This window comes from Lineus longissimus, chromosome 11 (genome assembly GCF_910592395.1).
Source record: "Lineus longissimus chromosome 11, tnLinLong1.2, whole genome shotgun sequence".
NCBI lineage: Eukaryota > Metazoa > Nemertea > Pilidiophora > Heteronemertea > Lineidae > Lineus > Lineus longissimus.
Genome location: NC_088318.1, coordinates 4,695,431 through 4,757,392, shown reverse-complemented (window position 1 = coordinate 4,757,392; position 61,962 = coordinate 4,695,431). Strand labels below are relative to the sequence as shown.

Genomic DNA, 61,962 nt, shown 5'->3' with positions numbered 1-61,962 from the left:
CGTCGATCACTTGCCTATTTTACTGGAACAACTACGATATTGTCTGATGTGTCTTTCGCTCCTCGGTCCCCGCGCTCCGGGCGACTTCCCCCAGCTGACATTCCTAAAAGCCTGACGAAACCGCCCGTGTGATTCGGTAAGCGGCCGCAGACGCCGCAAATAAAACACTTATTGATTGCAAGAGAAAACATCTCATAATCTGAATAAACAGAGAAATAGTCATCGAGGACAGTTTCGATGGACCATATCAGCTGTTGTGACAGTGTCCTCACGGTTGGTTGTGCAGGGGAGTCGCCGCGGGGTCATTGGAGCCGAGTGATGATGATTCCGCAGGCGGGGCCGAAGTGATGTTTACTTCAACGCGAGTAACCCATCGTCTAAGCAATGTCATATTTACTTGTATATTTCGTTTCCTGATATTCAGATTTGCTTTCAAATCAAGAAGTTCGAGTGCGACTTATCTAACATTTAGTGGGGAGTAGTTTTCGGCGAGTCCCCGAAACGTCTACGCACACGCCCAACCGCCATCCCATTTTCGGCAACCTGATCACGATGCCGAGTTTAAACGGAAGGCATTCGCCCTGGCGTTTCGTGGGCTTGGCGAAAACTCCTATTTTCTAACCTCCACTGTTGTCAATGCCAATTCAATGCTTGTCGCTTACTATCGACACGCGTTTTTTTAACATCGGGTTCTACCTCAACAGTTCGTGTATGTCTTGTTATCTCTGTCAGATAAGCAAGTTGGGCAGAAATGTTAGTCAAATGTAATTTTGGAAAAACCGACACAGTCATCAACTGCGACCGGCTTGCCGAGAAGATGCTTTATAGAAAACGCAACTACTGTATAACATTTTCAAAAAGATTCACCATTCTAGACCTGACATAGCAGTGGCCGTTTCAAGAGGGCGCTACTTTCCCCGTCGTCTCACGTGTTTTCATGTAGATTTTGACAAAAAGTGGTGTTCTGCATAACTTTGGTGCGAAAAAAGGCTCATAAAAGTTGCTGAATTGGTTGCTACCGCGCTGCTTTGCCGCAGTTGGAAGAAACATGGTCTCCGAATTGAAGTTTCTCCCGCAATTGGTAGGCGGCACTAGTGTTTCTTGCTCCAACTGATAGAGAACTATCATAAACAAAGATAGCATTCGAGTCCAACTTAATCAAGTGTCGGCGTTAAACTATACTTGGCCAATAAATTATTTCTGAAGAGCGTAATTTGTAATTTGTCTTTAGAGGCGCGAGCGCGGTGGGGCTGACATCAGGCCAGACAAAATTCAGTTTTTGATTCAGGGATGTTTTTGACGCTAAATGATTTCAGGCGGGTATGGGTTCGATCTGAGAGTAACACAGGCATCAAATCGTTAGGAATTTATGGCACACGGCTTCTCATAGCGAGATTCAGTGTTTTTCACTCATATACGTCGAAATATCGAGAGCGGAGAGTATTGTGAAAACCATTCGTAGGGGATGAAGCCTTGGCACTACCCTCTCATTTCTAGAACGCCAAGTAAAGGTAGAAATGACAGTGAGCGCAAAATTACTTCTGTCTGGCGTAAAATTAACAGAATCGACGGATCCAATTTGAGTTTACACAGGAATGACCTGAGCATAAACACTGACTGGAAGTTAGTAGACCAGGCCAAGTAAACTGTTGACATAAAACAACGCAACAGTTTATTTAAACAATAATGCCAATTTTGAGATGGAGTTATTAATGGAAGGAAGATATCAACATTTCGGAGCGTGTTATTGATAGGCCAGACCACCCTGATGTGGTGATACGAGACGCCTTTATTTTGGCTGCGGCCATTGGGTTTATTTTATTTGCAGAATCGTTCCTCTCACTTGAAGGGCTGTTTAGTTTTGAGCGTTTCGCAAATTATAATAAGCCTTCCTTTTCATGGCATGAGTTTTCCCCGACTCTCGCGGCGCGCGGGAGGGGGGGGGGGGGGGGCTGCAGTGCCCCATGCGTGCGTGTCTGCAAAAAAAAGTCTAATTTAAAATTGTTGCGGGAACGAAGTAGACCTTTGCATCTTGACTATCGGGTCTGAATAGAACAAAATTAAAAAAGAAAGTGATCAGAAAGTCGGGTAAATGTGGTTTTGCTCCCCGGGGATTTGTTCATGGCGACTCCATCTACAGTTCCATAATGTAAAGGTGGTGATCGCAATCAGGGTCCCGCTGTAAAAACAAGTTTTGTCGAAACGCTTGCGTTCTTAACTGAAGGAGCTAACGCCAAGCCAGTGTGGTGACAAAATTCATTTTGAACATAGTGTCAGGTGGCAACACGTTCCAATTTGTCTTTACTGATGTGTTCGCTATAGTATTAAAGGGACAAAGAGGAAGCAGCTAGGCAGGCAAGATGAAGTGACACGAAGTCGTCAATAGGGGTCTCTCACATCTCACAGTATGTCGAAATGATTCACGCTTGTGCGAAGAATACATTTAGTGCTGAATCTGACATGACCCGGGGCCCTTGCTGTGTATATTAGTCACCTGAAGATGGCCAAATTAGCCCCTCTGCTCCTGCCTAGAGTTCCCCTTGAAGAGGGCTGGATTATTCTCCAAAAGCCTTTCTGAGTAGTTTGACTGGACCACCCCGACGAGGAGAAGGCAACACCCGGCAGAGTCTGCCCGGCATGTTATCAGATGCCTCGCGGTTTGTTGTACGAAGCGCTAAAGTATACAAGAAGAGAATGCGCAACAAAATATAACGCCATTACTTGTAGCTAGAGCTTTAGTGTTTTCAATGCTAATATCAAACCCCTTCCTCCGCTTCCGATTCTTTAGTTGATCGCCAGGATTTGTTGTAGGCAAAATGAAAATTGACAGTAGAGGGACTGACGCGTGCGGTACACGTACAGACCAACTGCATACATGTACATACTACATGTACATACTAAATGTACATACGAAATGTACATACTACATGCACATACTAAATGTACATGCACATGTACGAATATCAAAATACGGAAAAGTACGGAAAGTTCGAGTTCTCCCCTGTGCGCGTTATTGTTCTGATCCAGCAGTCGGTTTTGGCGATACAGTACATATAATGATAATTCGACACATTTGGATATTTTTCAGATTAAATTATGTAGGCTTAGATAAATGTAAATGTAGCTCACAAGTAGACACGGAAAGAAGGGAAGGGAAAAGTTGAAACTCAACCAGAAAACCCCTGAAAATATTGACAAAGAGAAAAGGTTTTCTCTGCGGTTTTGGATGGATGTGTTTTTTAAAAAACCTGACATTCCAAATCAAATATTTCTTCCTTTCCAGTTTATTCATCATAAGTAAGCAAAGCTTTCCTCTGGTGTCAGGTGTAAAAGAACTGATTGAAGGTTTAACGAGGTTGTTTGTAAACATTTTGATGCGACTAGAGAAATTTACCGGCGTCGTTTAGGTGGGTGTTGATAGACGTTTAGAGTGAGATACTAAGTACACGGTAGGAGTGATTGACCAGATGCGAGAGAGAATATGCCTGTTGGCACCACAAGCGTAAACCAATAAGAAATAACATTCAACAACTAAGTGCTGGGGAATAAACACGGCGTATAAAGAAGCCGTTGCAGGAATGTTGGGGAAATGGTCATGTCACGTATTGCAGGGGTTTTAAATAACTTGGCAAAAAACTGTACAATGAAAAGCCTGAGCCACAACTAAGTTGCTTTGTGTATTCCTAATGAACAGATAATCTTCCAACTTTGCCAACAAGTTGAATTTTTGACACAAAATCGTCACCTTGACGTTTCAAACGACAGAAATACAAAACTGCTATGCGAGATGTAGCGGCCAAACTTTGATCCCTCACGTGATTCAAACGGTTGCCCCCCTCGTCATAATTTACGAATCCAAATCGCCTGACAGTTTTCTGATGAAAGTTGGCAAACTAGACTTCCAAGGTGAAGATATTTCATTGTCGTGTCGAAGACTTTGATACTAATTAATAATCAGATGAAGGTCAGGGAAGAACGTTGTCAGTTTGATTTGCTTAAAGTCAGAAGTCAAAGAGATATATTTGGCACGTTTTCATAGGGAACCTAAAAACATCCAATCGCGCACAGGTGATTTTGAAATCCTACAGAGGAGCGAACACCAGGTGGCGATGAGGCAAAGAACAACAAACTGCCGGAAGCTGTCAACTTCCGGTGCGGCCATTGCTGCAAACGATATCACGATGACAATGGTAAACAAACATTGCCTTGACTTTCAAGAAGGAAGAATTGCATTAATTATCGACGTTGAATGGAAGTGGGAGTATAATTATGATGATGTGACAAACAAAAAGGTAATTTGCTCACAACGGTGGCAAAATATGGTTGGATCCCACGGCAAAAAAGAAAACAAATAGACAGAGAATGAATGGAGGATAATAAGCCAATTTGTGCCTTAGAACAGAAGCAAAACTAACATTTGTACACAGAATAGGATTGATACTATATAAGAGCCAATTTAAGGAAACAATAGTTAAATGCCTTTGTGACAAATATATTGTGACCTTTTTGTTGACAATACACTTCAGATTGGTCCTTTATGTAAACCTGATGCAACTTTGATGGAACTGAAGATGCCAGCGCTCCTTTACTCGTTACAACAACAGCTCTACATTAAAAATTAACCAAGTCAAAGCATTTCAAGAACCACTCGAGTTGGCGATTTTTCTAAGTGCTTTCTTCTTTGTCCTGTTGCACCATCGTTACGTGGTTTATTTGTCAATCGGGGTCACAACTTTCTTGTTTTTAGGAGGTTGGGCTTGTCCCCGGAATTCTGGTTGTGACTTTGTCTTCTTAAGACAAGAAAAAGGAGGAGATTGTTATGAAAAAAGCACCACAGAATGTCCGTGCGACTTTATAGCAACGATAATAATAAGCAAGAGAAAAATAACGTTATCAGACGCGCCTTTGTAAGATAATAGTACATGTATAATGAGATTTAACGCAGTGGTTGGAGCGCATTATTAAGCAGGACGTATATTGTAATGGAAAGTGTAGACCAGTATCAGATACCGGTAATCACAGAGTTTCTCAACCTCAAATGGTCAATGCATTGATGACACCAAGGCGACAAAAAGCAGATGGTTTCTGATCTCATTGCAAATCATCCGCCATCAAAAACTTCACCGAATCAAAATAGACAGCTAATATAAAAGCAGATGACGCGTGCGTTTTCGTTTCATCGAGTCCACCATTTACAAACAACCCCAGGCCGCACCGGAAACCTCGTCCACGCAATCCTCCTCACACGTAGTAACAGCGCACTATAATCTATTGCGAAACCTCCCTGCAGCCGAGGAGAGAAATCTGAACGCTAAAGTCCAGCTGCTTTTGTCCACTTTTGTCTTCTATCCAATTTCACCATTTGTTGGCTAAATAAGCAATTTACTTAGCAAATAAGCTGGGCAAATAATGGCCGAGTGATGGACAGTAAACACTTACAAAGGTCTTCTCGGGCCCGAGGCCTAAACCGAATTATTAATTATAAATAGCGCGCTCATTGTCCAGCAACTTTAGCGTAACCAGAAGAAATTCCCTCACGCCGCCATCTTTTTTTGTGGAGGGAGTTCTCACTAATTGATTCCCGCTGATTTCCCATTCTTGTTGTTGATCATCTATTCATTACTTGTTTGTTTTGGTCTATTGTTTGATTGATTGAATCAATTATTCTTACACCTAATTAAGTATTATTTGTTTTACGGGTGATAGTCTGTACAAATGCACATTCGTTGAAAATCAGTGTAATGAAAATTAGCGAGAACATTTCTTTCTTCTTTTGTGAACATGTGAATCTTGATAGCAAATTTAAATTGGATGATGACCTTACATGTACTTCTTTATAAATCTCCGGTCTGATTATTGATAACGAAGTGATTAGACTTCGCTTCGGACATGAAATATCCAAAAGGCGAATACAAAATCATTTCGAACTTACTTGTCAAGTAAGTCAATTCATTCAATGTTCAAACCGTCTTCGTATCCAGGGTACAATGTATTTTTTCCATAGCACAAAAATGGTTTGCTGTTTAATACTGAAATTCGCCTGACTTTCGCAAATATACGTTCACTGCCGAAAATTGGTCGTGAATTTTGACTCAAAACGTTATTTTGAAATTTACCGGGAACGTGGATTGTAAGTTTGTTCACGGACACTTCAAACTATACTGTGTCCAAAGAGGCATTACATTTTTCCTCAAAAACAATTATTGGGAGTTGACATGGTAACGCACGTGTTCCTGGCAGGTGGGATGCCCAGAGCACGCGCTTCACGGCCCTGTCACAAACGTTGATTCGTTGATCTTTCTTTACAAGTTATCATAATTAACAACTTGGCGCAGTCAATGGCCAAGATAAGTGGTGTAATATCACAGATTTTCTGCGCTTTTCATTAGGGGTAATTGACTGAGTTTTCGAGATATTACGCGATATAAAAAGCGGGGAGCGGCAGATGAAAACGCGCGCACAAAATGACGGAGCGTGTGTCGGATAGGGAAAAACACGCGTAACGCTTTCTCAAATATTGACATTTGGCCAGATATCAGAGAGATTAACACTTAAAAACCGGAGGTGTAATAATGATACGAGTTATAAAGTCAACGAGACTGGAAATTATAAATACAAACACCTTCTTGAGTGAATAAAGGACTTTATTATATTACACACCGGAACGTTTTTCAATGACAATATATATGATGGTATTGAAAAAAATGAAACTGTTTTAATCACTCTTGAGTGTGCACACCAAATCGATTATTTGTATAAGAAACAGGATTGCGTTGTATAGTACGGGACATAAAAATCTGCCTGGAAGATTCTCAAGAACTTATTGTCACACCCAACTTGCATAAACGGGGCGCGCGGGGGTGGGGGTGGGGGGGGGGGGGTGTGATATGAGAGGGTATCAAGTGATCCTGCAGCGGTAGTAAAAATAATCAGGCCCAACGCATGGACGCCATACATGCTGTAAAAAACACAAACAGAGACATTTGCAAGAGGGTGTTTCGATATTTTTGGGCCAGTCATATGACAAGCTTTTTGTTTGATGTAAACGTCAAGTTTTTATTCCACAGAAGCGGCTGTTTTCCTATAGTTTCTCTTTCACAAAAATGATGTCAGAGAATCAGCACCAACAAAAATAAATAAACATGTAAATGAATATGTAAATGAACATGTAAATGAACATGTAAATGAACATGTAAATGAACATGTAAATGAACATGTAAATGAACATGTAATTGAACATGTAAATGAACATGTAAATGAACATGTAAATGAACATGCTCTCTCAACTTCCTATAATCACGCCAGTAATTACGCCTATAATTACGCCAGTAATGTTTGTCATGATACATGTACCTAACGATACACACTAGGCCTATGATTCACCAGACACCTAATATCTGAACATATTTTTTTCTCAATATCAAAAGGTAATTGCAGGATGATTATAATATTATATGATTGACAAATTTTCGATTTTAACTTTATTAAATGCAGGTCGTGTGCAAGTTTGGTCAAGGTAACCTCGACCCTATCCATACATTTTCAGTGCATACAGTTAATGCACGGTTATACCGAGCGCTCTGGTATTGCAGATTATTCACTTGGATCGAGGTTACCGATCCTACAGAAAAACACGTGACCGGACAGCGGAAGATTACGCCCCCAAATCGAGTTCATGACGAGTGCATTACCGTCAAGTGCCAGTCTCTGAAATGAGTGAATGGAGGAGACTGGTTAAATAGTCTAGTGCAGTTGTAAGCAACTCATGTAGACTTAAACTTTTAAATTTCGGTCAAGATCGCGTCTCAAGATTTGTTTTGGGAGGTAAAAGATGGTTTATTTTCAACAGTTTCTATGGTGAGTATATGAAATCTAAGCCAGTGACGTGGCGGCAATGTTTATAAGTGCTTTAAATACCCTAATCGAGTTAAAAGTTAAAGTCGTTGAATTTTGATGAAATGTTTTTTCAAGATGCTTCTAATATTTTTTAATATCGTAAGCCTAGACATGTACGTCCAACCGTTGAGAGCACTACATGTATATGTGCACTGTAGATGGTACGCACATGAATGCCGTACTTTGAGATAATAGGGACCCCTATCGGTGAATTTTCGGCTTAGAATCTGACCATTCTGTCTCAAACATATAAGTCCCTTTAACCATCGGGTTCTAAAAAACAAATATTGTTTTTGATACCGGTTAGCGTGTGTTTGCCGTCGTTTTAATGGACAGTCTGATCCAAAGTATTCAATAAATTCAAAAAATGTTAAGCTATGGTTTATTTTTGCCAGTATGGATATTATTTTACTTGTTTGTCCATGTTTTAATGTCAATTTTCAAAAAATAAGTCAAGCTGTTGAAATAAGCAAGACAACGTGTGTCCAGCCTGTTAAGTTAATTGTACGGATAATGGACGGCGCCTAACAGAAAGTCGAGTGTTTTGATTTTTACACCAGAAGGTAAAATAACCAACACCTTCAAGTCGTGAAAATATTTTATTAAGATTTCATTATTTTTCCAAGTTAAATACTTGATACTTAATAGTTTGTTTACGAGCCGACGCGGCATTTCAAATCGGTTAACTTGCATTAGCCCCGCGTGCGTTGCTAGCCATTCGGGTTCCTGTTTCAATATTTCCATAAAAGAAAAGAAAAGGTCATTCAGACAACCCAAATCGGTATACAAATTACTCTAATACTATATATGTTTGTTATCATCACAAAAAAATGCATAATACGAATTTGTTTCTATAATTATTTCAATTTCACTTTGAGAAAGCTTGGTGTACGATTACAATACACTACACAATGTACATGTAGAGTGCACTGTGTTCCAAAAATACCGAATAACAAAAAAATTGCGGCACAGCACGACTTTTACCCAATGGACATTATGCCTGCGGTACATGTACGATATGCATTGCCCTGCTCCAACTAATATTCTCCCCTAGTCGGTCAAAAGAGAGTGCAACTGAACAGCCGTCCGTCTTTTTCCTCAAAACAGATGCCCCTCAGTAGCTCATTTGCATAAACGTATACTCGTGTTTTGAGAATTTTACGCGAAGTCAAGCGAGGCCAACAATGGGGAGGTGGACTGAAGTGGGTATCCGATGGATAAACGAAATGTCCGAATAGAAACTCTCTCCTTGTTGAGAGGTATTGTGCATTTTCGAGGGCTCTAGAAACTTTATTATTATTTGCAAAATATTTGATACGGATTTCTTTGGTCAATATTGCGGACTCCGTTGCAATGTGACTTTATTTCAGCCAATCTGCGGTACCATGCATGCGCCCCATAATAAATAACACGAACAGATGCTATCGTAAAGGCCAACTAAAGCGCCGCGATTTAAATCGCAGCTATGGATATCTTCGATTATTATGTGCGACAATGATCTCTCATCTGCGGGTGAAACCGATAACCGCTGATGGGCCGCTTGATTGGCACGCAGATCTCCGCGGCCTGCGGTGACCACCGCAAACGAGCGATTATAGCGTCGCATGCGATTTAAATCGCAGGGAGCAGCGATTAGTAAGTCAAATGACATGTTTGTCAATGTTTTATGTTAGGAGCGACATAAACCTACTTCTATACATATGTAATATAGGAATGTGATGTCTTGGGACGATGCATCATAGGAGGCGGGTCCGGTCCGTGTCGATTTGATTGCCAAAGGTTGTGCCGGCGCAAATACCGTTACAATCAGGGAAGTCTCCTCCCCTATTTGACGTTGTAAACGACACCGTCTCACTGATTTCTTGATTAAATATTACATGGAGGTGGACAGCTCCGAAGTTGTGGTGTTGTTAGATTCCTGGGCCCGGTTGCTCAAAACAAGTTTTGTGACTAACGCTGGCGTTATTTAACTTGGCGTTAAGTCTAACTGAAGGAGATAACGCCAAGCTAAGATAACGCCAGCGTTAGCGACAAAACTTGTCTTGAACAACCGGCTCTGTACAGAGAATGTTATCGCTTTCCAACATTTGCCATGAATTATGGCACAAAGTGACTAAATCTATTAATGGTCTCATTGTTATTGTTTATATTCATTTCATTGTCAGAGAAATGACATTGATATTCATTTTGAAGAGGGTATTATTGGGAACGTCTGTCAAGGGCACGGAGGCCACACTCTGACAGTCTGCTCATGATGGCTTTTCGCAAACACGTAGGGGGCTAAATGGCCACCTTTCTACAAAAACATTGTCATAGCAACACGAACAAAACAAAGGGCTACAGGCCGTGTCCACTTTTATTTAAAGACGTTCCCATATGGACAAATAAATTCTGGTAAGTGAAGGTTGCGGTTATCCAAACGATTCTCGATTGTCCGTTTTACCGGGTCCATCTGCATTTCATAAATACCACCACTGGCAGCATCCCGTGTAAATATTGGGGCGATAAAATTGGATGAAAGATTTAGATTTTGGTCCTGGCGGAACAATTCGTTTATCTTTGGCGAGTTTAATCCAATCAAACTTCGGTCGCTGCTTTGTTTGTGACAAACACGTTTTGGGAATCTGCGTTGACAGCCAGGGGGCGTCGTCTGCGAAAGGTTCAGTTGCAGACGACATCACCATCCGCTGGCAGTGCTAAACCTATAACACCTTTCTTTCCTTCCAAATGGAATATTTCATTGTCACTCTAAAATAAATATGTTTGCAAAATAATTTTATCAAATTTTATCACGGCCAGAAATTTCTTTGAAAAATTATCATAAACGTTGTTTTCTTAATTTTGACACATATGGAAAGAATTTTGCCGCGCCGCGAGGCAATTCGCGTGTTTTACCCTCGCCCGCCATTGTCACGAGTTTATGTCGGATGTTTTCTTCTTGTTGACACAATCAACGACTGGCTCCAAATAATTTGTAACAAAATGTGTCTTCCTCTTAAAACATGTAATGATGTTTGCGATAATAGTCACACTCTGCGTGTAAGAAATGTTTTCAAAATGTTTTGAGAGTGGGTGCGGCGAAGGAATGACTCTCCTCCGACTGAGCATTCCAAAAGCGTGTTGAGTCACACGCGCGAATAAGAAATATTTAAGTTTTTAGATGGGAAGATCGAGGAACAAAGCTATCTGCCGGTATATTTCTGTGACTCTGTATTCACATTTTTTTGGTAAGTAAAAGCATAGTCCTGCCGAATGAAAACGGAATAGCCTTCGCTCACCCCGGAAGAGAGTTGAAAAACACTAAATTAGAAACAATTCTTTAGAAGATTCACAAGTTCTCTTTCTTATTCGGCCATCTTGACAGTTTCGCGGCCATCTTCTTTTCTCCGAAAACTAAAATGAATATATTCTCTCAGCTTCTCTTATCCACTTGAGAGAAGCATCATTTTTCTTCGGGCAAAATTTCTTTTAACATTTCTGCATAATCCGTTGAAGTCTCTAAACAACCACAGATCTATTTGAAGATCCCTCTTGTTTTCTTTATCAATTCGGAGAGGATTTTTCGAAATATTTAGCGATGCGGTGAAAACCAGAATCCTAGCTCCTAAGGGGGTATGAGGATGAATTTGTAGCTTATGTCAATCTTATCAGGCCGGTGGAGGGATCAGTGAAAAGGGGCAAGGGGTCAGAGGCTATATCTAGGTTACTCTAAAGGTGATACCGCGGATTTGAGCTTTGCGGCATGTCGTGGACCAGACGTTTAATGGATTAGGTCATTTAGGTGAGATTTCTAGGGTTTCGTTACAAATGTGGGTCTGTAATCCTTGAGTAAAACCTATTAACCTGACTGGATTTAGGACGGTGCATTTTGGTATATTTTTGTCCTGTAATGTTCCCACGAACCCATGCTCCAAAGAGGAACCACGCCCGCGACGACAAACAACAACTTGGTTTGCTTTCAATGATTTCGCTCTTCACCTCTTTCCTCATGCGGTTTTTTCGGGACTTCCGGTCGCCTTTTGGCCAAGCTCGCTCTTCTCTTCTCAATCATGGCTTGAGTCAGCCTATAAACATGATCGATCTGGATGTCAGGTTTTCTGATTCAGGCCTCAAATTGGCTAATATAATATTGATTGAAAGATCCAACTTACTCGGCTGCCTTTAGAAGAAAAACATGAAAGAGGCAAATATGGAGGCCGGGGTGACGCGATTTTACCAATTTTCGTATAAAGCGTTATTGCCGATTACACCAGAAGGCGGCGCACAAAAAAATGCCTTTCAAAAGTAAATGTAATACCAACTACATGTACATGTAGCTGCTCCATGGTCGCGCCATATGCCTACGTTCGCTTTTTCTGGACTATAGTTGTCATGACAGGATGGCGTGATCACTGAAGTAAAAACAACTTGTATGCAGGAACAGCCATGTACATTTCCTTGTACAACAATGTTAGGTGATCGCAGCGCCCTCGTCGTCTGCGCTGATTACAATGTACATGTATACATTCATGCACTTTGCGCGTGTTTGTGATTTCTGGGGGAAGACAGACGTTCACCTTTTGCAGACCAAAGGCTTCACTTTGATTGATACCTGCACAGCCGATTGCTGGCTAACTGGATCTAACTATACACTCAGTTTTGTGCGCTGAGCTCGTTCTCAAAAACAAATACGATCTCTTCCATCCGTTCAGCTTTTCGTGGACGTTTAGCGGCCCTGTGTGTAGTCTCTACGATATCGAGAAATCACAACAAGTAAACTATTTTATTTAGATAAACTGCCAACGCGCCGTTCTTCAAAGTGATCAGAAAGAATAATAAAGCCATTACATTATTGAAAGACATCCTAAAGACTTGACTGCCAGATTCAACGGCCTCTTGTCACCAGCATAACACAAATAATTTACCATCAAAACACTATTGTATTTTCACACCTTCAAGTCGTGCCGACGTTTGATTTTATGAACAGTTTCACGGCTATAAAAAGGCGGGCCACATACCCTCTAAAATTCTAAGACAAACAACATTCTTTCAAACACGGAAATCTTGCCAGTGCAAGAAAGTCGCGAGTTATAAATTCTTCTTGGATTAAATCAATGTTTCCTCGTGTTTATTGATTCTTATGTTTGGTTGATATACCACGTAAGAGGGCATAGCTTTTCAATCTCCATTGTTGAAGAAGGCATAGTTTTCCTGCTCTCCTTTGTTGAAGATCACTCTGCTTTTCTCCTTCATTATTGAAGAACTCCTTCACACTGTGTATCCCATCTTCTCGATCGCATTTTGGAACAAAGGTGGGGCTTCAGACATCGTTTGTCGGCAGAGTTTCGGTGTTCACCCTTCTATTTACGATTCGCCAATATTATTATTTCGTCCACTTAAAATATAAAGACGAACACTCTTAACACCCCAGGCAAAACGTTGAGAATTTTGCCATATTTTCTTTCCGGTTTAGCCGCATCTAAACACAGTTGACAACTCTTCCAAACTAAAATCAATTAGGTTTATTTATATTTTCTTATGGTTTCATTTATCGGCGGATTGATACAAGTTTTCAAACGATTCTATCCAAACGGGAAACATATGCGTGTGTAATCAGGCTTGGCGGAAGAAGCCTAAAGTACAAAGTGACTACTCGAAAGGAAAATTACAATCATTACAACAGTTCATTATCGTGATGATATAGTGGACAGAAGAAAGGCCGTGCGCACGCAGCATTCTTTTTCACTGCACGCCTGTTGCCTGTCCCTGATCATTGTGGGCCCGTGTGTTGTTGAAGATTATACATGTACATACACATTGACATTGATTCTGAAACTGTACAATCTTTGAATTGATGCTTATCACCGAAGTTAGGCTAGGTTATTGGTGGCCTCACCAAACATCACCAGGATGGAGCCAAATTAATGAAAAACCTTTCACGAAACGCTTATAAAAATGGGGAATTTTTAACGGCCAAGTCTAAACCAAAGGCGGGAATAAGCTTCCATTAGTAACTCTTAGCAGTTTCGAGTTCCTCTCAGGTAGTTGATTATGTGAGCTTGGCATCCTGGATAATATTGCATAACGTTGCATAACATTACTGACTTACTTACTGACAAGGAACTGCATAAGATGTAGTCACCAGTCAGTTTAAATGTGATGTTTACTGCTCCTATAAATGCATATTAAGAACCAAGCAAAAAACCCACAAGCAAGGATGTTCGGTTATGTCCTTTTATGAGAGCTAATTTCAAATCTTGTGCCCGAAACTAACGATCAGCAAAAGTGGTAACATCTTTTTGGACACATCATATTATGTATAACATGGAAATCAAAAGACGGATTTCACGATCTTCTTAATAATATGCAAATTTTATGCTAGTCTTAATTGCTTTATTGACGCAAATCACGGCGGATCAGCAAAGTCCCCTTAAAGAGGTTGAATAGCGCCTCCAGAAGCAAGCAACAGCGCCACCCGTAGCAGAAATAAGCACTGCTTAGTGACGTCATGGTTTCCATATACGGCATCTCATTTGCCTATTTTTACAACCTTATTTACTACGAGTTATAAATATGCCAGTAGCACGTGTATCATGCCGGGCGGCGCTGTCAGGTGTTTCCACTATGGGTTACATAATCGGCTACAAAGAGGCCAGTGTTCTAGTAAATGAAGTTAGCAATGATAGCGAAAGAATGTTAGTGTATGTTACGCAGTCAATAGCGATAGTAGTGAGTTGGAGAGAGGAGAAAATGGAAAATGGAGAGAATAGTAGTATGGATTTCGAGTCGCCGGTGGATTCTGGGCCGGTGGAGAGCTAGGCCCCTGATCCGAACAGTACAGAAGAAATGGAGCAGCATATTATCCAAGACTTGTTTGACAACCATGACGACTCAAGATATTTGCCAGAATTGCCGGCAATGAACATAAATAAAGAGGAGATGGGGACATTCCAGCCAAGTGACCTAGCTGTCACTGCTCATGGCGAATGTCGGAGCCTCTAGAGACGCTGGTCTCGTCAGTACGCCAACGGCATTGAGGTGTTCCCCAAGGGTGGTGCAGACGCCAAGACGTGAGACTAACAACGGCGCGGTGACAGCTGTAGCAGATGGAGCCACGCCACTAACATTTTTCAAGCATCCGAATGGTACCTTACAGATCCGCAAGGGGCGCGTTACCGAAAATGTTGCAAAAATCAATAACGTGATCGTAAATATTGTCATATTTTTCAAGATGAGAGTATGTAAATGATACGCAAACGGTAAACCAATGAAAGGCCAGTATCTATTGAACCTTACAAGTAATTTGGGGGCCTTGAAACTCCTTATATTTATCAATGAAACCTTATTCCCGCCTAAGGTTTTGACCGGGCCGTCCAAAACTCCCCATTTTTTGGCGGGCCCTTTCCTTTAAAATTCGCTGTGTAAACTTATCAACAAACATCCCATTAGATGGTTAAATAAATTAGAAAACTTTTCATTCACTGAATACCTCGCCCAGAGCGTTTGTAGACAGGGTACCTCAGCCATATTTTTCCATAAAACATTGCTTGTTTTTGCGCGCACAATTGGTAAACGTCTGCGGTGTTGTTCTTAGGCCGTGGCGTTTATTTTACCAATTCGCCAAGGAGTGTGTTTTAGGGGTCTTTGGGCAAACATGCTACTTCTGTTCAACTTCATAAAAACTTTCCAGTTTGGACGAGAAATGTTTGTAGGATCAGGCAAAGTTTCCAGTTGAATAAAACCCGCCAGAGATAATATTTTCATTTATTTTCAAATTGTCGATATGTATGCGTGATGTAAACAGATACGAATAATAGTCCTAATAAAGTTAAGTGAAAGTCCATTAAAGGAAAACGCGTTATGATAAATAACAGGGACTTTTAGGGATAGTTGAGCGCGTTAAGTAGTTAAGAAAGGAGGGGTTATGGCGAATTATGTTAGGAGAAATAACTCTTCAGTGGTGTCAATATTTGGTGGATCAACGATCAAGTTTAGGCAGCGCTCATGATTATCAATGCTTGATTTGTTATATTATCATTCTAGAGTTAGGGAAACGCAACTTGAAATTTTATTGGCATCAAATCTTAGCGCTACGACACGCACATGTATATCGAATCCGTCTGAACGTATACATTAGGATGGCGGAAGACTGTACCGAGGAATGACATATACATGTACGTACTTTCGGCGGGTCAAACTATTGAGATTTCAACAAACGGTTGAGTTGGCTATTTCTTCACCGGAAGTGATCCTGACGGCCTATGTTTTGAACAAGTCCAAGCGCATTCCATGTTTAACAGAAAAGGAAAATGTAGGCATGGTTTAGACAAGAAAATGAAAACAGCTCAGGGGGTTTGATAGGGAAAAGATCATCGGTGTTGTGTTACAATCAATCAGCTCATGTGAGATGTTTCTATAGGTATTAATAAGATAAACCTGCCGGGTAAACCACGACAATGCCTCGTGCAAATAAAATACAACTTGCAGCTCTTAAAATATGAGTATATAAATACGATTATGGTGAAATATGAGACGATTTTGTTATAAGGCTTAAGGCGAAATGGCCATTTTATGCAGGGTGTCCGAAAGAGAAAACGTATGAGAGAAGACACTCTCCATGACGAGACAAGACCACCATTGATTTTTAAGCCTTTTAGCAGTTAAATTATCAATGTTTGACCGCGTCGCATCAAATACTGCGTGGGGTTGTGAATCTGAAATTTTAATATGATATTCCGAACAGTCCGTCGGGCAAGTAAATGGTGAAAAGTAAACTGATCGTTGACCAGGGACATTTTTTGATAATCGACAAATTGGACAGACGGTGATATTTCCACTCTTTTCAGCCAACTGACAGAAAAATCTCAAAACACGCCTCCTATTGCCAAATTAGCAAAACTCAAAATAAATTTTTTTCATCAAATAATTTCTTTATATCTCTAGACTTGCCACACCAAATATCTTTTCAATACCTTTTCAAATATGCACTTGACAGTTAAAAACATACTCGCGTCTAATTGATAGGTCGAACTTATGAATATTCAATGGTGGTCTTGTCTCTGACAGACTATTAGGTCTGTTGAATGCTGCCATAGAATGGCGTCCGGATACAGAGTTCATATTGACTCAAAATACCCAATTCCGGACAAGAACCCTGCGGGTTCCTTATAGAAAGGCTGTCTTGCAAACATAGGTGTCCGCAGAGGAAGGTTCAAAATGTATTTTATAGAGCTAGAACTAAAGAACATGTTTCTATTTCCACGAACATTGAACTGTAGACTATTGATGAACTGTGTCAGTGGTGATACATGTACATTGTAGATGAAATGATATGATTTCTGTTTTTTTCTTCTACATGTATACTGTGTGAAACTCAGTTAATTGTTCCTTAACAGTGGTGATACATCAATGTAGATGAAATGAGACATGATTTCAGTTGTTTTCTATTTGGTGAACCTCAGTTATTCGAGATGAAACGTCAGGAACAATCTGCTATTGGTCAAAAAAGGTATTTCCTGTCTTTCGGTGTCGAATTTGGAAATGATGTCCGCTGGATCAGCTCTTTGGCGGCATTTTGTCCCATCATTGTCATCCCACCTGTGCAAGTTCAGCTTTCCAAATCTTGTGACGTCACTGTACATTATACATTGCGATTGCGTAGTGTAATCAAACTAAATGGCCGCGACCACAGATTGGTGAATAAAATAGTACAACATTACATGTCGTTTTAAATAAAATGATGTCAACTACAAAATGTATAATGCGCCATTTTTACCATGTCATAAACTTTCAGGTGACCGGAAGGCCTAAAATTTGGATCAAAATGAAATGGCCTAGTGATCCATTCGGACCCAATGCCGGCCAATTCAAGCAGGGACGGAAGCACCTTGTCAAATAGACTTCCGCTCCTGCGCAACGGGTGAGGAGGCTGGCCTTTACTCTAGAGTTTCGTAACCATATACAATATGTATATTGTAGGCGTTGGTCTGCAATAATTAAAAGTCACCCAGACTGACAAGGAAAGCTTTGAAAAGTAAACTCTGGCGGGAATTCAACAACGTAAATTAATATCTAATAAATGGTTGTGATCTGGGCGAATAAAGATTGAGATCGTGTAAATATTTTACCCATGACCAAACAAAGAAAGATTTGTGTCAATTGGTGAGGTTCAAGTGGTAGGAATCCGGTCCATGCAGCGCTTTTCAGACGCACTGACAGTTAACTGGGCCAAATTAGCCAACTCGACGAACTGGAGGTTGCCCAAATTGTCTTCAACGTCCTCCTCGGGGACGCCCCAAGCTGCGACCAGGTGACGCAAGAATGAGCGAGGACCCCAGGGTGCACAGTAGGCCTACCGCTTTTCGCTCGCGGTACGTGATGATTTCACCTTCTAAATCGAACTCCCACCAGGTCATTGATCATAAACCCCGAAAAAGTATCCAGCACTTTTCAATTGATATCTGAGGAATTTTTTAGTCGTGTCAATTGGCGAGCCTGGTTTGTCAAATTATGTTCAGAAATTGATCAGCCTGAATATATCGCAGCGGAGTTTAGCTTGAAAACTTTGCACGACGTTAATGTCAGCGAGGTCAGGTGGCAAAGGTCTCTGAAGTCCTCGATTTTAGAAAACCACTGCGTCGTGGATGACTTGGAAACTATGGACGTCCACAACAAAAAGGATTCGTTTTACATTTCATATTTAGGCATTTTAAAGACATTCACGACGTGATCTCGCAGACTCCGTGTGCCCCCTAGGCTTAATACTCCCGTCATTCGAATAATACTCTGTACTCTGTGTATGATGGAGGTCAGGTTTCGCTAATGAAAAACGACCACGTCTCATCAGATGACGTACAATGTATCTGTGCCGTAGCACTTGGAGCGTATGCTAATTGCAATTTTGATGATTAAATAAAAACATCATTTAGCTTACATGTAAACCAAACTCAGATTAAAATATAAATAACATTACTGAAAATTTACGGGTTTTCCCTTCCCTTTATCGTGCAAAACGAAAACTTAGAAATATTCCTAATGGGTAAGACAAACCAGTAATTCCATTACAGGGCTGGCCCATAAAAATGACCAATGACCCTTGCCAAACTGTCCGAACTCGTGCTCGGCTCATGGCTAAACCTGGACGCAGGGCACAATGGTTACACACGTGCAAAACGAAAACTTAGAAATATTCCTATAAGGGTAAGACAAACCAGTAATTTCATCACAGGGCTGGCCCATAAAAATGACCAATGACTCTTGCCAAACTGTCCGAACTCGTGCTCGGCTCATAGCTCAACCTGGACGCAGGGAACAATGGTTACACTATACTGTTTGATCATAGTGTTGACCCCGGGTTCGAATACGATTCCTATCGCCGTCAAATCAACCATGATATTCGAGAGCGCAGGAATTTATATATTTACTCCAAACAATTTTAGGCAATTCTTAAATATATACATTTGTGAATTATGGCCGCCCAAAGGGGACATCTAAAACCAGGAATCCAGATATTGTCAATAAAAAATATATTGAATTATAACTTGATCTTTATGCCATTACAAATACTCTGGGTAGCGTCAGCTCAATGTAGATGGCAGTTATTGGATTTGAAGAAAGGAAATTAGCTGCTGAAACAAAATTCTTGTATCGTTGTGTGCAAATGTAGAATATGTTAAAATGATTGATTTTTGAATTTTGTATTCTTGTAACTTAACATTTACTTCTATTACGAATCCTCTATGCACTAGGGAGTTTTCGCAAATCCCTCTAAACGCGAACGCGAACGCCTATCCCATTTTTCGAGCTCCTGAGCACGATGTCGAACATTGGGACAGGCGTTCGAGTGGGCGTTTCGGGGGATTTGCGAAAACTCCTTATTCTCTAACTAGTGTTACAACTTGTAACGTCACATTGAAAAACTAGCATTTGAATGCCGCCGCTGCTGCTTTCAACAAACGTCTGGTCACCTGGAATTTTGAACAGCCTATACATGTAGTTTTATCAGGAATTAATAAAGTCTATGAACTCGTTCAGTAGAGATTATTAGGCGAATGAAGAAACGTTATTTTGACGATGTTCTTAAACCTCTCTGCCCTGCACGGGTATCTCCTTCATCTTTAGGAGTTTAGAGCTAGATAAGGTATCATTTTATTCGCCTTGTTGATATCTCTACAATGAATTGATAAAAAACAGTATCTGAGTTCAGGAAAATTTTGTCAGCCCATGAGTTTTTAAAAAAATCTCTGAAGGAGTTCCACATTCATATCTTTTATAAAATCTTTGTTATATTCATTCAAAATTTTTTTTTTTTTCTCTACATGCACTTTGGTAAAACTTAATCTATGAACCTGACAATCAATAATTTAAAGTTTATCCCTCGTTGACATAGATTTAACAAACATGTACTTGCAAAATCGGTCACAAAAGCCACAGAACTTAAACTCAACATTATTCGCCAACCTTTCCGCGTCCATCAAAAACACTTCAAAGAAGAAAAAAGGCTTAACTTCTAAATACATGAGAACCTGGCTTAATTCATAATTTCGACATTCTGCTCACGACGTGCAAAACTGGAGTCGTTCTGAAGTGGTACAGGGCAGCTGCTATGGGAATTATGATTGTCACAAATGCCGTATCAGAAAACGCCAATTTAAAGTGTTTTAGTTGAAAAACGTGTTTGTTGTCAACAAAGGGCCGTTTTTGAGAGGGAATCATGCGATGATGTTTATATGCTTCCCTTGCCTGACCCATTATTTGGAAAATTTTGAGTGGTGCGACACCTTCTCGACTTGTGAGATGAGGGTGTATAAAATTTGGCTTTGATACAATAGATACGACACTTATGTTAAACACTTGACGTACCCGCTTTTTTCTCCCAGTGAAACATCATGATGTGCACTGCTTTATGTAGTAAAAGGAGAGGTCGATTTGATATAAACATTTTTAAAAGTGCGTTTTTAGAGACGTTGATTATGCGTTTTTTCACGCAACTGTAGGCTTTATTAAAATGACAGGATGTTTCAGAAAAAAAATACGGTTGCCATATGGATTTTAACCCACCGCAAATGACGCCATTGATGTGCACATCGCTATGGGCTAAATAACTGAAAAACTGAATTTTGCCCAAAAATAAGACCTGCGATGTTACAATTATAGTCTTCGTATCTCGTGACCATGTTCATGTACTGAATAAAAATGACTTTTAGAATTGGAGGGAATCATTGAAAATCAGATCTGTGAAGGAATATTACTTACTCGCCTTCAAAAATTGGGCCAGATATTTCGAAGCGCAGGTCTGATTCATTTGGCAGATCTAGTCTAATCAACAGTTTTTTTGATAGATCGGCCAGTCAACCACTGTTCAGTTTCGTCCAATCAGAGTAGACCAGACTTCCCTCGACCAATCCGCGCTCCTCCTCAGTGCTTCGTCCAGGATTCAGATAATGACATCACCGGTGGGCCATCTCGTGAAGAAACAGCCACCGATTGTACATTCGCCTGGTCAGTGGAGACCATCGTGAACTCATCCAGTCATACAGATATTCGAAGTCAACTCCAGTGCAAAACTCCTTTGAGGACTTTCAATCAGCGCCACGAACGGCAGAAAATGAAACGAAAGGGCCAGATTTTTGCATCCGGTTACGCAAGCGCATGGACAAGATCTCAAACTCATTCATACGCATGCGTAACATGATATAAAATCTTGAAATTTTGTTCCATTTTCTGCTAATAGTGGAGCTGATTCAGTTAGGGCATTTGAAGTACAGTACGGTTCACTGCATTCGCAGGTGGCGGAAGACGTACGTAGGTGCACGTGACTGCATCGTGTTCACAGGCGATGATGATCTGTTGGCGTCAATAATCATTTTCATGTGAATTACCAATTGCCTCATACCGTCTGCGAAAATGATGCAGGGGTTTTGTGCAACGAATACGCGAGGTGTGTCACCAATAAACTGAACAAAACATAAGATTTAGAAAAGCTAACACATTTTAATAACCAGTTTTTACACTGGAACAATAAATAACTCGACAATATCTCCATCTAATTTATGCCGAAGCAGAGCGTAAACATTCAGACTAAATAACACGAAATTGGTACAGTTGGTTGACGAAGACCTGAATAAGAAACCTAGTATTTTCTACTTCAAAACGTCCTTACAGCCACGTAGGCTCTACAACATCTTCACCCAATGCAATATAATTGTGATCAATATTGTAAAATGCCCAGCGAAAACATCTTGACCCACAAAGGGTTAACACTCGAATTTATGTACTCATCTGGTAAATGCGCAAATCAGAATTGCGTAAATTTAACCATTGAAGCCTCAACAACGGTCTACCAGTTTATTCTTATGCGTACGTACACGTACTCTTTCCATAACATTTACCCGTACACTCAACTTTCACTTCTATAAGGTCAGTTTATTCTTAGGAATAAACACTCCCAGCATGCAGTGCATTGGAAACATCCGCTGTATCACCATCTGTTAATTGTCATCAACACGAGGCCTGTTGATAATGGTAGCCGCTAAATTTTCGCGTGCGTCATGTTTTTGCAAATTTCGCGAATAATCTAAATTCGCCAAAAAACAAAAAATCGCGAAATTTTCAAGAAAATGACTTTCAAAAGTTTAGAAAATTTCCTAATCCCAGCCAAAGTCAAATCATGAAAATTTTCTTTTCTCAGAAAATATAGCAAATCGCAAATATAAGGAAGCAAGATAATTTGGCGGTTCACAGTAGCCTACTCGGCTCAATCTATCTTTAAATAAAAACATTGATGGGTAGAAATACACCTTTGCGATAGATCTTATATCAGTGAATACTGAGTGTCAGATATTGCATATGGTACCACCCAGAGCTTCGTTGCCAGAATCTACATCTGTTTTAGATTAACCCGGGGCCACGGGTAGCGCTAGATTAGGACTTTCTCACGTTCGCAGTTTGCTTTGATGTCTGTAATATGCCACATTTGTGGGAAAATAAAGATATGATGATTCAGTTGTTAGTATGAAACCATCGTGTTTAGTTCGCCATCAGATCTGCGATCGCTGCAACTCCCATTTAGTAAATGTGTAGGAATCATCTTGCCATTTATGACATGGTGCCGTGACCAGGATTACACGCAACGACTACAACACAACGCAACGAGTACAACACAACGCAACGAGTAACCACGATGTCCAAAAAGCAAGCTAAGGACTTTAAAAAAGGCGTTCTCGCCTTACAACAAAAAAGGGATGTCCGGCTCAGAACCTTAGACACGGAATTCGGGACTGCAACGGCAGTTCTCGAAAACGCAGATATCAGCGAAGATGATATTGCCGAAGTGGAGGGACATCTCGAGGAGATGAACGATCTGTACCAGACGATACTTGAAATGAACGAACAAATTGAGAAGCAACTAACCGACCTGAAAGATAGTGACGCCATCGACAAGGAAATTACCGACAGCAGCGCAATTCGCAGTCAAAGTAGAATAAAACTGCTGAAGGTCAAGAATTCGTTAGCTCGACAAACAAAACGGAATACGACTTCGAGCCCAGATGTCACAACCGAAAGAAGGAAGAATAAGACCGCCCAGTTGCCGAAGCTAAAATTACCGATATTCGACGGTAAATTCACGGCGTGGACAGCATTCTGGGACGCCATCGAGGCTGACGTCATCAAAGGAGACTACGCGGACATTACAAAATTCAATTACATAATAGGACAACTCACAGGGAACGCCAAGGATGCTATCACCGGACTACACCCGTCCGGAGAAAATCTACCAGCTCTCATCCAACTATTGAAAGACAGATTCGGTCAACCAAGGAAAATAACGAGAGCTCACGTCTACAACCTCCTTGATATAACTCCGCCAGGGGGTCACTACGCCAGCCTCCGGGAATTTCACAACAAGATTCTTGGTGACATACGGTCACTTGAAAATATGGATGTATCAATAGAACAATGTGCAACCTTTATAGTTCCTGTCATTGAAAGAAAATTACCAAAATTTCTGCGCGAGAAAATCGGTACCGCCGGTCAAGGAGACCGTTTCCAGGTTAAAAAATTCATGGATCGATTCACTGAGGAATTAGAGAATATAAGCGAAAGAATGGATACACCAACGACAGCAACGCAGCAGAGGAATAATTCTCACGCAGGAAATAACAGGATCTCCGTGGAATCGTTCGTGAGTGTGCCGAATACTACTTATACTAAACCACCGCCGCAAAACTACAACCGACCAAAAGTGTGCCCTTTCTGTGCAGGACCGCATAACCCTTTCGAGTGCAAACTACCAGCGCATGAAAAGTTCATTGCCGTGCGTCAACATAAACTTTGCTCCAACTGCCTCGGACCGCATTTCTACCGGGAATGTCAAAATCAAAAAAGATGCCGCACATGCGACCGGTTTCATCACACCAGTCTGCATGATTATTTCGCCAATTCATCCAGAATAAACCCGCCTCGAAATAATTCTCAACAACACGCAACTAGTGGCTGTGCCATTGCGCCACAAAGTCATTGTACCGTTACCGTTAGAAAGGAACAACCGCCAATCGCAAACCCACTGGATACCGAAAATACACATGCCATCCCAAGTGAGACTCAAAACCAGGAAAAGTCTAAACCCAAAGAACAGGAAATGGATATCATCCTACTCGAAACCGGGAAAGTCAAACTCCTAAATGACGACAAAGAAACCATCGCCGGTGTCCTCATCGATAGAGGAAGTATGGTAACTTACATCAGCAAGGAAGCCGCTACAAGGTTAGGATTGAAACCCCACCGTAAAAGACCGCTAAATGTGAATGGATTCGCCGGACACGTCACCAAACGCATCTATGACGCAGCCTACGTCAACGTTAAAACAAATGACGGAATTCAAACCATCGAGGCCCTCATATCAAACGATGAAATCGTGAAACCCATCACTCAGATAGGCTGGGACGCCTGCCAGGAGTATAATTATATTGCTGGGCTTGATTTAGCCAATGATTTCTCAGATAGGGCCCTGACTATCGATTTAATGTTAGGAGTTGATTTCGCATTCGAATTCCTCGAAAACCGCATGGTAAAAGGAGACGGGCCGACTGTCCAGTTCAGTAATATAGGATGCTTCGTCTCTGGACCGCTGAGGCCAAAAATGACACCCACCATTATCACCACTGCTTCAAGTGAAGCTACACCTCATAAGGTAGCGATCCAGGATAACGAACTTGCCTTTTTAGAATCATACCTACAAGCCAATGCCTTGCATACCAGTGACGTCACCGACACGGAATACGACCAAAAGTTCAAAGACGAATACCTGAGCAAAATACAATACAAGGATAGCCGATATTACGTGCCCCTGCCATGGAGGACAGACCATCCTGAGCTGCCCAACAATCTGGAAACCTGCAAATCGAGAATAAAACAAGTCATGGGAAGATTGCGTAAGTTAGATTTAATTGATGCCTACGTCAATGTCATGCGTGAAAACATAGAGAAAGACTTTGTGTCTGAAATCTCCCATGAGTCTACAGCTGACACCGAAGGTTACTACGTCCCTCACTTCCCAGTCCTACGAGACAGTGAGACCACACCCGTCAGGATCGTGTTTGATGCAAGCAGCGGATCTCCATCTCTGAACGACTGCCTGTACGAAGGACCAAACATGCTGCAGGATTTGAATGAATTGCTGATGCGCTTTCGTGTTGCCAAAATAGGACTCACCGCCGACATCGCCCGCGCATTTCTATCCGTACGACTGATGGAATGCGACCGAAAGTACGTGAAATTTCTTTGGTATAAGGATAATGACGTCACAAAGGAAATTGTACCATACGCCTGTAACACGATAATATTCGGCAATGTATCAAGCCCCTTTGCCCTTGCCATTACGCTACAAAAGCATCTCGCCGCCCATGCTGATTCTCCTGTGGCTAAAGATATGCAAAATAAACTGTATGTGGACAATCTCTTAACTGGAGTGGACACTGATGAAGAAGGATTAGCATACTATCATGAATCACGTGGATTGTTAAATGCCGCCGCCATGCATCTCCGTCAATGGGGCTCAAACTCAGAAAAGCTTACCAACCAGATTCAAGCAGACGGATTACAAACTAAGTCAAATGACGTCGGAGTCCTCGGTCTCAAATGGGCCACCAAATCGGATAAACTGTTCATTGCAAAAAAGGAGTTACCATTGCCACAGGCACTTACAAAGCGGATCGCAACTTCACTAACCGCTTCCGTTTTCGACCCACTGGGGTTAATAGCACCAATGACTGTTCCCGCCAAAGCATTTGTAAATAAACTCTGGAAGCAAAATAGCAATTGGGATGAAAACTTGTCATCACAGGACCAAGAACAATGGATCAAGATAGCCGAAAACCTCAGACAGGTGAATGATGTGAAACTACCACGTTGGCTAGGTGCCAACACCAAAAAACCACTTGAAATCATTATATTCTGTGACGCATGTCCAACCACCGCACTTGGATGCGTCGCCTACGCTAAACAGGATACCACTATCGCGCTGTTAGGATCCAAAAACAAAGTCATATCCAGCAAAAACGCACACCAAACAGTACCAAAACTTGAACTGATGGCCATGGTGATGGGAGTTGAATTCGGCGACACCCTGCGTAAAATCTACGCAAAGGACTACCCAGCGATTGAAATTACCTACACCACAGACTCTGAAATCGCCCTCTACTGGTTGAAGTCAGGAAAGAAACTCAAACCCTTCGTACAGAATCGTGTAAACATCATCCGGGAGAAATCCAACCCCAACTCATGGTATCACGTGGCAACAGATGAAAATTCCGCCGATATCCTGTCCCGAGGTGCTACACATGAAGAATTACAGAGATCGTCATGGATCACAGGACCTAAATGGTTAACCCAGCCAAGGCATACATGGCCCCTCAAGAATATACAGGACAAACCTGAAATCGCGATAACCCTTGCCGCAGGAGTAGAAATGGCAAATGTTTTTCAACCAGCCAGTCAAAACATAAACATAAGCAATGTCATAGATATCAACAGGTTTAGCTCATTGCAGAAACTTCTCCGAGTCACCGCGCTTGTGACACGCGCCTTCAGGTCAGGACCAATCAACCGTAGCATGCTTACTGCAGAGGATGTAAACAAAGCCGAGAAATTATGGATATCACATATCCAAACCACAGCATATGCAGACGTACTGACCTACTTCCAATGCCTCCACTCCGGGAGGGCTACCAGGTTTCCTAAACGCCCAGCCATCATTAACCAGCTCGGACTATTCATAGATAAATCGAACATTATCCGCTGCGGGGGGAGAATCTCCGCCGCTGATGTGGCACCGGACCGCAAATATCCGATTCTACTGCCCCACCGATCCTACCTGACAACATTGGTCATTCAAAACGCTCATCATACCATGGTTCACTATGGTGTTGGCTCAACCATGGCACACCTTCGTAACAAATACTGGATTACGTCCATGCGGGCGTCAGTGAAGAAAGTCATTGGACGCTGCGTCATCTGCAAGAAAGTAGCAGGCCGGCCATACCTCACACCCGTCGCACCACCACTACCAGAATTTCGAATAAACGATCTAACCGCCTTCAAATCTACAGCAGTGGACTTTACATCGCATCTCTACGTGCGAGTCAATAACACCACTCAGAAAGTGTATGTCTGCCTCTTCACTTGTTGCACAACACGCGGTGTACACTTAGAAATCACTCCGGATCTTACAGTGGAATCTTTCATCAGATCTTTCAGACGATTCACGTCAACACATTCCACACCAAGCCTCATATATTGCGACAATGCTAAAACTTTCACAGGAGCCGATGCAGAACTCAAACGCTTATACAACATTGTTAGCAGTGACCGCTTCAAAAATCACCTCACCGACAAAGGAATATATTTCAAATATGCGCCTGTACAAGCAAGTTGGTTCGCCGGTGTTCACGAGAGACTAATTGGTGTAACCAAATTAGCACTCAAGAAAACTCTAAACAAATCACTAGTCTCGATTGACGAATTCCAGACCCTGATTAAGGAAATCCAGGCTACCATAAACAACAGACCACTTACATATCTATCAGCGGATCCGAAGGAACTGAAGGCCATCACGCCAAATAACCTCATCTACGGACATGATGTCACATTGTTGCCAAATGAAGACATGCAGAATGAATCATTTGATCCAACATACGCCGGTCGCGATAAGCTTGAAAAAATAGCACACAAACGCGCTCAACTCCTAGAAACGTTCCGAACACGCTTCTACGATGAATACCTCGCGAGATTGCGGCAACAGCATCAATATGAACTCAGAAAGCAAAACGCAAAAAGTGACGTCATAAAACTCGGCGACGTAGTGCTAGTACACGACAAGGACACGCCCAGAAGAAAATGGAAACTCGGAATAATCATGGAACTGCACCCAGGAATCGATGGATTGACTCGGTCAGCACTAGTGCGCACCGCAACTGGAAAATCAAACCGCGCGATTGGAAAATTGTACCCGCTAGAGCTAAATGTTGACGAATTAATCGAGCAGACCGCATCTGAAAAAACTGTTTTGAACAGAAATGAAACGAGTCGCCCTAAAAGGTCAACCGCGGACCTTACTAGGCTGAGGATCAGGGAGAATCTAGACTATTACGAACAGTAAACCTTAACCGAAACTCTCCAGCACACTATGGATTACCGAACGCCAGATACATGGACAAATGGACTAATGGGGTAGCAAGTAGACCAGGTCTTGACCCGTCTACTAAGGAAATATAAGGTGTCTCCTTCCCCTAGCCAACCTACGGGCCACCCTATGAGCAGGGGTGCAGTACCCGTTTTAGCTTCCCTCCGTCGGGGTTACGACGCCTGTCGTCCATGAGAAAAGACAAATAGACATTATTCAAAAGAATAGACATTGAACTTTTTATGATCAGCAACATCGACACGAAATGGATTATCGGTTCTGGCATCATCTTTTCATCATTTTGTATTTGAAGGTTCTTCACTTATTGTGTATTAGTCATAGAGTTATGTTTAGCAACATTGTACACGCGCAACTTTAATTGGAATGCAGGTGCATTGTTTGTTTAGATTACATTTAGTACCGTTAGGGTAAATTGAGGATTCATTGTTGACAACCTGTCACTCGGGACTGGCCCACTTTATGCACGCGTATTTCCGGAAACTTGAGGTCAAGTGACCGGCTCACTGGATGTAAACACAACTTAGATCTCGCTCGGCCGGGAGTGTCAGATATTGCATATGGTACCACCCAGAGCTTCGTTGCCAGAATCTACATCTGTTTTAGATTAACCCGGGGCCACGGGTAGCGCTAGATTAGGACTTTCTCACGTTCGCAGTTTGCTTTGATGTCTGTAATATGCCACATTTGTGGGAAAATAAAGATATGATGATTCAGTTGTTAGTATGAAACCATCGTGTTTAGTTCGCCATCAGATCTGCGATCGCTGCAACTCCCATTTAGTAAATGTGTAGGAATCATCTTGCCATTTATGACACTGAGTATGTGTGACTGCAACAAGAGAACCCAAGTGAAAAATTACAAGATGCACACAATTTCGAAATCGCTTTGTATCAATTATCTTTCTCTAGGTTTCTCGACGAAATTCTTTAAATTTTTTAACCACTTTATCAATATTTTATAAAATGATGTTAATACTGGAGAAAGCGTCAGATAGAGTGATTCTTATGAATTAAGTTTCGTTCAATATCAATTTGTGAGACCTGGTACATTTTTTTTTCGAAGTGACTATTGACACGACCGTCGTGTCACGACCGTCGTGTCTGCAGCGCCATAATCTGTAAGAGCATTACCGTCGTGTCCGCAGTGATGCAGGGTAAGACTTGCAGCCACGACGGCCGTGCCACGGTACGGTCGGGTCCGCAATACTAAGTTTCATCGCTGCTTGCACGACGGTCGGTAAGCCGTATTCAGGTTGTTCCGGTCCATGTTTTATATTCACGCACGGTCGGGTACGCAACACCAAATTTCGTTTTTGTTGGCACGACGTCGTCGTTTCCGCAATGAAGGGAGCCTGCATTGCGGAAACGATGGTCGGGTCCGCAGTGCTAACAATAACCATTCGGGGCACGACCGTCGTGTCAATAACAGCTTCCTTTTTTTTTAGCAAAGAAAACAAGTGGAATAGGTATACTTTGGGTTAGGAATGGAACTGTTTTTGCATAAGCCAATTTGGGGTTGCTGGGTTTTTTTCAATTCAAACAGTGTCATTCTCTGTCTAATTATTGTAAAAATACACGGTTTATACAGTAATTTGTCTCTGGGAATGAGATCAGAAAGTTAACTGTGACATCCTAGATTTCAAAGTGGAAAAAACGATTTTTTGATCACCCACAACGCACAACATAAGTGATGTCTAAACAAGGGATTTTCCGTAGGACAAACTTGTTCAAAAGTTCTTGAGATGGCAATATGAAACACATGAGTGTCAGTTGGCTTTATAAAATGGTTTTGTGTCCAACAATCGAACGAAAACATGCAAAGTGTACGCGTACCTGACTTATACCTGAATGTTGGATTTTAACATCAGAATCTTTGGCTGAAAAGATATCACTTGTATTTCCAACTTAAGCCTGGTGATATAAGCAACTAAGTACCGAAGACCGGTAATTAAATTGCTGCCCTGATAAATATGGAAATACCGCGTATACATGTAACCAAGTTTTCTTCATCTCGAGCATGGTCTAGAGATACTGTGAAAACTCCTCTGTGCCGTCTATCCAATTGATGACGAAATAATAAATGATAAAACATGCACACGATAGATGCAAAACACTCTACCTCATCACGTGACATCATTGAATTTTTAGATATTTTAACCAAGCTATGGCATTTGGCATTGTTCGAATGAAGAACGTTCAGTCGGCCACATTCTTGTCCCTCAATGTATAGACATTGTCGAGCTTCAAGAACGCGCGGGCGCAGGCTACGGAGGAAGACGGGCCAACCTTAGAGCAACCAACCTAAACCAACGAACCAACGCAAATTAACGTAATTTTCTGATTTCCAATAAATTCAAAGTTTGATCACTTTCTTTCTCAATGAAATACAAGTAAATGGATCAGTTGGATGTGAGCGTTTTGAACCCAGGCTGTTAAAATGCAAGTCATAATGATCATGGATTGGACGGTTTACAAAACTCTTACCATCTCATTAAATCTTGAGAATAAACAGGTTTCACAATCCGTTACGAAAGACAAAGTACGAAATGCAGTGGTGTCATCAAGTATATACGGTGCTAATTCATTTACACGTCACTCGTAAATCATCTAGAATTTATCTGTAGAAGGAATAAATCATGAAATAAAATACATTACTTCGTAGATCGTTATCCATAGCTCAGGCTTGCGAAACTGGCCTATTCTTTCGGTCGTCAAACCAGAAGACGATCAAAAATATTGATACCTGAATGTATGTCTCTCATCTCTCACATCTTGCTGTCAACCGGTAGGCCCTCTGTCGACCGGGAGGCAGCTTCACTAGCAATCACAGAGTCCTGTGGCCAAGCTGTCATGCCGGCCCGAGCCCCGTTCCCGTGGGGGTAAGCAACTTGCAGCGGCGAGGCAAAGGCCCCGGCGTACGGTGACATACGAACCCCATCAAGTCCGAGGTAAGATAATCCTGTCGCACCGGCCAAGCCAGCGTAAGGCGAAGTAAGTCCATGGATCGCCGGGTTCATGGCAGTATTCCCGTAAGGGCCGAGTAAAGTCCGCTGCATGGGGTGAAGCGAGTATGGATTTTGCACGAAACCGGGTGGAAAAAACATCTGAGTTTTGCACGGTGGCGAAATTTTCGGTGGCGGCGAAGGAATTCGATCAAAAATGTCAGTCTTTTTGTCCTTTTTCGAATTATCTGCAGAATTATTGTCGTGTTTTGAAACCCTATCATCACTGGCATGACAGGTAGAGTCTTTCACACGTTTGCTGGCACTATCCGACTCCGTTTCGCGTCCCATGATACTGTCTATAGTGAAAAGTTTTCGTTTTAACGGTAAGGACAAGTCTGTAGGTTTTTCGCCAGGCTCACTCGAGGACACACTGCTGCCGACCTTACACCCCGAATCGCTGTCACACATATCGTCAGAGTCTAACCCAGTGTCCCTGAGTTCCTGGGGTGAATCACAAGACCGCGGTGAAACCGACCGGACATCATCCTCATCGTAGTCATTACTGACATCCACGTCGTCCGAGTTCTCGAACCCGTCATCGTAAGAACAGTCTCCTTCGTCTGCCCCGTCTTTCTTCCCGATGCCCTTGAGTGCATTCTTTGCCCTCCTCTTCCTGCGCCTGTAGTTACCATTCTCGAACATCTCCTCGCAGTTCGGGTCCAGGGTCCAATAGTTTCCCTTCCCTGGCTTTCCCTTCTCCCGCGGAACCTTCAGGAAGCAGTCGTTCAGGCTGAGATTGTGGCGGATGGAGTTCTGCCACCCCTGCTTGTTGTCGTGATAGTACGGGAACCGGTCCATGATGAACTGATAAATCCCGTTCAGCGTGATCTTTCGGTCCGGGGCACTCTTGATGGCCATCGCGATGAGTGCAATGTACGAATACGGCGGTTTCTGCGGCTGCTCACGTCTCTCCAAGTCCGCTAACATACTCAAGGCATAGGCACGGTTGTAATCTGCTTGAGTGTAGAAAAGTCCAGGAGCTTGATACGCGAATCTCGGATCTGCCATGGCGTATCTTGCGTACAAAGAAGCAAGTGAATTGCTCGCTAATCCTGCAGTTGACATTTTGAGTGATAATCAATGACACGAATTAAAGAAAAGGGTCCAAGATGTGAAATGACGACTAATCCTCAGAGGACCTTCATAACATGAAGTCCATAAGACATACAACTTTCCTTATGGAGAATTGATAACGAAAAGTCAAAAATTCTGATTTCCCAAAAGGCTGGCAACTCCAAACTCACAACTCCAGTCCGCTCTCAAGTTACGCTGGGACAGGTAACTGACTGTTGGCGTGTGACGTGTAGTGATCTCTCAACGGGAGCAAATGATAAGCGTCCAGAGCTCTCAGTGTCCAAAACACAACTGACACAAGGACGGGGAGTCACTCCACTTAAAACAATTACCAGTAGGTGGCGTGTGTCCGTTAGACCTTATAACAATACGGCTGGATTACAAGAGATGGGAACCCAACGCCTGCACCACCACAAGCCATCGAAACCTTATTTCGCCCCGCCCCCTTGTCAATCACAACCTGGTAGAAATCTTACAGAAGGAAAGCGCCAATCAGTGGAAGCGTCTTTTGCACAGGTGTTTACAAAATACTGTCGACAATTGACGGCCCACCCAGGATGTTTAGGGTATGTTTATTTTGAAATTTCGCGAAGAGAAACTGACCACCCCCAGTATAAACAGTGATTAGGCAGAGTGTAAACTTGTCTGTGGCTCAATTGTGGATAATTAGCTGCTAAAATCATCGCGTTTCTTCATCCTAAGTCAGCTATAGTCTGTTTAATAACCTAATTGATATCTAGTTATCCATGCCTACAGGATGTTCCAAAATCGGTGAATGTCTATCTTCTCAGGATTGTTCAGTCTCATACCTCCAATGAATGCGGTCGAAACGTCAACCAAATTGAAAATAAAACTTGAAAGTGAAATTTTTTAAACAAATGCGTTCAACCCGCAGTTGTTTTCATTTTAAGTTTGCCGAATTTCATTGGCTGTGGCACTCAGAATAAGGCAATGTGTTTTTTTGGGAGGGGGGATAAGGTCCATTTGATAGTAAGAACATTCAGTTTCAACAGCGAACCGGCACTCTGGACAACTCTTTTAGCGCCGAATTTTGTCTGGACAAAACGGCTTTGGCAAATGTATACCCGAACGCCTGTTAAAAATGTAAAAGTTTGGATTGACAGAGAATATGGAAAGGTCTGGAAATCTCTTGAATCAACATTTGCTGGCCAAATGGTAAGCTTATTTGATTTCGGAAGCGGCGTATTTCAGTTTGTGTTTTTGTAACATTAACCCTATTTGAGAAACCCTAAATATGTGCTTGGGACCCAATCGTATTACCTTTGATTCCAGCCGCAATGGGAGCTACGGAAGGGGGAGTAGTCCCAAGGGGTATTGGGCTGGTTCCAGGCGGCGGAACACGAGGGAACCAAGCATCTGCGGAGACATTTTAGAGAAGGATGTCGCGATGAAAAGATCGAAGGTGAGACTTTCACCACCTCAGTTAGGCTGATGACAATATAAACACAGCTATTAAGCCCAGAACCGCGCGAATAAGCAAAGTCCTTAAAAAGACAAACGTTTGGTTTGTAGATCAACATTTAAAGTTGTACAATAAGTCCCGCTTTGTGTTGCGATTACGAAAAGCAACGCGATCATGTCAGTCTGAATTGGATTGTGATTTTTTAAGAAAACATTCGATTTGGACAATTATTTAAGTTATTGTGGGTAAATGGTTTAATGGCATGGAAGATTGTCGAAACAATATTTGAATAGCGGCGGTCAAGAGTGTAAATAGTAACCAGAAGAAAATGTGGTATTTATTCCAAAACAAAAATGGCCAAATTGCTGCTGAATCGTAATTTGCCTTTTATTGTTGAAAATGTACATTTACTTTTTCGGACTATAAATTACTGGTCAACTGTATCATTCATTCGAAGAATTACGCAGCACCTGTATAATCATTATATATGCAGCAACTGTATCACAGACAGCTGTTAACTATATCATTGCACAGCTGTATCATTTCCGTCAAAATAAGAACATCGCTGCTTCAAAAAATTGTATCATTCCTTCGAAGAATTACACAGAAAGTGTATCATTTCTTCAAATAATTACACCGAAACTGTATCATCCCTTCGAAGAATCACACAGAAAGTGAATCAATCCTTCGAAGAATTACACAGAAACTGTATCATTTCTTAAAAAAATTACACAGAAACTGTATCAATCATTCCAAGAATCACACAGAAAGTGAATCATTCCTTCGAAGAATTACACAGAAACTGTATCATTTCTTCAAAGAATTACATAAAAACTTGTCATTCCTTCGAAGAATTACACAGAAACTGTATCAATCCTTCAAAGAATCACACTGAAACACTGTATCATTTTTTCAAAGAATTACAGAGAAACTGTATCATTTCTTCGAAGAATTACACAGAAACTGTATCATTCCTTCGAAGAATTACACAGAGACTGTATCATTCCTTCGAAGAATTACACAGAAACTGTATCATTCCTTCGAAGAATTACACAGAAACTGTATCATTCCTTCGAAGAATTACACTGAAACTGTATCATTCCTTCGAAGAATTACACAGAAAGTGTATCAATCTTTCGAAGAATCACACAGAAAGTGAATAATTCCTTCGAAGAATTACACAGAAACTGTATCATTTCTTCAAAGAATTACACAGAAACTGTATCATTCCTTCGAAGAATTACACAGAAAGTGTATCAATCTTTCGAAGAATCACACAGAAAGTGAATCATTCCTTCGAAGAATTACACAGAAACTGTATCATTCCTTCGAAGAATTACACAGAAACTGTATCATTCCTTCGAAAAATCACACAGAAACTGTATAATTTTTTCAAATCATTCCTTCGAAGAATTACACAGAAAGTGTACCTTCGAGTTACACTGACACTGTTTCATTCGAACGAACACATCTACACGGCAATGGATTCATTTCGTACAAAAGGGTTTTAGGCCTTCGCCACATCACGACAATCTTGACAAAGCTACATCCCGCCTTGGTCGAACAATTACACAGCAACTCACTGTGCATGTACAGCGTTGTTCAGAGCAATTTCGGGTATAGCAAAAACAATAAAAGAGCAGTGTCACCCTTTTTATATCGTTCCTTTCCTCACACTAGTTAATTCATAGGTTTCATTTTATTCATTTCATTATACGTTTTTTTTGGTGATATGTAGGTCCTTGGCCTTCATCAAAATAAACCGGAACGTAAATCGAAGGAAAGATGTAACGTTACATGTACATATACGTGTACAATGTATGCGTCATGAAAATCACGGATTTTCCACAAAAATAAGTGCGTAAGTCAGCGCTTGGGCTGATGTTATTAACGAGCGTCCAAACAGATTAATGCGATATTGTATTTATAAACTATGACCTGCTAGTGGATGTGTTTAGAGTAAACGGCCTCTTCGGCGGCAGGGTTGGCCAAAGCTTATTTAGACATCAACCAATATTCTAGAATAATAATTGGTATAATATTGTTTATAATCATGGCATAATTTACTGTCTCTGCGTCAGGTTTTCTGTAACAACAATCACGGGTTGGCATTTTATATATCATCATACAAGCTATATAACAGGAGAATACAAAATAGACGCGCCGGAAATACGATTCGCCAATAATATTTCTGAAAAATACTCCAAACTTTCACGACTTTTAGTTTAGCGGCTATTACCTGTATTGTTACGCACTTTCTTCGGTTTTTGATCTGCTTGGAGACTGTCTCTTGACAAAATCATTTTCCCTCTTTTAACGTACAAAATCGGATCTGGCTGCATTTGCATTCGAGGCCGCCAACACAGCGATGTTATTTTAGCAACACCGACTAATTGCCCAGAGGTTTTGATATCAAAGTTAGTAAAAAATGCATAAACTCAACCGAGACGGCAAATCTTGACGCTCGTTTGCGAGACATAAACAAGGTCAATTGCCCTTTAAAACTGGGTGCTTATGGTGATGATGAAAGGAAATACATCCATCATTCTTAACTTGGGCCCGCTGCAGCTTCGAATAGCTCAATCCGACGGTTTACCCATGAGTCACTCTGAGAAATAAAGGTTTTTCAGCTTTTGAAAGATACACAAATATGCCTTGCCTTGCCGGTGCCCCCCCCCCCCCCCCCCTAGTATCTCAAGTAGATTTTCCATGGTCCTTTGGGTGACCTGGCCCATCAGGAGTTGTGTCTTGTTCTTCCTTTGCTGGCCCCGGAGTTGACTTTTCCCACCTTCGCCCCGCGCAATTTCTCTATCTGATTGTCTCTGCTTCGCCCATGGCGGTGGCTGCTCCACGAATATGCATCCCATAGTGGTTTTTCAGCGAAGTGAGAAACCCTTTTAGGTTTTCACAATCTCAAAACCCATTTGGGCTATTTTCATTTTACCAAAAAAACCTCCAAGAGGTGCGTGCATATAAAAATTATGGGTTTTCAGAAGCTCAAAACCTCTGTTTCTAAGAGTGTATATGAAAATTAACACTGCGGACGAGGGTACAACCATCCAAACCAAAACTGGTATCAAAGTCTCCCCACCGAAACTCATTGCTCACTGGTTGTTTTTGGATATACAGTGTACATGTAAAACTAACGATACCCGGTGTAACAGTAACAAATGCCCCCCTGGAAAAAGTGTCCGGCCCTATTGTATTCTATGGTTCTATAGAGACCCGGACCGTCAATAGCTCAGAGATTGAAGCGCATAATAGAATCCTTTGTTTCCCGGGCATTCTATCCTAGGACATTTTAAACTTCTACACCGGCCCACATTAAATTTCCGCAATCCGGTGTAAAAGAAGAAAATGTCCCCCTGGAAAAAGTGTCCGGCCCTATTGTATTCCGCTATCTGGTTCTATAGAGGCCATGGCCGCCAATAGCTCAGAGATTAAAGCGCATAATATAATCCATTGTTTCCCGGACATTCTATCCCAGGACATTTTAAACTTCTACACCGGCAATCAGTTGGAGTATCTGTGAGTATTTTCTGTGTGCCACCCAACAATAGATCAGGCCTTGAATAGTTGATGTTTGGTTAGTTGTCACTTAATCCATAAGCAGGGGAACAATAGGGGAAACACCGAAACACGGGGAACAGATGATGCATCGGCATCTTCTAAAAGGGACAACACAGGCTAAGGAGTTATTTTCCTGCTTCATGCACCGCTGTGATGCGAGGACATACAATATAACCACTGACTGCCATTTTGCCGAGTTCACCCATCACAATTCTGCATTAGGCAATTCAGTTCTTGAGATGTCTGTCTCGTCATTAATCTTTTTAAGTTTAAAACAATAGAAAAGTATGAAACAATAACAAAGATATCTGTAGTGATTACATTAACAAAAACTTGTTTCGTCCCATCTTGGCACTTTTATAAACGTTCCGACCGTGAGAAACACCAAATCCTTATTTTAGCGCCTCCCGGGTGCTTGATGAACATCACCAGCTCTGATTTGAGTAGCTCCCAGCGTTTATATTTGGTTATTTGGCAACGTCTAAGGTCCCGTCAGATTAAAAGCTTTGTATTATTCTACCCGGTTTTATTGTTACAGGATCTGTGAATTCAAACACCATTGTTTTTATCCGCACTCCCAATCTGCCTAAAAGTGTCGACCTCATATCCCCGCCATGTTTTAAAAACAAAGATGGCGGCATTTTGAAATTAAATTTGAGCCGCGCTGGCGGTTACTGTGTATTAAAGATTATGCTAATATAAAATCAACCAAACTGTTGTTATTGAGAAGGGAAATGCGTAAGCTCTCCCCCATCGTTGGTTGATGGTATATTTCCGAAGACCCAAAGATGTTTATTTGGTAAGCACGGCCGACAGAAACCCAAACAACTGAACTGAGAAACAGAGCCGTGGTGGGGATTCTCACATTCTGAGCTTGGTAGGAATGTGTATAGTGACAAAACTAAACAGTACGCAGATATCTTGTTTATCTTTTCCATCGTTTTTTACTCGAACTGAGAAGAAAAAAATCCGCATAACAAGGAAAAGGTGGCCGCGAGAATAGGTATTGTACCGGTTTCATTTACAAAGCCGTTTTGGCTCCTGCGTAATGCTACTGTCCGGATTTTTCTCTCGTTTTTTGTGGGGGTTTTTTTTTGGGGGGGGGGGAGGCTATGCCTGTTGACAGAATGGTATTTTGTACAAGTTAGTCTTGACAATTTGAGTCTATCGTAGCCAACCCAGGCCGCGGAATTTCCTTTCCCGTTGTCACTCTCTCCCATGCGTTTATAGTGTATACAAAATAAAAGAAATTTTAGAACTATAATTGGATATGATTATTGTAATATTTTTAACGAACTTTCATGTTGTTTGATACATCATTGTGTCTTTAGCGTTACGACTTGGAGCGTGTCCCAGACTTCCAAACTTTCACGTGAAAAACGAACGAACTTGATAACTTCTTTCACTTGAATTACAATTGCACCAGAAGACACCCGAAATTCGCGACATGGCCAAAACGAGACACAATAATGTTCAAGAAGGTAAATTTAACAAAGTACAAACACCATTGTGCGCAAGAATTTATAAACATATCCACTCGAATACGAATTCTAGATTTCAATAAAGATAGAATTATGAAATGACACAATCTCATAGAGGTTATCACGTTTTGGTGGATAAAGCTGATTATAGCCCCGGTCATCAGAACGCCCTTCTATTCTGTGAGAACAAAATGACAATGATGCTACCCCGCTGATGTTTACTCGCACTCGACTCAGGTCAAATTGTAAACATTCACATGTAGTTATTGCCATTATTATGTTTCTTTTGGTGAAGGATGGCAAACGTACACACCTCTTGTTACCTTATTATAACTTACTACGACCATACCTGACGACAAAAAGATGTGCTGTTTTCAATATAAGCCAATTTAGGCGCTCTTTGTCCCGTTGCATTTGAAATATTTCAACATGGATTAGTCTATTTTGGTTTTCATAAGGATGATCATTGGTTATCATGAATTTGAGTTTTTGCTTTGTGCTGGCATGGCACGGTAGATTGATAGGTAAACACAACTTCTGTTTGCGGGAATTTGAAAGCCTGACAAGGGTGAACGTCAGCCGAACTATCATCGCACAATCAGACCGGAGCATATTTTCGGCCAGAAAAGTGAAAAAACTGACTCTGGCGGATTGATGATTTAACACGCAGGCACGTACATGTACCTGTAGTATTGTGTAAAGATACATGTACATACATGCCATTGGTTTTTTCTTTATGATAATATTTGGCACAGTTAAATGAATCATGTTTTTCATCTCCATATGCCCTTTCCCCAGCACCTTTTGATGCCAGAAGTTTAAAAACGACCATATACCCCTCCCAAGATGAAAAAAACCTCGTCTCTCATGACACTGGACAATTTTCAGATGACAACCAAGGTTGGTGATGACGACGAAAACGGCGAACCGACACCAAGACGAACTTTAAGTCGCACATGAATTTGGAAGTTACAATACAATTATGTACATCGTTAAGGCTGATTGGTATTGGAAATTCGGGTGTGACGCCATCTCTTCTTCCGACTGGTCAATCAAGACGCCAAGTCGCCCCCTGAAAGATTTTTGGCACATTAAAAACTTCTTTCGACCATTTTTTTGTTGGCAGTCGAAGTTGTTATACATGTATGTTTGCATATCTTTCCATTCACTGACATCTCGGTCTGGTTCATCCGAAATGAGCACTCTTGAAAATGAAGTTATTTTAATTTGCCCTGGTGTGAGAAAGAGGAACCAATGTTCCTAATCCTTCCCTTTTCGCTCAACGGTCATCTGCGTCTAAAAATATCACCCAGATTTTGCACTTTCATAGCTAGGTCATATTGTACGGAAATGACCGCGGAAATTCTATGACTACAACGCTGAGTAACATGCCATCCTCAAGAAAACCACACATAGAAAACATTATCTGTCACATTAAATTCATTGTCATCACAGGTTGGTAGCGTATCTGATACATTTTCCAACAAGATAGTCCAAGATCTGTATTTACTTATACCGGAGTCCTTCGCTGAATGGACCTATTGCAAATTTGGTGAACAACATTACACACAATTTCTTTATAGGCCCATATTTACATTATCGGATGACCGTGTTATATCTTTCATTAGATTTCACAGCAAGGTGAGTGTGACCGGAAATATGACAAAACAGAAACACGGGGTATCAAATATATACGATATCAAATATCTCACTCAAGGAGCTGATGGATTTTAACTTGATTATTCACCTAAGTTAACGCTACACGACTGATATGATATTCTGAGAAAAAGGCGTAGGCATTTCATAGCAACTAATGACTAATTATTGCGGCCGTAATGGAGTTCCTCCATTTCCGTAATACGATGACCATTCCTTTTTTTCTTCAGCTCTTCGATTTTCCTCATGTCATCCTGGTTACCAGTACGGCACGCCAAAGATTTTTAATAGGTCCCCTCTTAAAGTAATAGGAGATTTTCAGCCATAACGTTCTGGCATCGATTTCTATCTCAAAGTATTTCATTTAGGAAGAATAAACTTGCATTCTTCCCTACTTTTCAAACCTTTACACGAAACGACATTTTTAGTCATACATATATGATGCAGGTTCTTAACTGTCGAATGTCATTAAAACACGAAGTGTCGCCAAAAGGTCATATAGACCAAATTGCAGGATTGAGAACCAGGCGCTGGCATGGCCCGTCTTCTTCAGATATCAAAGCTGAACGAATAAAAGTACATGCGTATGCTGAATCAGAGTTACAACCACAGCTAGGCAACAATAATAAGTCACGAAGTTATCAAAAAGAACTGAACATTTCATGATTATTGACAATAAGTGAGTAAACATCTTCACGTCAGTAATCCAATCCCCTCTCGGGTCCCGCCGCCATTGTTGCAGGTCATGTGATACACCTGAGCGGCATCATCAAAAATGTGGACCAACATTGCCACCGGGCAAGCGAATTCTTGAGATGTTGCTAAGTATTTATATAACTTTTTGACAACATTTTGAGGATGAAGAGGTTCCATCACTCAGGCTGATAAACCCCGCACAAAAATCAAGGCAAAAAGTCGCGTTTATGAGTTTGTTATGCTGTATTTATTTTCATCATACAAGAGCAATAGGGATTGTCAAGAGTTTTTATGTTCAGAGTCGGCCAGTTCAAATGAAACACGTCGGATAAACACAATTGCCAGCCCATGCGTCCCACGACTGGAGACCAAATAACAACTTTGTTGAGCTGGGCAAATTTTCCAAAAAAGAATTATAAATGGATGTAGCTTTGATTAGGTATAACAGAAGTAAATCCGTTACACATACACTTGTAACTACGCAGTGTAACATGATCCTTTACACATCACAGCGTTCATCTACAAGTACGCATAGCCTGTGTAGTGATTCATCCAATACGTACATGTGACAGGCTACGCATTGTAAGTTCTTCCTTCTGGTTCGTCCTACTTGTACGCGGACTACATGGTATTTGGCCCAGGTTAACTAACATGGGCTTCAGGTCGTCTGCTCATCCCTATCATGGTAAACCCATTTTCCGATTCCATTATTGTGTTCCGCTGAAGTAGAACCAGGCAAGGTAACTTACAATGCGTATTCTGTCACAGGAATTGCCAGACTGGTATACATGTAGAATGGTGGAGCCGCGTGTACGTAATTGCTTGTACATGTATGTCTTTATCTGACTTCATCGTCCCTGTGTACTCTTTGAGGAGTTTGAATCAGCGCCACAATCGGCAGAAGTTGAAACAAAAGTTCCATATTTTATTCAAACTCTTGCCGATCGTGGCGCTGTTTTAAAATTCTCCAAGCCATCGATTTATCCAGCAAAAGTTATCTTCGCCGGCCTACTCGAACAAAGAAAGGGATGGTTTCGACAAATCTGATATCCCTCTTCTACAGCAAGTCGTGTCTATTCTACTCTTCGTGTGAGGTAGGATAGCGAAGAAACAGCAAAATGCCATGTTTATTTTCACAATATTTGTCAATATCTTAAATACACAAGCACGCATGCTCCGCGGGTTTCTCTTGCAACCTCAGGCACGGAAGTTGTAAGAGTAATTCTTCGGAAATTTGAGCAGGCCGATTACCTGGTCCGCTGACAGGAGAGTTTTTTCTGGCTACAACAACTAGTCCAGCCGTTTATGAAGTAGCATCCTGAATATCAGACACTCAATTTACTGATCTTTCAAAGAGAGTGAAAAGGACGTAACACGTGTTTTAGGGGAGAGGAGGGCCAGTCTCGCATATTCTCTCTGTGACGATAAGACAAACTCGCACAGTGACGAAATTTGAATTAAATTTCAGACACTGAAAGTAATCAAATGCCGCCATCTTGGATATCGGCATCCTGAGATTCAGGTTTGATAATCCTACGTCATCTACTGCGTCACCAGTTCAGACTGTATGTCTTATTCAGGCCTTATGAGTCTCAGCTTCTTTCATAAAACGGTTTATTTTATCCATAAATAACAAAATATGATCTTTGTTAATAAATCCTGACACTTTTTGGTGTGTTTTCAGCTGAGTTTATGGAGAACTATAAGTGCCGCGTAGAGCAGCAATCATCAGCGCGGGCTATGCGGTGATGCGAGAGCTTCTTTGAAAATCAAAAATTATTTCCTTTTCCACACCCGCGGTACTCCTTTTCAAGATGGTCGCAACCCACTGGTTCTAGAGGCGTTGTAAGGAACAAAATCAGCGCCTCTAGTGTCAAAACTGACTCGTCGTCTCGACGCCCCGTGATAATTAGGAAATGATAATCTGACGAGAGAGTGATTATATCGATAAAGAGAAGTTCATCAGTGTGGGTGCTTATTACGATTTATTACTTCCATTATCGTCAGAACATCACCAATAATCATCCTTACGTTACATTACTTAAAGAAAGTCTTTTTTAATTATTGATTACATTTACCTTATCACGTACATGCCTTTTCATTCAAATAGTCAAATAATCAAATAAATCATACATTGTATTTGTTATTCGTACTCGAATGGGTGATTGCTCACGCTACGCCATCTATGTGAAGCGGCTAGCAGCACTCAGCCGGTCGATATCACAAGCAGCACTCTGGTCTCGACACCAGTGTAACTGATAATATTCCAAGACGGCGTGTCCAGGGGACAAAGGATTATGCACTTTTAATTTCTGAAGTATTGCAGGTCATGCCTCTCTTTAGAACCATACCTTAATCCGCCACACTTCAAAGGAGTCTTATAACATATAGCTACATCCGTACTGCTGCTACAACGGAATATGGCACAGGTTCGATCACGGGGAGAACCCAGAATTGATCTTATGGAGGTTCCTTGTAGCTGGTGTCTATGCCAGGGGAAGAAAACCACACCACCAAGTGAGAAACATCTTGCATGGACTCATCGGAGTCTTTGAACCAATAAACCCGACTGGCACCTAACCGTAGTTGCAGGCAAAGAAACGCTCATCCGCCTTGGAGAACGCCTAAATATTCTCTGGAGAATAAACACTTTAAGTGCAGAGGGAACGCCGGGGCCGCGGTAGAGCGTCGTGTTTGCGAACGGCCACTCTGGATCTCACTCCTTACAAAACTCCAACCCCGAGCCAGCTAATTTTCTCTCAACCATTTCATCGAATCGTTCACTCTGAAAAACGGTAAAATGACTCTTCCAGGCTCCGATTGTACCTATCCGCAAAAAAGGGCCGAGTGAGGTAGCGAATGGTTCGAATGAGGTTTCATAGGGTTGGCAATTTTCGTGGTTAGTTTTAGGGTTCTTTTTCATGACACCATGTGGTCGCGATTATTCCGCATCTGAGATGATGTCACCTTTTCCGCAGGACTTCGCAATTTTCTCGATTTCTCCTTTCGGACCTTGGGGCCTAGATTTCTCTTTGAAATTAATGTCAAGCAAGAGTGCTGTACCTGGACTGCATCTAACCTGTAATCCAGTGTCGCTGTAGTGTAGTTTGGTTAATTCAAAGCCTTCCTCTTGCCATCCTGGCACCAGTTGTTTTCACGATACTCCGCCTCTCAATATTTCAAACGTAGGAGTAAAAAAAGCCTGATCTCAGGATGTCCTCTTACCGGCTGCGCGATTTTCACTCACGGTAGACTACATTTTACTTGAGGAGAGGGGACAGGATCGCATATCTCTCGACCCGACACTTAGCAGGGCTTAGAACTTCTTCAAATTCCGATCAAAGACCACAAACTAAGCTAAGGCCACAAACTACATTGTATAAGCTTCTCAAACCTTTGGGTTTACACTGGTCATGGATCAAACTGAAAATCGACGACATATTCAAAATGTACCTTAAGCTTGAACATTGTCAAACTCCACTTTGGTGACGATCAGTTACACAACTCTTGCTAAAATTTGTCACGTACATGTATACATGTACATGTATTATAGGCTACGTGCAGTTGTTCATTCATCGAATTTCTGATACTTTTCACCAGTAACGTCATCTTTGTTTAAGGTAAACTGTTCAGGATTCTCCGTGACGTCAATCTCATCGAAGTGCTGTTGGTATTCCTCAGTCCACGGCTGCCTCTCACCGGAGGCGAAGAAAAGGTAGAAGGCAGAGCCGAAAACGTGAATCACGACAGTCATGCAGAACACGGTCCGCCATTCGAGGGCAGTCTGAAATGACATTAAAGTTCAGATTCTATATCTTGACGCACCACTGTTGAAAGATACAACGCCAAGTTAAAAGTAACTTAGTTAATAGAGAAGTGCTTGAATTGAGGCCGAAAGGGTGGATGTCGTCCTGGGTGCCGACAAATGGAACCCAGGTTCGAGATCGACTGGACAATAAGCACCCAGCTTCTTCTTCTACACTTTTTCTATACCTACAACCGAGGTTGGCCCCACGCTCACGGAGGTCACTTGTCACGATAACCATCATTTTGCAAGATGGCGACCGTCCCCGTTTCCATCCGCGCTCTAAAAACCTTCCCTAAGATCCGAAAGCCAGGCAAAAAGAAGCTGGGTGCTGTTTGTCTAGTGAAATGGCACCCAGGGTACTTATTGTCCAGTCGATCTCGAAACTGGGTACCATTTGTCGGCACCCAGGACGACATCCACCCTTTCAGCTGAATTGAGCAACCAAGCATTAGTCATTGCAATAAGCAGTCTGCCCAGGTAATTGGTAACTTCTGGACGCAGACTTGGACGCTGGACGGTTTATAGCGTTGACCTCAATAACTTGCACTGTACTGTAACATGAGACGACCATCCCTTATTGAACTTCCTCAATTATTGTCTAGACTAGTGCACTGTCATCAGAGGGACACAGGTGGCCCAACGGGCATCATCGATTTCACGGAACGGACTGGGCTGGAATGGCTAGGGGGCGGTTGATGGTGTGACCGTACTTATCCGAACGTGACTTACTTATAATAGATTTGCACACGTCTATTTGTTGATGAGCTGGTTGTATAGTACCCCCAGATATATGGCACGGCTTAACCCGCCGGCCATGAGGGAATTCCTTTATGCCCCAGTGGTTGGCGCGTTGGCCCCAGAGTGGAAGTTAAGCAACGTTGAGCGCGGTCAACCTTCGGATCGGTGGCCGGCGCGTATAATAGATCTGGCGACCTTCCCACGCGATGCGAGCTCTGGATTTGTAGTTCGGTACTGAGACGCATGAAACGCTAAGTAGGATCGCGGACGATCCATCTCTGTCCGAAGGGTGGAATGATGTATTGTACCCCCATATATATGGCACGGCTTAACCCGCCGGCCATGAGGGAATTCCTTTATGGCCCAGTGGTTGGCGCGGTGGCCCCAGAGTGGAAGTGAAGCAACGTTGAGCGCGGTCAACCTTTGGATCGGTGACCGGCGCGTATAATACACTGGTGTTATACACATTCTTCCTGGTGGTGAAGTGCTTTGTTGTGGTTATTGGTTCGATTCTGTTGCGATTTTTAAAATCCTGTACACGTTGGGTTCATCAAGGTGACCCGTTCGGGTCAACTGAGACGGGACATGGAGATTTATTCACGGCTGGATTCTTCGGTTCCACTCTGTGATGAGTACCTCAAGGTCAGCTCACCACCACAGTCATAACACCAGGTTGAACATTCCCGCGTCACAGACGGAACTCGATCCCGCTACTAAAAGTCCCAAACCGTTCCAGTCCAGTCCTTCCGTCAATTCGATAGGGCCCACTGCAATTCATAAGACTGGAGGCGAGATTTATTGAATGCAGGCGATGCAATCCAATGATCAGTGCAAAACTTAGCGTCCAGCGTCCAAAATCTGCGTCGAGGCTTTACCAACTACCGTCTGCCCATGAGCTTTATCGTCAAGAAGAGTTGTGTGATGGTATACGTACCCCCTCGACAACTATGTGTCCAGTTACAATAGGGCTAATGATGCCGGACATAACCGTCGCACAGTTGGATACGCCCATAATGATGCTGGAATACTGGAAGTGAAATGATAGAAGATCAAAGAAAAATAACCAGAAATAAGAGCCAAGTTATAATATGTAAGAAGAAACTGTTCTCATAACATTCTTAGTTAAAGGCCTTTGCCGTTCGTTAAAATTAGAAATTTGAGATTGATATTTGAAAAAATTTCAAACGCACTACATGTTAAGATAAATTTCAGCATTGCCATTGTGTGCACTGATATACAAATACTATGAATACCAAGTTTCGACCAATTCGAATGCACAATAATTGCACTACGACATTGTGCAGGCTGCATTTCTATTTTCCTGGATCACCAGAAACAACGAACGGCGCGGATACCCCTTTAACGGCTCACAGGTCCCGACATGGTTTTTTTTCGATATCAGTAAGCTTGAAGGTTAAGCGACAACTGGTGCTCGGACAAGTGATTTAGACTTCAGAAAACACTATTGGATGCAGCTCACACCGGTGTAAAAGTACGAGAGGATAGAGTGTCCGAGGGACGAAGAATCTCTGCAGTGCCACTTGATACTTGGACTGCAGAGCCTTCTGATCACAAGTCGGACGCTCTTCCACTCTGCCACTGCACTTCCCTGGAATATTGTAGCACTCACCTGCGGGGCTATGTCCAGGGCATTGACTGGGAAGGTTGGGTACGACAAGCCAAGGAATGTAAATGATATGTTGAGACACAGAACTGCCACCACGCCGTTATTGGAGAAAGCCACTCCCAAAAGGAAAGAATTCAATCCTATACAACCTGTAAAAAGAACAAATCTCGTACAGAAAACTAAGATTGATCGGATGAGTAACTTTTAAAGCTAAACTTTTAAAACTAAACTTTTAAAACTAAACAAAACTTAACTAAACTTAGCCTGTGAAAAATGGAAAATCATCGTACTTATACCCTCAAGAAAGGAGTGTATGGTTGATGGTGTACTTCAATGGGATCAACAAAATCAACGATAGCAGCTAATTGCTAAGTGGTTTTTACTACATGTAGCACAAATTCTTGCGTGCTGTGATTCACGATTTCTTTTGCCCAGTAGACAGCGAAAAATGAACCTGCCTTCCTAATCGATCAAACAGCATAACTTTTTTTGCACTGTGCATGTTCAGGTCACATCAGCGTCCAAGGAAACTACTTTTGAGCTCAGTTTGGGGGAAAATGGGCTTACCTAGCCTTCTTTTGTACCGGTGTAATGTTTTTGAGTGTTTCTGTTTTTGAGTGTTTCCCCTCATTGTTTGGGAACGCTCAAAAATAGATTGACGAGTTTTTCTGTGTATCCCCCCTATTGAAAAGTCATGGTCTCTCTAGCTGCCTATTGTTTGGAAACACTGAAACATGGGGAACAACCACAGATGTTACACCGGTATATTTCCGTTCGTCAATCACCTTTGTGGTAGTGTGAACGCGGAAGGAAGGGAGGCATATTCAGTCACGGATTGAAACCTAACTAGACTCACATAGTGTTGAAAATAGCTTCCTTGCTCTCGTCCTGGAGATTTTGTTGCTAGAGATGAGCAAGTCGGCTATCTGGGCGCTGATTACTCCACTGAAGAACAGAAAGGCGTAGGGCAGCGCCGATATCCAGCCTGTCTGGAACAAAAAGGTTTAAGTTAACAATGAGAGTGTGTATGTTGAACATAGAATACCTTCCTCGACACTTTTAAACTGACATTTGACCAAATTGAGTATACACCGCATCTGAGAATTATGACGGTGATTTACGTTATGGCCTACCTTGGGTACAAAAATCTCAATGGCCGCAGGCTAGGGCCGGAAGTACAATAATTCAGCTCATGATGTGTTGTAGCCTAAGCACGTTGGTCAAATTCAAATGCCTTTTTCGCGAAATGATCAAAGTGTAAGTTAGATTTACTTGTTAAGCACCTATCGGAAAATGGGACAATATTGCAGCGCTAATGGAGTTTATGTGAAAAAAAACCGGGTGAAATGTCATTTAACCTTATCAGATACACCCACCATAAAAATTTCGTCACTCTACGTACATCTGTAAGCTTCAAAAGGGTAAAAAACCTATTTCCAAGATGGCCGCCTGGAGGCCAGAAAGTAGGTTATATCGCGTAAAAGAAAAATACATCTGGGCATATTGCCCAAAGCACCATCACACCAAGTTTTTGCCATCTAGCCTTAGCGGTGACGAAACGTGCTCCGCTAACGGACGACGGACGCCACGGTATCGTATAAGCTCCCAAGAGGTGAGCTAAAAATGTCGTGCTTTTTAGCTCCTCAGGAAGCTCAGAAAGCATTGACAAGCTGAGCAGACGATTCTAACCTTTTCTATTTGATAGTGATGTACTTGGCTTATATAGGTAGGCAACTCCGCCAGCATAAGGTAGTAACTCCAGTAGGTACACATGTCAAGAATGATGATGGCCAACACTGGCAAACTGGTGAAGATTTTTCTATAGGGTACGTTATGCTGGAATACAAAATAAACAGGAGTTATTTTTCGTCTTAGATTTCAAATTTTTCTTAGATTTCTTATTTTTTGTCTTAAAATCGCGCAGTCCAATAGCATTCCGCGAAGTTACTATTTATAGCTCACAAAGTCATTTGCATACGATATTGATGACGTTTTAGTCACGTGACAGTCGGACATCGACACTTATTTCTACGCATTTGAGCTTATTTCAAAGTCAATTGTCTTTGACCCTGCATTGTTTTTAGCATGAATGATACCATAGAGTCAGAGAGAGAAATATTCAGAACAATTATGTAGTATTTCCAACACTCGGACATGTGCCAGATTGAATCTAACTGCCCAAGTTAGAAAGCCTGAATCCATTACGAAACCGCATGTTTGTCCGACATTGCCTGTAATTCAGCGATGGGGAAATAGAGGGCAGGAGCTGCAGTGACGTCATCTTCGCGGTATGCTATTGATACGACTTTAAATTAATGACTTTAATGATCAACCAAACGCAATGTTACAACAGTTGTATTCTACACCTCTAGAATTCATTAGTACACCTAATCTTGAAGTTCCTATTGCACCAACTGGGAAATAAGCAGAAGCAGTTGTAAAACTGATGGTCAAGTAGTATTTAAAAAGAAATGACTATCAAAATGGTTAAGAATTACTATGTATTTCGATAGTTGAAACAACTAATTTCACAGTCGGTGCAATAGGGACTACCAGTGACTACCAGAGCAGTTACACAATACTAAAGGTTATTCGTTTGGAGATTGATTTTATGAGTGTGGTCGTGTCCGTGGTTTTACAAATTCAAAAGCGTACCCATACCTTTGATGATGTCATGCAGCCGACGTTCTTGTTGAGATATTCTAGCTCTTCCTGTGTTATTGTAGGATGACTCTCGGGCGTCTCATATACCACAAAAAGCCATCCTATACACCATATCAGAGCGAGGGTACCTGAAGTTACAGAATACATTTTAAACGTACAATTAGTGTTACAGTAGTTAAAACTTAAGATTTCTAGCGAAACTTGTTTCTATCATGTCGTTATCGCCATCATGCCTGTGAGAACCTGGTAGAATTTACAACAATGTGTACATCGGTGTGTACATCTGAGTCTAGCGAAACTTGTTTCTATCATGTCGTTTTCGCCATCATGCCTGTGAGAACTTGATAGAATTTACAACAATGTGTACATCGGTGTGTACACCTGAATCAAATGTTCTACCAGGCTCTGTCAAAACCAAGATGGCCGATTCCATGGATTAGATTTATACGAAAACGTACTGTACAGTTTCTTCTCATACATTGTACAGTCGGTGGTACATTTCAATTAAGATACTCTCTGGCTACATGTAGCCGCCATGCAGTATAACGCAGTTCACTTACCAAAACAGTAGAACACCGAAGGCCACTCTAAGATCTCTGTGAGTACACCTGACAGACCGAGGCAGATTAGTACGCCAATCTCCTTGCCTGAAGGAGTAAAAATGTGCATTGACTTATAATCACTTGAACTGAATTATGGATTAAAAGGAGAAGCGCAGTTACATCCATAAGTCCAGTTCAATATCAGAGAACGCATGGGAAAGGAAGGGAATGCAGGGAGACTACCGATAATGTAATAGCCCTTCTGACGGCCGATCAGGGGGGAGTTATCGGCGGTGAAGGATGGATATACGCACAACAACGGTGGATCGGCATGGCAGCCTAACCCCCCCCCATCCCCATTCCCTTGGAAAAGTGTTTTTCCTATTGTACGGTGACAGTTAAAGGCATAAAGGTTCTACAGAAACCCAAGCCCTTCAATACTTTTTTTCGGAAAAGAACGAACAAAAACTTTCCAGGAGCAAATTCTTTGATAAAGTTAAATTTGATTTTTTCTACGTATCTGGGAAGTTTAGGAAAGTAATCAAACTTGTGACGCATTCAATTTCGGCAGCAAAATCGTGCATTACCAGCATAACCTTTTACCCATATTACCAGTTTACGAACAAATCAGAAAGTAAATCAGAGATACATGTATAACGGGAAAGTCTGTTACTGCAGATTGTGAGGACTAATCTAATTGAAAGGCAAATATGGGCAGCGATGAATATTTAATGCAGGATACTGCATTAGAATGCATTCAGATGATCCATCAGGGAAAATGTCAATGTAGGAAATCGGAAGGGGATGGTCGAATCTACCAATTACACCAATCTCTCATTTTCTCGTTGTCTGTGCAATGCGAAATGACACCAAATTATCAACTGTGTATGCACTCGGAACTATTGATTGTAGAATGCGCAAACCTTCGGATCAACAATTAAACTGTTTAACTTTATTTTTTAGACTATTACTTTTACCATTAATTTTCTGTTTATCATTCTCTCTTTTGCTGAACCCATGCGCTATGCCAGCAAAAGTTAATCAATGGCCAAAAACCATATTTGACGACGACGGCAATGATGATGATAGCGATAAAGATTATGGTGATGTTGGTGGTGGTGGGTGGTCTCCAGGTGACGGAGATCATAATCGGATTGTTTCTCCAAGAGACGTCTATCGGCGCATATGTATAACTTTAACTGATCAATAAAGCTGCTGCCTATGATCCCCTTTTAGGTTCAACCTTTAGCAAATCGTTCATAAATATAGTGTAATGCAGTGCGACGTCATACATGTACAAATGGTTACAGGATAACGATATGAAAAAAAAAATCATTTGACAATTTTTGACCACACTGAAGAATTGAAGTTATCATAACCGGCGGTTCTTTAACTTGTATTAGCCAATCAGAAGATCAACATTCTGCATCGCCGGGGCAATCATTTTAAATGAGCCAATCACAGGACGTTGATTTGGGAACATCGTGTCTGGTGGGTTGAATTTTGAAATGGCTGACAGCATTGGCCAGTTCATGGGTTGCAACTCGCGGTTTTACCTGGCTGATTGTTGGTCAGCGGCCATTGGGAAATCAACATGGCTGACTGAACTCAAGGAAATATGATTAAACCTTTACAGAACAAAGTGTTTTGATATATCATGTCGCAGAATGTTCACTTTATGCTTGAATGGGTCAGTACATTTAATCGAAATCCAAATTAAAAAAAAGACAAAGAAAATTTATGCAAACGCTTCATTTGCCTGTCACCAAACTTCAACAAAAATGAGAGTCGACTTGAGATGATGTGTACCAACTCCGCACCACTCAAAGCGCAGGCATACTGACTTAGAGTGCATTTGGTGATATTAGGATGAACTATAAGATTTGGTTTTATTACCTGCAATAGACGTGGTCATTAGTTTACTTCTTTCGAGAGGCGGCACCCAGTTTCTCATGATGCCGTATATACCAGGGAAACACACCCCCTGAAATAAACAACAGAAATAGTAGTTTGTATTTAATAACACACATTTCCCTCGTGGCCCCTGCTCACTTGCTCCGTATCAACAGGAATAAGTAAAATTGTATATCCTCCAAAACATTTTCAGCTTTGAAACGAGGATGCTAGTGAGATGATCTCGATTGCTGCAGTCGGAGCTTGGTGCATTAAACTAGCATTGACGACTTAGTTCCAACATTCAGATCATCGTCTTTTTTAAATGGAATTTACTGAAGAATATTATCTTATAGTTCAGCACCGCAAATGCCAGTTTCACTATATCGGCGAACCCGGGAAATCGTGCGGCTTTCACTGGCATGGATTTATTTCATGTAGGTTATCGGCTCGGCTGAAGTGACTTGACCGGCAACAAAGCCAGCGGAATGCGGGAAACCGCCAGTTTCCCGTTTTGATGGAATCAGACCTACAAAATGAAGTGACAACAACCGCCATTACAAGCAACCGAAATTAAAATATAGGTCGTCCTCGTGAATACCGGTATCGGGTGCCATTTTGAAGAGGACGCTTGGGGTGCCATATATTGCATGTATTATAATTGGCCATTGATTTATATGTTGCACAGGTCGTCACAGTCATTGGCTAAAGATCTGTAAGCCACATCAGCGGGTATTTCTAATATTTTGTTAGTCAATATTCCAGGGCGGTGTGGGAAGCGGTGCTTTGCAGATTGTCACAATAAAGGCGGGACCAGGGCCTACTTAGTCCTACTGGTACCCTTTTGTGGACCTCCGAAATGTATGGTCCTACATTTATAGTACAGAAAGGATATGCTACCGGTATTCACGAGAACATCCCGTGTCTAGCTTGTTAGCCAATTATCTTACCAAAGCCAAGCCTTGACAAGTCCGCAGTGCTATGATGTAATAGACATTCTCCTTGGCGCACACTGGAAGGATGAGAGTGAGAAGTCCGGTCACCGCAGTACCTATCCCGAACACTATCTTTCCACCGTAACGATTAGCTAGCCATCCTGGAAGGGTACAGATACATGTAAATTATAGTACACTGTCACAGATGATGTACATTCATGCTGTCTGGGAAGATTTCAATGATTTAAACCACAAGTTCGTAAAAACAACCAGGAAGACAACGTACATGTACGGCTATGTATGAACTGATGATTATGAAGCCGTGGTTTGTAGCTCTTGTTGACTACTCGAGAGACTTATGACGTATTCAAACCGAAGGTCGATACTTGAGGACTATGATAATTTTTGCTTCCCACCGCGGGTTGCGCTCGAGTGTTTTGAATTACCATGAACCCGTTCGGGCCGTGCGTAACCCTCTCACTGCGGCGTCCGGCGCAGTGGATTAACTACCGGTGGAACCTGGGCTTTGTTCTTCATGTTCTACTTACCACCCGGTATCTGGGTTAGGACATAACCGTAGAAGAATGAACTCAGTACGACACCCTGTAAGCGGGAATTCCACTGGAAACCACCCTGAAAATGAAAGTTGGCAGAATGAACAAAGCATCAGTCCAGTAATACTACATGTACAGTAGAACCTCCCTTAGTAGGCACCCCTCTGTTAAAGGACAACTTCTCTATAAAGGACACTAGTTATTGTCCCAAATTGTTTGTTTCCATTCAATTTGACCTCTCTAATCAGGACACCTCTCTATTAAGGACAGCACTTGTCAGTCTCGAGGGTGTCCTTAATAGAGAGGTTCTACTGGTTGTACATAGTGAATGAGTTGCTCGTTTCAAAATAAACATAAAGTTATCAAAAATTGATGTCTCAACAGGCGTTTCTGTAAGCCTAATTAGCAAGAACACATCTGTGCTGAGGACTTTACAGGGAGGTTTTCAGTTTTAAAACCTCCTTGACACAACCGGCAAAACGATTCTTTCAGGGAACACTCCTTGTCAGATGTCTTTACAGGGAGGTTTTCTGTGTTGATAGCTCCTTGACACACAACCTAACGAACTAGTTCATGCAAAACATCGATACGTCAAATTTTACCCAGCTGATGCTATGATCAGTTCACAATTAAATATGCTATATGGTCCTTATAATAGTTACATTCTGTATACATACATTTTCGTGATTTTAAATAATTCAATGCGGGGATTTTCATCACACATTGTTGAAATATTGTCAATGTCATAAGTGAATTTGAAAAAGTTTCAATGATTCTAAATTGTTTTATTAGCGTTTTCGTGAGACATGTCAGAATTTGACACGATACGCGGCCGTGTACTGTTTTAACTGCCTGTGCGAGAAAATCTTTCCGATCCCGTAAAATCTAGAAAAGGAGTTCCTATTTTAGAATCGAACTGAATACTTGACTTGCCAAACTCAGAAATGCAGCGCCACTCGCGGACAAAGATAGAACAACTCAACATTTTTTTCACCAGTTTTCGCTGCGCATGCGTACCAGCCATCCGGAAACTAATAATGGCGGCAATCTGAACTTGTTTTGTGTAAGTTTTTGAGAGTTCAAAAAGTTCTTTAAGGCTCATGATTTGCGATAATTTAGCAATCTGATAACTATTACGTGTTAAGAAACAGACGTACCACAGTTATAACCACTTTACCTGTGTAAATTTGCTTTCACTGCGTGTAGCACAGTTGTTTTTCTCGTCCGTCGCCGCGAAAGATGACGGCTGGTACGCATGAGCAGCGAAAACCGGAAAACAATGTCGAGTTGTTCTGTCTTTGTCCGCGAGTGGCGCTGCATTTCTGAGTTTGGCAAGTCAAGTATTCTGGTAGTTGATATTATTCAAAATCAAAATGGCCCAAAATGATGTTTGAAAACCAAACTAACATTCCAGGCGGTATTTAGGCATGGCGTGGCTTTTTATGCATTTTATCATATTTAGTCTGGAGCAGATAAAACCATATCATAACCAATGCAAAACACAAAATGTTCATTTAATGAAATAATTTGCTATAGCCGGACATAGTATTTCAAATCCCCCAAAAGAGAACTAAATAATTTTTATCTAATTTTTTATCTAATTCATTCGTCAAAAATGGCTCAGGTCCATTAGTAATATAGGTCCGCTGGGATGGGTCGGCAAAGCCAACGGCAGTAGTCCGGCCGATTGCTTGTGTGATCGATGGCTCGTTATACATGTATGTCGGTATGTAGTTTGCTGTGCCTTTGGAACTTTGAAAACGTGCAGAATCCAGCTGAAAATTCTTCCAACTAAGGCCTGTAGAGTAGCCAGTGAATCTGGGATGACATGGTTTTCAGATGGCGTGTGTCATCGTCAATTAGTACATACTTAATAGTGCACTTTGGAATTCATAGTACTCAACTATGCTGCTCCCTCCTGGAGTATCACATAGTTCCCATCTCATAATATTTATTCTCTGAACAGTTTAATTCTCTGTTAATCATATATAGAATTCCGTCCAAAAATTGGTTCTAAACGACGGTTTGACTACAAGAGTTTAGGCGTTTTTGTTTTCTAAAACTGCAATTCACTCAAGGCTCAAAGTTTCACCAGGGACAGACTTGAAACACATTATAATCTCGAGTACCCCAAGGCTTCCCTTTGAGACCAGTCTTACCACCAATAGAAGTACATACCTCAAGAACTTCAGTGCCGTTGACATTTCTGACGGTGTGGTTAGTTGTCATTCCAACAATGGCTACGCTCAGTACACTGCGGAGGACGCCCATGTTAGCTGGAAAGAAAGGTTACCCTCTTAGAAATAGGGGTTTATCAGCCTCTGAAAAACTTTTCGAATCAAAAACAAATCTATGCACCCCGTAGAGGTTTTTCAGGGAAGCGAAAAGGTCTTTATTTCAATCTAAAAAACAATTTGGGTTTTTTCTTTTTATCAATAAAAATATACGGGGTGAATATTTGTGTTCGGCGAAAAACTTACTTGTAAATGGCTTTTCAAAAGCGCCAAAACCTATATTTTTCTATGTTAGTAACGGTGACAACACGATAAGATCATCATATTTAGAAACCAGCCCTGTGGTCAAGAAACTTTGAAGAGACAGCCACTAACTAAGTGCATTTGTGCAAATCAGATTTACTGTGCTACATGTACAAGCTACTGTAAATAAAACCTCGAGGGAGTGACACACATTAGAAATGGTCCCTTCCAAGACATGCTTCCAAGACATACTCCAGGCGCTCATAAAAGACAGAACACATATCTTCCTTCATACCCTCCTTGAACATCACAGGTAAAGGTTCTCACAGTGCATTAGCCAAGCATTATGGTATTCTCCATCCGAAAACTGACTGCCACCTGGCAGCTATTCCCGGCCTAAAAGGGGGACTATTAGCAGGAGAGAGGGTTAAATGATAGTGATCTCAAGGTATCTATTAAAAGCACAATTTTAGTTCGTGTTGGAATCAGTGATAATCCTGATCCTACAAGCCGCACAGTTTCCATGTACTGTGCGATGGGAGGCCCCCTGTTGGGGTTCTCATGTAACTTAATCTAACCTACCTAGCCAAGGAAAGGAACACATATCGCACTAATTATCAATGCGTTTTTTGGGCCATCAGATATATGAGGGTCAATTGGCTAAATCAAGATCAGTCGCGGCCGACGGGTTACTACGCTTACTATTGTAACTTTTTGGGCTGGCTACTCAGCCGGTGAGTCCTTGCCCTCCCTCAGCCCGATAGAAGAACTGAGGTGGACTTCGTGTGGGAAATGATTAAATTGTGATAAAGCCTCGTGGTCTGAAGATGAAAATGATTTGAAACACTGTTGATAGTACACAGGAAAAGCGACGGAGAAAGCACTGAACTCAATGGGATCAACACTTATTCATGTCTGATTTTGAACGGATGAGTGGCAGTGGGAATAGCGATTATACTGATACGTGTGACAGACAATGAGGTCACAGCGTTTTGGAATGAAAATATGTAGTGACGTTCTGATGACGCCGATGATTGTCAGTTACAAACAGGACAAAATACATGGGCTTGGCATGGGGTACGCTAGACATTTCCATCCGGGGGATACGCGAGACGTTTCCGTCAGGATAATACGTGAGACTTGCTAGCGGCATATACGGCTAATATGGCAAGTTGTCCGAGCTTAGAAAACTATAAAGACACCAAAGCGGCCTTACGATTAATGATGTGTTGGCCTAGACTTTATGCGAATTAAAGTGTGTGTCACTCGACTTGTTTCTGAACGTTCGTTGACTTTATACACGTAGTTTTAACATAATGCCACATTACTCACTGATCACTAGATAGTCTGGCCTAAGTTTTTAGTGGGTTTATTGGAGCTTATTAAGCACGACTGTTAATTGGAGAAATTGGGCGAGGATCGTGGATGGCGTTGGACTATTACCGTGGAGGACTATGTACACGCTTCATACAGGAACATTAACTTTAACGTATATGATGAGTATTGGGGATTAACGAATTGGGTTCCAGCCAGTTAGAGAGCATTCGTCGTAAGGGTTTATTATTGTCCCATGTTAAAAGGATTGTTTACTGGGGCAGCAAGGGTTATGATCATTTGGTAATTACGAAAGAACTAGGCACAGACGTTAAGTATTTGGGATAGGTTCCAAGGGTCCGGGAGAGCTGGGGCTCAAGAGGAGCGAGGTCTTGGAGGTCGTTACGGACCTGAGAGGAGTACCTGATTGGACATATTTGGGGTTGGGTTAATCAACATATGATTATGAGGGGGTAGGATTTTTGTTGTAGTCAGTTCTCATCTTGATTTCCAAGGGTAAGCCTCGTTTAAAGGTACTCAGGTTTCGATAAGCACTTCCTTGATTATGCCAATAACTATTTTATTTCATCCAATTAAACAATTATTACAAAAACAATTCATTTTTAAATCTGTCTGACTCAAGTCTTCTATCGGCTTAAGTTAGGACAAGAACCCAAACATCCTCCTCCACGTTTCACTATAAAGATGCTATAAATAGTGTCGACGTACATTTTTTAAACCATTGCTTCATTATTAGCCAAACGACCCAAATTACCCACTGCAGTCCAACATATTTGGAATTCAATGTGAAGACTAAAAAGTGTACCAACTTCTTTTTAACCATCGAAACATTTTCAAAGCGGATGCATACTACCAGTCAGTATACACTGCTATAACACCAAACACTGAACAGAACTGTTCGTCTTTGAATTATTAAGAGAATCATTAGGGAGGAAATGCTTGCAGTCGTAAAATACTAAATACCAAATACATTTAAGAATAAATAATAAATAGAAGTGTACTTGATATGTACATATAAATACACTGCAGTGACATCTTTGAACTCCGGCTCCCTGAGGGACCATTCTTAATCTTACTAATAAGGGAACTGAACTTTCTTCATTGCGAAAGTGTTCGTGTAACAGCAGATTATTTGTAAATATTTGTGTCATTGGTTTCCACAGTCATGCAGCTTAATCCATCAAATTAAAGAATAATGACTCACTTATTAAAAGGAGAGTGTTACTCAAACCCCGTGTTTGTACAGGCACTCATTCGTCGATGACAGATTGACATACATGTAGCAAAAAAACTAACAACTCTGAATTCTAATATCTTAACAGAGGGGCCCCAATGCAGTCCCCAGAAACATTTCACCAAAGGATAACCGATTGCATCTTCTTTTGGACATAGCCAGCGCAGGGTCAACGTACTGTTAATAGAATCAGAGTCGTTAAATATAAATTAATTGAAAGACTCTGATAGAATCAGCATCAAACACCTTGCGTTGATGTCTTTTAATCTGTTGAGTCGGTAGTTCAGTCAAGAGCGCAGTGCTGATTCGAGAGAGAAATTCAACACAAAAACAATACACCTACCACATCCAAGAAACATCATGAATGACACAACTATCCTTTTCGGGATCATTTGAAAACATAACTTTTTTATTGGTTTTTCCTCCGCACCTCCATCCTCAACACTCTGGAAGCGATCGTACGAGAAGGCCTTACTCAAGTGTGTGCTCTCGTTAAAGTCCCCCATCATGAATAAAGAAATATATCCCTCTACGGCGCTTAGTGTCAATGGAAATGGAGAACAACTGCAGACAGCTCCTCTTTATGAACGTTGGACGATTTCAATCTGAGCGAGCCGCGCGAGCCTCCGACCGGCCATCACCGGTTGCTGCTGAGTGTAGTTCTGGCATGGTGGCTCATGTCCTTTTATCTCGAAACCCCCTGATTACTTCGGGCATCCTCCTTGCGCATGACAGAAACTCGATTTATTGATGACGTCGTCCCGTCCCTGCTTCAATTGGTGCCTATCGATATGTGCCTCTTCTTCAAATGGTGCCAATCGATGCCTCAAAATGGCATCGGCTGGGCCATTTGATTGTTATCTAGTCACGCGAAAGTTTTTGACATGGTTAAAATGACTCATTAAAAGATTTTGGTTGACATTATTTTATTTTCAACGACAACTATTTTTTAAAATTTCATCCCCAAGGCATGTACAAATCTGTGATCGCGGCCATTTTCAGTGTGATTACACTACGCAATCGCAATGTTTAATGTATACTGTGACGACACACTATGGAAGCTGATACTGGCAGCGAGAATATGCTTTAATATTACATTCTATGTCTGCTTTGTAGATCACAACGTCACTTCCGACAAAGCTTCTCCCAGTCCCTGTGCGGCTATTTTGAGTGGTGGTCTGTCATCTGTCTATTCTATTGGCAGTTTCAATTAACTTCATCAAAGCGCGATCTCATTTTTTCCCAAAGTGACAATTCACTCTCATCAGAAAACTCTACTGCCATATACATGTACTCACTACTGCACAGAATGTGCATAACGTTTTCCCATGGTGCTAATTTTACAATTGGACTTGCAAATTTTTGAAGTTAAACATTGACGTTTGATAGATGAGTCAATAGTTATTCCCAGTCAGGCAAAGTTCTCACTCCAATAGTCTATGTGCGCTTTCCCATTTTGAATCTCTTTACAAATGTACTATACACCTTTCCAGAAATGGGGCGCTGAGTGTCCGAAATAGTGATGCCATAAGGGGAAACTAGGCCTTATGGTAGAGGGACAAAGGAGATAGTCATGGTTGACCAACACACTTGAATGTCTTTGATGACGGACAAGGGAAAAAAGTTAGTTCCAATGCAAGCCACCAATTTCGGGAAGCATGTATAGGTCATCAATCCAATTCAATTATCACCTCACAGCCACAATTTTTGAATTGTTTTCGTGCCCTTGTATACATTATGTATACTCATTTCTACGACCTTCTGAACAAGTAAGGTAAAAAATCTGTCAAGATCGGTACCAGTAAGTAAGATGTTGTAGTGATTAAGCGCATTGGAAATATTTCGTAGAAAGTTGCTTTTCTTTTCAAACACAATTGTGAAAAATGGTAAATTGTGCATGGCTATTTTTGAAAAATCACGCTTGGCATCTAACCTACCCTGATGCAAGAATCCTTCCCCCTTCCCTTTACCACACAGTACCTCTCTATAACATATTATTCGACACTGCCCATTTTTAGTTTCGCCTCTGTATAGGTGAGAAATTAATGTCGGTGACGCGAGGCAGAACTGTCACATCGGTTCGATTGGACCAAACATGGACTCTCTTGCGACCTGAAATGAAACTCTTCATTTATGTTGCGAAGATCACCTTTCACTGAATTCGTCACTCCTCATCTATCACGCACCAAACCAAACCAAAGGGACAGTGCACGCATTCCAATTTTCGCTACTGGATATGGTTCATGGTCATTGCTTGTGATGAGCTGAGGACAATATGGATTGGTGGGAGTCCCCAGGGTCGTGGTGTCCGAGTGGTGATAGTCTGCACGCGCGGACGACGAATGAGCCGCTCATGATAGGCTTCGGAAAGAAACTGGTCTTAAAAAATGCACTACGTCAGTTGAAGAAGAGGCAATATTTCTGAAACCTCTATATAGAAAAGCAGTGAACTCAGGAAACAGGAAGTGTACAAATTAAAATCCTCCATACAAAAGCATGTTTAACCATTACCTGTGCCTCAACCAATGAACGCACTCTGGTGATGTACAGGGGGATGTACATGTACAGTCAGAACCTTATCTTCACTTTACAGTTGTCTTTTGTAGTTTTGCTTATAACTCTGTCAGTCCTCTGCATGGGGAAAACTAAAGACATGGGACTTTACGAAAACGTTA

The 61,962-nt window shown here is 41.6% G+C and overlaps 3 protein-coding genes across 3 annotated transcripts; 1 reads left to right on the top strand and 2 right to left on the bottom strand.

Moving 5' to 3' along the window:
* The first annotated feature begins 23,056 nt into the window (after positions 1-23,056).
* Positions 23,057-28,531, top strand: LOC135496060 (uncharacterized). The gene has a single exon (XM_064785170.1). The coding sequence runs from the start codon at positions 23,057-23,059 to the stop codon at positions 28,529-28,531; it is 5,475 nt and encodes a 1,824-aa protein (XP_064641240.1).
* A 1,484-nt stretch (positions 28,532-30,015) lies between these two features.
* LOC135495966 (forkhead box protein C1-A-like) lies at positions 30,016-32,886 on the bottom strand. Its single transcript, XM_064785021.1, has one exon. The coding sequence runs from the start codon at positions 32,643-32,645 to the stop codon at positions 31,341-31,343; it is 1,305 nt and encodes a 434-aa protein (XP_064641091.1). The 5' UTR covers positions 32,646-32,886; the 3' UTR covers positions 30,016-31,340.
* An 11,514-nt stretch (positions 32,887-44,400) lies between these two features.
* On the bottom strand, positions 44,401-59,925 carry LOC135495969 (vesicular glutamate transporter 2-like). Its single transcript, XM_064785035.1, has 12 exons — positions 59,631-59,925; positions 56,420-56,517; positions 54,236-54,320; positions 53,703-53,848; positions 52,756-52,843; positions 50,878-50,964; positions 50,315-50,445; positions 49,343-49,489; positions 48,510-48,642; positions 47,657-47,802; positions 46,961-47,053; positions 44,401-45,264 (listed from the first exon to the last, which is right to left on the bottom strand). The coding sequence occupies exons 1-12, from the start codon at positions 59,794-59,796 to the stop codon at positions 45,049-45,051; spliced, it is 1,536 nt and encodes a 511-aa protein (XP_064641105.1). The 5' UTR covers positions 59,797-59,925; the 3' UTR covers positions 44,401-45,048.
* Between the last annotated feature and the right edge of the window lie 2,037 nt (positions 59,926-61,962).

What these genes read in the sequence shown, in the direction of transcription:
- LOC135495966 (XM_064785021.1), bottom strand. Translation starts at nt 32,645, where the DNA reads ATGTCAACTGCAGGATTAGCGAGCAATTCACTTGCTTCTTTGTACGCA.
- LOC135496060 (XM_064785170.1), top strand. Translation starts at nt 23,057, where the DNA reads ATGTCCAAAAAGCAAGCTAAGGACTTTAAAAAAGGCGTTCTCGCCTTA.
- LOC135495969 (XM_064785035.1), bottom strand. Translation starts at nt 59,796, where the DNA reads ATGATGGGGGACTTTAACGAGAGCACACACTTGAGTAAGGCCTTCTCG. An exon ending in ACGGCACTGAAGTTCTTGAG is followed by an intron (nt 54,321 to 56,419) that starts GTATGTACTTCT and finishes TTTCATTTTCAG; the next exon opens with GGTGGTTTCCAGTGGAATTC. An exon ending in TTCGGTGTTCTACTGTTTTG is followed by an intron (nt 50,446 to 50,877) that starts GTAAGTGAACTG and finishes CTGTAACTTCAG; the next exon opens with GTACCCTCGCTCTGATATGG.